General features: G+C 38.5%; 4 protein-coding genes across 9 annotated transcripts; 2 read left to right on the top strand and 2 right to left on the bottom strand.

Moving 5' to 3' along the window:
- Positions 1-13,131: 13,131 nt before the first annotated feature.
- Positions 13,132-53,366, top strand: LOC104090531 (uncharacterized). 6 transcript variants are annotated; one of them, XM_070191775.1, is made up of 15 exons: positions 13,132-13,238; positions 13,337-13,482; positions 14,714-14,762; positions 14,855-15,001; positions 15,734-15,813; positions 15,938-16,010; positions 16,225-16,315; positions 16,742-16,871; positions 16,943-17,038; positions 17,133-17,232; positions 17,315-17,419; positions 17,504-17,595; positions 17,703-18,078; positions 18,706-22,390; positions 52,215-53,366. In XM_070191775.1, the coding sequence occupies exons 1-13, from the start codon at positions 13,187-13,189 to the stop codon at positions 17,850-17,852; spliced, it is 1,311 nt and encodes a 436-aa protein (XP_070047876.1). In that variant the 5' UTR covers positions 13,132-13,186; the 3' UTR covers positions 17,853-18,078; positions 18,706-22,390; positions 52,215-53,366. The 6 variants fall into 6 exon arrangements, with proteins under 6 accessions (XP_070047876.1, XP_033510527.1, XP_033510528.1 ...); XM_033654636.2 differs by lacking the exon at positions 52,215-53,366 and having other exon boundaries at positions 17,703-17,864; positions 17,946-18,078; positions 18,706-19,758; XM_033654637.2 differs by lacking the exon at positions 52,215-53,366 and having other exon boundaries at positions 15,941-16,010; positions 18,706-19,758.
- On the top strand, positions 21,248-21,718 carry LOC138903424 (uncharacterized). The gene has a single exon (XM_070191395.1). It carries the CDS (start codon positions 21,248-21,250, stop codon positions 21,716-21,718), a length of 471 nt encoding a protein of 156 aa, XP_070047496.1.
- LOC138903423 (uncharacterized) lies at positions 32,098-34,168 on the bottom strand. Its single transcript, XM_070191394.1, has 2 exons — positions 33,796-34,168; positions 32,098-32,138 (listed from the first exon to the last, which is right to left on the bottom strand). Exons 1-2 carry the CDS (start codon positions 34,166-34,168, stop codon positions 32,098-32,100), a joined length of 414 nt encoding a protein of 137 aa, XP_070047495.1.
- LOC138903422 (uncharacterized) lies at positions 34,894-39,053 on the bottom strand. The gene is made up of 4 exons (XM_070191393.1): positions 38,490-39,053; positions 37,531-38,348; positions 36,876-37,126; positions 34,894-35,573 (listed from the first exon to the last, which is right to left on the bottom strand). The coding sequence occupies exons 1-4, from the start codon at positions 39,051-39,053 to the stop codon at positions 34,894-34,896; spliced, it is 2,313 nt and encodes a 770-aa protein (XP_070047494.1).
- Positions 53,367-55,786: the final 2,420 nt, after the last annotated feature.

The raw sequence follows: 55,786 nt of genomic DNA, 5'->3' as shown, positions 1-55,786 counted from the left end.
TTTCATGTTAAAAACTTATACTTATACTACATATATCACTAAATAGATATATTACATGTATACGATTTTTACATATTTGTTTAAACTGGTAAATTGTGTAGATTTAAAATTTAAGAATCTATCTTCTCTCCAATTGTCTTGTTAGTTGCTCCACTAAAAGGAAAAAAAAAGTAATACCGTCAACTAAAACTCAAGTAAAATTCATGTTTCGTCTCTAATATCAAAAGCGTTCCACACTAAGGGGTCCTTTGGTAGGGCGTACAAGAATAGTGCGGAATAAGGCGTATTAGTAATGTATGGATTAATAATAAATAGATTAGTAATGCAAGCATTAGTTATGCATATATTATTTTTTATCTACTATATGGTATGGTGTATTAAAATTATAATGCATTGCATAATTTTTAAGAAAAATAGTTGTTTACAAAAATGCCTTCTATATTCTCAAGCTTTAAGGAACTTTAAGAATAATTTTGTCTTTAACCAACCTAATGCATGCATTAGTAGCCTTGGTATTACTAATGCCATGATTTTCTATACATTTCTTATACATAGTATAATACCAAATATGATGTATAACTAATACTGTATTAATTATACACAGGTTGAAAAAATGTATCAAACAAGGTATAAAAATGCATAAAGCTAATACTTGCATTATTTTTTCTAATACCTTCGACCAAATCACCCCTAAGAAATTTTCTTTTTCTGATCAAGAGTCATCTTACTCGTTGGCTCGAGTTTTCTTGAGATTGGGACAGTTTATTGCATTAATCCTTATGTCACATAGCAAATTTTGTTAATAGTAATCTACAACATCAGTTTCTTTTAAATAGTAGACCACTTTATATTACATTTTAAATTTGGGTAAGTTACACATCTAGTAGATCGGCCAAAAATAATTACATGCTAGCCAGATGCAAAAAAATATGTATAAAATATGAATATTATACATTAATATATAAAAAATATACATTTTGCCGGCTAATATTTTCAGAATCGGTTGTACTGAATATTTTTCTCTTCAATTAATTTTCACTGGAAAAAAAATGATTGACATTGATGTTATTGCTTCTACTTGGAATTAAATGAAACAGTTGGGGGTGGAGGATTTGCATTGAAATTGGGTCACGAGTCGTTAGCAATAAGTATGAATTAAACTTTAGAACAAATAGGGAAGCCATTTTTTTCAAGAAGATCTAGAACTGGCAATATATATAAGTCTTTAATCAATTGCAAGGCTAGCCTATGGATAATAATGGTTAAAGCAAAATAGTTATCCATCTATATTATTCATTAAAAAATAGGTTGGATAATGAACTTTTAAAAAGCGGGTCAAATGAATAAGAACCATATTATCCACTTATAAAATGGATAACCAATGGATAATTTATGGGTGTAACTTTTATATTTATAAAGCCTCAAATTGGAGGTTCCTCAAGTTTGGGAGGCTAGAAATTCTCCCAAAACTGATCATATTCAAGAAGCCACGGATAATATTGATATTCATATTATCCGTCGGCTAATCATTTTTTATCCGTATTAAATATGTGTCGGATCGAATAATTTATCCGTTTTGCATTACCCATTTTATACACGCTCATACCCGACCCTGTCCGTTTGTCGCCCTACCTATGGGTATAGTCTCAGAGCTTAATTGCCTGCAAACTTTATGGCTAAAATTCTTCTAAAATTTGCTAAATTTTATCGACTACAACGAGTTCCCTTTTTTCTTGCATACCTTTGATAATTTAATTTATATACGCTGGTGGTTAATATGTAGTACAAGTTAATTTGTCACTCTAAAGTTATTTACAAATAACTGATCATAAAAATTGGGATTTATATTCTAAAAAATAAGGCATGATATTTATTATAGGAAATACGACTTGATAGTGTGAAAATTATTTATATTATTATTGATGTATAATACAAATGAAAAGTTCCATTTTAGAAAATGCTAAAAAGGCAAACATAGACCAATGCATTCCTGTCTATGCACTTTTTCCGGCTTATTTGACTATTCAAATATTAGCTTAGCTTCCTCCGAAAGCCAAATGTTATTAGGTCCGACCTTTTTATAACCATCCCTATATAATAATATTTTATTATAAAAGTCAAATTTTTTCGTAATTAATTTTTATGTTATGTTATAATATATATTCTCTATAACAGCACTTCGCTTTAACATCCAAAAATATTCGGAACAAACTAGACTGTTATAGAGAGATTTGACCATAACAATATCATTAAACGGCATGCCTACATATATTTTACATATTTAATTTTCGGAAAAGGGTCAAATTTACTTTTCTACTATCAAAAATAAGTTGTATTTGCCATTCATTCAGTTTTTTTAATATAACCATGTCGTACCCCAGTCGTTAAATTATTCATCCCAATTGAAAACATATAATTTAACTTATATGCACACAATATAATGAGATTTTACATTGTAGATATCTTTCCATATGTTGTATTAACATGTAATTTGTCTAATTTTTCAGAAACTAATTCTATTTCTTATGAATGATTATCTGAATAAGTGTTTAAAAATACTTTTGCATGTATATCAAAAATTATTTTTATGGATTTAATTAAGTTATAAACTTTAACATATGATAACATATTTATTATTATTGTAACAAAAAATAATTACTGTAATAATTATCATGAGATTTCTTCCGTAATTATTTAAGAAATGATGTGATTATATACATCGTCATCGCATAGAAGAACAAACTCTTCTTTTATAGAGAAATGTACCGTTGAAATCTATAAAAATGTAAAAACATGATTCTCTCCTTTTATCTCTGTGTACTTTCTCTTTCTCTAGGAAAACTCTCTATAACTTATTTCTAGGCCTTATTTCCTGAACTCAACTCCTTTTCTTGTGAAAAAACAAACTTCACTCTGAAAAACCTAATGTAGTAAATAGTACTAAGTACTACTTTTTAATATCATTTATTATGAGCTATCTTCAGAAATTCTTCTGCTTATGTTTCTTTTTGGTCATGATTATAATCTGCAATATTGGACTTCACTGGAGTGGATGTAAGTCTGATAATGTAAAACAGAACTCTCTCATCCCTTCTTTTTCAGGCAAATTCTTGCATTTTTCCTATCAAAATAGCAGCAGAACCACAAGTACTATAACAGAGAAGGCATAATTCAGCAACAGAAAACTTTTGTCTTATGGTAAAAGTTTCCATCTTTATGAATTATTTCTGCTTCCTTTTCATCTTTTATAACTCCTTTGGTATATATATATTTCAATTTTCACTTCAAATATTCTCTTTAATTCTGACCATGTGATTGTGTACGATAAGTTTCCATTATTTACTCTAGAAGAGGTGCTAAAGGAAAACAATTTTGATAATAGTTATACGCAAAAGGTCAAACCATCTCGTCAGAGGCGGAACTAGCTAGTAAGAGGTCAATCCCATAAAAATTTAACTGGTTTAATAGGGTAAAAATAAAAATAAAAATTGGTTATATATTTATAAATGCTTGAATCCCTATATTTTGTATAAGGAAAAGTAAAGGGAATATTCTCGTAGGAGTATAAAATTCTGATCGCACTTCTTCATTAGTGTAAAAAAGCAAGGGTTGGCTTAGTTAGTTGGGTGAGTGATTTTCCATATGAGATCGATTCCCCTCACCATCAGCCTCCTCAGCCAGAGCTCGCTGCATCGGGTTTGTCTAATGAAGTTTTACATCTTCTGTGTGGTTTGCGAGCTATTGCACAATGAGCAGATTACCCAGTGCGCACCCGAAGGGTAGCAACTGCGAGTTTCCCGAGGAATTTTCCAGAAAAAAAAAGACTATTTGAATTCGGGTTGCTTATGTTGCACAGACCTCCAAAAATATTGATGCATCTTTATCGAATCCTCCAAAAATACACTAGTTTTGAAGGATACGACACGCACACAGTAATATTTTTGTTATTCCCCGCCAATATTGCTGTATTTGTAAATAATAATTCTGCAAAATATAAGTTAACGTTATGAAACAGTAATAAATTCGAGCCCACTGAATTGACAGTGTTTCCTTAAGGAATTTAATCCCCTCCTAGTACCCAAGGTAATGGATTATTTCCTCCCAGGATAGAACGAATAACACACTGGTGTAGCGGTACTTCAAACCCCAGTGTTTCTGCGAACACAAAGTTCGGTAGCAAATCACACTTACAGTTGCTTTGTTTGAAGTTAAAAACAATGCAGGACGAAGGAGTAGAAACTCAGAAAATCATATGAAAATGCTGAGAGGAAGGAGTGCAACGTATAGCCAATTTGTTGAGCGAATTGTGTGTTGTGTGTTGAGTGTCTTTCTTCAACATCTGCTGCACATATATATAGAAGCCAGTGTTGAAGAAGACCAAACGTCCACCCTCCATGGTGGAGCAAGCATTAGCTTGTTTGTGGAGCAATCAATCGATCATTTGACCAAATCCAAATCCAAATCCAAATCCAAAGCCAAAGCCAAAGCCGTAGCCGTAGCCGTAGCCGTAGCCGTAGCCGTAGCCGTAGCCGTAGCCGTAGCCGTAGCCGTAGCCGAAGCCGAGCCGAGCGAGCGACGACGACGACGACGCGAGGCTTGCTTTCTTCTTAACTCTTTAAGAGCTACAAGAAGAGCAATTATATATATACCCACCAAAAATGTCTTCCTCTTCCAATATGGGACAATGTCTCATTGTCAAGAGGGGAAAACTTAAAATTTTACTCAAAATTTCATTTTTCCTCCATTTCCCATTCACCCTCATTTTAAGAATATTTCATCTTAAAAACAAAACCTCAACAATTTTTGCATAGACCGAGCAACAAAGCTGGATGTTAGCTTTCTCATGAATACCAATATTTGCTAACAAGAAAACTTTTTAGTGTGGTTGATACTAACTATTGTTATTTTGACAATCAGGGTCTTGCACAAACAAGGATATAAGCATTTCCCAAAGCCAATATTCAACCACCGGAATTCCACAATTTATGGTTGAGATTATCAACACTTGTTTTGCAAGTTGTGCACCCTCCAATATTCATCTAAGTTGTGGTTTGTTTGCCTCTACAAAAATAGTGAATCCAACAATTTTCAAAAGACTATCTTATGATGATTGTTTGGTTAATGAAGGAAAACCTTTAAAGGATAGCAATATTATTAGATTTACCTACTCAAATTCATTCATGTATCCTCTTTCTTTTAAATCTGCCAAGTTTTGCCAGTCAATCTATAGATTCTTAAATTTGTTTAAGTTTTATGCATTAGACGGTGTAAAAAAGTATACACAATCAGATCACATAATAGTAATTATATGTAAGTTTTTTAATAAGCATTAATTGATAATCTGGTAATTAATGATAACTAACCTACAGGGGTGGCTCAAGAAAAGTTGTGGCCTAAAGTCAAACTTTATTAAGAGGCCTTAAGTTTTTAGAAAAAAAATTCAAACATATTTTTATTTTAACTCTATTTTGTCTAGCTTTTTGAGATGTAAAATTATTATTGATATGTATATAATTTATTATAAACGTTCTTCTCTATTCGACAATATAAATAGCCTATTTAATTTTTTTTGACTACCCATGAAAGTTTTAAAGTTTCAATAATGATCTTTTTATAAGTTGAGTAACCTTATTCGTACTCTCACCGATTTATAATGAAACAAAAAAAAAATTACAGCGATAAAGTGAAAACAAACAAAAATTACAAAGCAAAGTTTCAATGCTTTAATTAGTTTGATAGTTATCGTGCGTGCTTGAAAACTTGAGAAATAGTAATGACAATACATGTACAATTTAATTTATTTAATGTCCTTGTTCTAGTCTTTGTTTTTGAAAGAATAAATAGCTTTGGAAGAGAATAATTTTTTTAAAAAAAATACAATTTTTTTTATGAAAAAAAGAGAAGACAATATTAATGTCATCCCGTAAATTAACCAACATTCATTTTCAATCCTTGAGTAAATAGTTATCTATTCATCTTCTATAAATATTTATACTTCTTACCTTATTTATTCAATATATTTGAAAGAAAATCTGTCTGACCCAAAATCTACTAAAAGTCGTGATGGCGCTTAACACTGCCATCAGGCAAGCCTACGGTAATTGATCGGTTAATTACTCATTTTAGTATTTTAAAATCATAATTTTCATTAATTAATAGTATGAAATAGAATTTACAAGGTAAATGGTAATATTTACATGAACTACAATAGTGAACAACCCGTAGGAACCCCCAAAACTCGGTGTCCCAAGTGTATGAGCATCAACAAGGAAATATAATAAAACACAACATCTGTCTTGAATACAAATTAGACAGGAGAATATAAATAACTCTGATGGAGACTCTGCGGATCGTAACATGAAATGCAGCTCACGGTAAAGTCCCCGTAATAGCCGCGCCTCGGTGCCCAAACGACCACCAGACATATATGTATCTGCACAAAAAGTGCAGCAAGTGTAGCATGAATACGTAAATCAACGTGTACCCTTTAAGTACCTAGCCTAACCCTAGAGAAGTAGTGACGAATGGTCGACATCAACACTTACTAGTGGTCCAATAAGACAGATACAATAGAAGTAAACATGTGTGAGTCAAAGTAAATAAGTGAAACAACAAGTATAATATGTGGCACAATCCTCCTCTCAGCAATAACTCAAACTCTCAGCTAGTAGTTACCTCCTGAATCAGAGTATATATATTTTGGACCTTACCAAATAGGTCGTCACAGTTCAATCAGGAAAAGCTCACAAATATGCTAGCTTCTTGCCAATTAATATGCACGATATCATAAGAGTATTTTATAGCAATGTCGAGGCGTACAACTCGATCCATCATAACATTGTCGAACCATAGATACATTTATTTTATTGCCGAGGCGAACGGCCCGCTCCCATGAGAGTGTGGTACATAATCCTGCCGAGGCGTACAACCCAATCCATCATAATATGCGCACTGTCGAGGGTCGAACGACATGAACCATAGATATATCTATCTTGCCGAAGCGAACTGCCCGATCCCGTTAGAATAAGAAGCTTTGGCGGGTTATTTACCCCCTCACAAATAGACGTGTGAGTTATAAATTTTAAGGGAACCTTTCGATGAGAACGCATAACGCGGGAGAAATTCATAAGAGGAGTACAATTATTTCACGGCTAATAATAAAGCCTGTCACATCTCTACAATAACAAGTGTATCACCCTACACAAGTATAGTCTTAAATCGCAACGTAAAATAAAGGAATTTAATAGGCAAGAGACAACTCAAATAGTATAGTTTTAGCATGGCGGGAACCTAAGTCTCCCCGGACATAACATGAATCTAGCTACGCACGGACTCTCGTCACCTTGTGCGTACGTAACCCCCGTAACAAGTAGCACATAATAAATACATCACATAGGGGTAGTTTCCCCTTCATAGAGTTAGACACGAGACTTACCTCGCTCCGAAGTTCTAAAACCGGCTCCAACGCCTCTCAAACACCTCAAATCGATGCCCGTCTCTTCAAAACTAGCCAAACAAATGTGAAAATCCATAAATATATACTCTATTACCCATAGTTAATCAATTAATAATAATCCCCAACTTTGCTCGAATAGTCGATAAAATCAACCCTCGGCCCCACGTGCTCGGATTCCGAAAATTTTCGAAGATAAACTTTACCCATAACACCACGAACTAAAATATAACTTATTCCAAATTCCATGTCCAATTTTATGGTCAAAATTCAAAAATACTATATTCTAGGTTTTCTACCAACATCCCAAATTTCTACTAATTCCATATTTAAATTCATATACAAACCATGTATTTAACTTGTAATATATGGGAATCACTTACCTTGTGTTGCTTGATGAAAATCTCCGCTTGAAACTCTCCAAAATCGCCCTAACCAAGTAAAAATGAAAGAGAATGGGCCAAATCCCGTTCTTAAAATAACATACTACCTAGCGACCTCTCCCACCTACGACCACTTGACCGCTTCTACGGTTCCGCACGTGCGGTCACCCTTCAACCCCTTGCCTTCGCATCTGCGGACAAGACTCCGCTTCTGCGTAGTCGCACTTGCGACCAAGAATCTGCTCCTACGGTCACGCAAGTGCGGCACAAACCTCGAATATGTGCCTCCAGCCTCCTTCACTCCCTACCGCTCCTGCAACGATTGGGCCGCTTCTGCGGTCACGCAGACGCGGGAAAATCTTCACACCTATGACCACTGCCAGTCCCTTCCCATTTCGCTTATGCGACCAAGACATCACAAAAGCGATCACACCAGCTGCTACCCAGCTTCAGCATTTTTTAAGTCTAAAAATCAATCTGTTAACCATCCGGAATCCATCTGAGGCCCTCAGAACATTAACCAAATAACCAACACGTCCCAAAATGCAATATGAACTAAGTCGAAGCCTTAAACCACGTCAAACAACATCAAAATCATGAACCGCGCCTCGAATCAAACTTTTAAATTTCCAAATTCTATATCATGTGCCGAACCGTACCAAATCAATCCGGAATGACTTTAAATTTCGCACACGAGTCATAAATGACATAAAAAACTATTCCAAGGTTCGGAACCCTGAACGGACATCGATTACATCAAAATCCACTTCAAATCAAACTCATGAAATTCTTAAACCTTTAAAATGCCAACCGTTTATAATAAGCGTCGGAATACTCCCGGGTGATCCTATACTCAACCCGAACATACACCCAAGTCCGAAATCATCATACGAACCTCTTGGAGCCTTCAAACCCCGATTTTTAAGTCGTTTACTCAAAAGTCAAATCTTAGTCAATTCTTCCAACTTAAAGCTTCCGAAATTATAATTTTCTTTCCGGATAAATCATGAACTTCCCGAAATTAAACTTCAACCACACGTAAAAGTCATAATACCTTAAGTGAAGCTATTCAAGGCCTCAAACCGCCGAACGACAGGCTAGAGTTCATAACGATTGGTCGAGTCGTTACAAAATCAATCATAGAAATATAATTTTAAAAAGGGAAAATGGCCAAATATACCCCTATACTTTGATATATTGTTCACATAGACCCTTCATTATACTATCGGGTCAAATCTACCCTCACTGTTAGCAAAGTTTTTAAATTTACCCTCTAATCTAACGGAAAGCCCCAAAATCCCAAATCCATTCTATTTACTAAAATAATTTCTCACAAATTACTTATCCCTATGTGTGCTATAACAGAGAAGAAATTATTCTCGACAAGTTGATTTCTTGTTCCACTTGATTATTTAGAGAAGAAAGACTTAACAAACTCGCCACCTACAAGCATGAGAACACTAGTAAATATTCCTTTGAAAGGATGTTCTGAAGCTGGATATAAATTTAAACAGTCATTTAATTTAGGATTTCTCAGACAATACTAAAGAAATCATATGTCACATATTTTCATGCAGAAGTGCTTGCGCAAGCAAAATTTGCATCAAATGACATGCTAAATCCAAATCCGAAAGGGAATGCATTTACATGGATACCTACGGCCTTGTTATGCTTGTGGTCCATAAAAAATAATAAATATTAGTAACAACTTCATAAGCGAATGCATTTCGACCACCGAAAGAATAAAAAAAATCTCTTCCAAATTATGTACGGTATTTCATTCATCTTTATTCTGTTGGAGACATACCCATAAACTGTGAATTCTACCTTTCATTTATGGTTTGAGCATAACCAGAGACAAGGAAAATAATTATGATGTAACTCTACACTCCCATTTCTATAATATGGACCTTTTTTCTTCTCTGGTGGATCACACGAAGAAGATGACTAATTTGTGAAGAAGAATTACAGTAAATAGAAGGGATTTGGAGCTTTTCGTTAGGTTAGAGGGTAAATTTGAAAATTTGCTAACGGTGATGGTAGATTTGACCCGATAGTTTAACAGATAATAAATATGAATAATATATCAAAGTAAAAGTGTATATTTGGCCCTTTCCCTTTTAAAAAATGGGGCCCCAAATCCATGGCCTTGCCCTTCTGCCGGTTACATACTTTTACAAGTTAATATAGTAAATATAGTCCAAATGCACATTTCGAATTCATGGACCGGTAGTAAACTCATGGATCTTCGCACATGTTTCAACGAGAACACCGAAAAAATTTAATTTAGTTACACGTAAGATAGCCAAAGTATGGTTGAACAATCGAAATAATATATTTGCTCATATTCCGGGCGAATGCTTCAAAACCTTACCATTGCTGTATTCACAAAAAGATTGATCACTTCTTTTGATTATTAAATTTCTTAATTCAAATTCTTTCTAGCTAGCTTCCGATGTATTCAATATACTAATTATCTTTAGTTGTGGAAAATATCTTCTGCAAATAAAAATATATTTTGTCACCAAAGGAGGAGGAGGACTCACGTCAATCAATTGTTAGGCATTATTTATTCTTCTTTAATACAAAATAAATGGAGGTAAAAAATGAACGTTTTGCTATAGTTAAATTAATGGTTTTTGACTATGAATTAAAATAGCAGTAACAAGTACTTTTTCTTATTCCAATATAACTGATTGACTAAAAATTAGCAGTAATTACGAAGTTTAATTTTGGTATTGCAAAATTAACGATTATCTTTCTAGCTATTTAAACTCTGAGTCCTCACTATTTTTGTAAGCATTTTTCCTTTGTATTGTCGTTCTCCTTGAGAACTAAAATACTTTAAAAGTATGAGCCATTTCTTGAATTTCTTCTTCTGTTTCTCTTTTGTCATGAATATTATTATAGGATGCAATTGTGAATTTTACTTGAGTGATAAGTCTGGTAACAGAAAAGATTTGTCGGATGCAGGTAAAATATTCTATCTTTATGGAGTAATTATTAATTCTGTTTCCTCTCGATTGTATATATTTTAAATCCTTTTACTATGTACAAGTTCCTTCTAAAAGTATCTGTGATTCTATCTAGTACACAGTACAAATTAAACAATCAAATCTTAAATTGATTGTTAACGGAGTAGTATTTTTATGTGACTTGATAAAATTTTCAATATTGTTAACGCACACACTAATTCTTATTGATATTAACTTCTACATATATTATAAAAATGTAAACGGATTTTTACTCAATCAAAACTACATGTAACCAAAAGAATAAGGCTTTACCTATTACAACATGTTAAAGTACATAAACAATGCTGTCAATATGCAATAGTACAAATTTTTGACGGTAGTATATATTTTAACATGTTATCAACTTTTTTTAAGCGTTCTTACATCATATTTGTTAAATATACCATTAGATTAGTAAATGCATGTAACGTGGTGCAACCAACTCGAGATTCTTTACGAGATACGTTAAACAGTCTTGACTGAATAAAATTTATTTGGAAGAATCTTATAATGAAAAGACGATTAAAATAATCTCAATGTTGTAAAACTATTATATATACGTACGTATTATATAGTCGATACAAATAACTTAAACTCTTTTTTATTTTTGGCAATTATGACAGTGATTTGCACAGGCAAAGATATAAGCATTTACCAGAGCAGAACTTCAAATGGCCATGGGATTCCAGAGTACATAGTTGAGATTGTGAACACTTGTTCTACAAATTGTGCAGCCTCTAATATTCATCTCAACTGTGGTTCATTTGCATCTGCAAGATTGGTCAATCCAACAATTTTTAAAAGACTGTATTTTGATGATTGTTTGGTTAATGGAGGAAAACCTTTGAAGTTTGGAAAAATTATCAGATTTACTTACTCAAATACATATATGTACCCTCTTTCCGTTAAGTCTGCCAAGTTTTGCTAATCAAATCTCTAAGTATTCTGTGTAGTTTGTTTTTACATTAGTTTAACATCATGTTATTAAAAAAGAGAAAACGAGAAGAGAGCTATGTGTTTCTTCCTTTTCTCGTTATCGCTAAGTCTGGTATTTGCTTTTATAATAACAAAGGTTATTCCATTTTTTTGGAACCAAAAGTGGCGTCATTATATAAAGTGAATCTTTATACAAATAATCGGATCGAATTTACTGTTTATTTTATTTTTCTCTCTCCCCCCTCTCTATATATATACTAATTATGCATGAGTGTACACGTTATATATGGATTGCACACATCCAACTATTTTTAATTTAAGTAGTAGAATAAACTGCTATTTGGATTAATTCTTCTAGCATTATGTTAAGTAGTTCTAATTTTTTTCCCTATTTCTTGATATATTCCGAAAAAATGACCTCTTTTTAAAAGTGGTTATTATTTAAACTTAAACTTTTCATTTTACTATTAATAAAAAAAATTTATAGTCAAATAAATATTATTGCAATATCACCTATTTGATAATTAGTTAATTATCACCTATTACTTAAACTTTCATTTGTCTTCTAATAATTAGTTAATTCTTGAAACGAATACCTTGTGTAATAGGATAACTCGTGCCTAGCATAAATGGGATTAATTCTAGTAACTTTTTACTTTGCTTTACTTTTCATTTTCAATTAGCAAACAAAAGGAAAAAAAAGGGTTTTAAGGTTGAAGAGGTACTTAGCAAAGAAACAAAAGTTATTTCTCTATTTGCATAAGATTAGTGAAAAAAGCATTTTAGCTCATTAAATGAAGTAAAGGATAATGTCTAAAATTATTTCAATATTGGAATTTCGAGATACATAAAATCAAACAAAAGATACACAGAACTAGAATTAATTTTTTAGCCTCTAACCCCAATCTATGTGACTAAGATAGGTGGTGTTGTTCAAGAAATGATTCACAAAGGAAAAAAATAAAAGAGATTCATAATAAAATTGTTACTATGTATATCCATTATAAAATACGAATGAGAAATATTTATAATTAATATCTATGTTTTAGTGACACTAGACATAATATAAATTATCGACCAAGATTATAATGGTGTGATTAGTACTTTTTCTTTCTTAATCAGACTTACATTTGGAGTTTAATTATGAGTGTGTAATTGCTTTCGACATAAAACGTTTTATCCTAAAATGAAACCAGTAAAATGGAGTTAACAAAAAGATGAAAACTATACTCCATAAAATAGAGGGTTACTAATATTGTTTTCGATAAAATAGAGGGGTTACTAATATTATTTTCAAACAGTTAAAGGGGGTAATCTTGTAATATAAAAAAATGTGAGATTTTTCAGATAACAAAGAGTAATCACAGATTCTTGCCAAACGGAGCTACTATTGTAACAAGATGATGGCTCTGAGCATTCCTTGCTATGCTTCACTTAGTACCAAATTGAGAGGTATTCTCTCTATTCTATCATCATATGGGATTTCAGTTAATATTTCCTTTTATTTATTTCAGTTTTCTTGAATTAATTATCTGGTATCTCTATTACAGCTCCGCTTAATTCCAGCAGCTACAATGATCTTGAGAAAGTGAAAAGCATCGTAAAGAAAACAGTGATTCCTTGTATCAGTAATTCTCCTGTTGAATCTCTCCAAAAAGGCAATTGGGTTAAGCTCATTTGTGGTGCTAGCTTTGAGGTTTTCACCTAACCCCTCATTTACTCTAAAGACTTCACCTTTACACTTTTCTGCACCTGATCTTTCTTTTGAGCTTATTTTTACTCCCTCTGTCCCATTTTAGATGACACAATTTCCCTTTTCGTTTTGTTAAAAAAAAAGGATAACACCTTTCTATATTTAGAAATATTTTAACATTAAGCTTTTACTAAATTTATAGCCATACAAATGTCTATATCTTGCCCTCAAGGTTTGTTGAGTTGGTTGGGTGAGTGATTTCCCACACCTGGAATTGATTCCCTTCGCCAGCAGCCTCCTTAGTTAGAGGCGGATCCAGGATTTAGATTTTATGGTTTCAGCTTTTAAGATTTTTAGCATTGAATCCATTATATTTTTAAAATTGTGGGTTCAGACCTATTATTTAGTGCAATTTTAATGAATTTTTACACATAAATATATGCTCCGTGTTGAAAGTACTGGGTTCAGATGAACCCGATGGCCAAACTCTACATCCGCCCCTGCCCTTAGTCAGAGCTCGTCGCAACGGGCTTGCCTAGTGCGGTTTACGTCTCCTATGTGGTTTGCGAGCTATTGCACAGTGAGCAGGTTACCCCGTGCGCACCCAAAGGGCAAGGACTGAGGGTTTCCCTGGGAATTTTTCAAAAAGAAAATGTCTAAGTCTTGTTTTAGACTACAAGTTTCAAAAAAGTTGTCTTCCTTTCTTAAACACTATGCTCAGTCAAACAATGCCACATAAATTGGGACAGAGGGACTATGTATTAAATTCAACTACTTCAATCCCAGTTTATATGACATTCTATCGTTTAAGGATTGCCTCAAAATGTTTGATACTATTTCAATTTTGTATAAATTTCACCACTTGGCAGAGTTCAAATTCATTATTATATTCAAATCTTGAACTTTGATGATATGTTTATCTATCAAACTGATTTGAATCATTATTTTAATAAATGGTCATTAGTTTGGGTTTGAGGGTTTTGTTGTTGTTGTAGTTGTAGTAGCATTTTCATATTTTTTTCTACTATCACTGATCTTTTTTCTGTTATAGTAATCACTAATATTATCTGTATACATATATATAGAGTTAAAGTTCGCATCTTAATCTCCATCTGCAGTCGAATACTGTCATATAAAGTGTAACGAAGCTAGTACAAACTAAGTTTGAAGATTATACAAAATGCATAAACATGTTAAGTTATTTAAGCAATTGTATCTTTATTGGTTTTTGTAGGATTTGGTCGACATCAGGAACCTTTCTCTGGTTTATACTCTTGCTGGAGGTGAAAAATGAATTGTTAACTATCTCTTTATAGTTTTGGTACTAGTACTTCTTGCATAGGATTGGATTGGTGAGTTTGTGTGTTGATTGTAGTTGATTGCATCGACTGTGCTGCTGAGGCATCAGTGGTGAATGCTGTAAGCGAAGGAATAGAAGCAGCCAGAGCGATTGTGCCCATTCGCAGGCCTTGGGTAATGATCAGTGTTAATGACGATGAAGATCTTCATTTTCGTAAAGCTGGTAATTCTCCCCACCCTGATTCCGATCAGCATATTTGTCCTCTCTGATACTCAACAATCTTGGTTACCTGATGTAGGGGTAAAAGTTTTTTGGTTTTGTTTAGTATAAGTAGGCTTCGGATTGGGACCCTGCCATAGACAAAAACCTGCTGTCAACAAAAATATGGTATTTAAGTGGAGAAGGATAGAGAGGCAGGCCGTTGTCCACCGAGTTTTGAACCATGCGCTACTGAGCCTCAAGACTTCTCGGTTTATTAAAAAATAATTGGCTTCTGATTGGAGTGTATAATCTTCTGAAGCATTAGAAATTGTGAAATGCTAACTTCATTGAGTATATTTTTACTTTGGATATTCTTGTTTTGAAGAACTTGTCATCCGTATTCAGCCTTCCTAATATCAAGTCTTTTAGTGAGCTTTAAAGTATCATCAAATCTTACTTTTTCCAAAAATTGAACGGAGAATCACCTGAAGAGAATTTAGCTCAAACTAATCTAGTTTATCAAACACAGTAGCTTATAATGCATGGTCATTTTCGATAGAGTCTATTATTTGTCAATCTCATGAAATATGAAGACAGCAACCCTTTTTGTAAAAAAATGAATGGTACTGAGAAAATTAGCTCAAAGACCTGAGGTTGTATTTTTACCATGAAGGATTACTCATGGATCACTGGAAATATCGCGAAATAAGACGATTGAATTTGATACTCCTGTTTTGTGTGATATTGTGGCAGAATTTGATCCGGATGATTGCCCTCAGGATTGCACAAGACCTTGTGAGAAAGTCTGTCCTGCTAATGCAATATTGCAAAAGGTTCTTTCTGTTTCCAATTCCCTTGATTTTATCTATCATACACTTAACCTTGTGGCTGCCCCCTGTTATATTCATTTTAAAGTTTATTCATGTTCATTTCTAATGGTTGCATCTGTAACTATAGCAGGGCGGAGTTTTGGCTGAGCGCTGTTACGGCTGTGGTCGTTGCCTTCCGGTTTGTCCTTATGACAAAATAAGTGAGCTCCATTAATCTGATCATTCTCTCCATTCCCCCCCCCCCCCCCCAAAAAAAAAAAGAAAAAGAAAAAGAAATCTATTTCTTTCTCTGTCACCACGGTTTTTGCGTGCCGCTGCTCATCTTTTTATACCATTAGCTCTGTTCCCTTTAATGTTAGCATTGTTGTTTTTGTGTGCACATTTAATTCATGAAAAAATCTTTTGTTGATTTAGGAGCTATTACATACGTGAGAGATGTTACTGCTACAGCTGAACTTCTTGAAAGGGATGATGTTGATGCCATAGAAATTCATACCAGTGCAAGGTTAGCATACAAAATGTTTTGGTTAATATATTCCCCGAAATCATTTAAGTGTGAATTTCACTACTTATTCTATTGAAACACAAACTTAACCCGTAGAACAGGTACCTACTCAAGATATATTGTTGTAAATTGTAATACACTCTGATTTTACAACAACAACAACAACAACAACATACCCAGTATTATCCCACACCGTGGGGTCTGGGGAGGGTAGTGTGTAGGCAGACTAATACACTCTGACTTTGGTTTTTCTAAATTCTTTAACAACAAAAATCACAAATAAAATGTAGACATGGTTCTATTTCGTAAGTTTTTAAGGATAAAAGTTCTACTTCCATGGTTTTCAAGAGTCGGGGTCACATTATCAAAGTGACATCATTTGTAGCTAGCAAATGTATTTTATCTGCATCCTCATTTTTGGAATAGGGTGCCTGCAGTATTTAGAGAACTCTGGACTGGGTTGGGGAACTCAACTGCAAATCTGAAGCTCGTCGCAGTATGTGAAGCTGTTATTCATTTTCTGATCTCTGATGGCTACATTAAATACTATCATCTAGTAAGTTAAAAAAATTATTCCATTTCAAAAGAGTAAGTTACATAATTTGTTTTTATCTTGGTTTCCTGTAGGTTAGCTTTCCAGACTTGAGAGATTCAACCATATCGGCAATGGAAGCTATGTACTCCATAATGGAAACCAACATACAATGCTTCAACTTATGGCAGGTGCAAATCATGCGTCCTATTGCAATACTTATTTAGAAGCTAGGACTCTCCAAAGATATTTCTCACAATTTCCATTTATTATCATGAATTGAAGTTGGATGGTCGACCTATGAGTGGAGATATTGGGCGAGGTGCCACGAGAGATGTAATTGCTTTTGCACGAAAATTGGCCTCTGCTGGAAACAAGCCTAAAGGTATCCACATAAAACTAATTCGTTTGCTACTGCTTGCAACAACTCATTGTTTCTATAAAATACTCGCTGGTGCAACTTGAAGATTCTTCGTACGCCATAGGTTTTCTTCAACTGGCGGGTGGTACAAATGCTCACACCATAGAGGGTTTGAAAAAGGAGAGATTATTCCAAAAAACAACCATACATGGTATTAACTCCACAGTCCTCACTTTATTAAGTTCATGTTCCTCATAAAACTGAACTTTTAATATCAATTTGCACATTTCTTCAGAGGCTTCAGATTATGAGAAAATTCCCTCGAGTTCCTTACATTCACCGAATGCTTTGATAGCTGGTGTGGCCTTTGGTGGCTATGCACGAAAGGTTGGTCCTTTTTGCCAATCATGGAAATTATTGTAGTCTATCGAATCAACTGCATGGGGTAAATACTTGGCAGTATCATAATTTCGTCTTCTTATTCTCCTCTTCAGATAGTTGGCAGGGTTTTGAATTCAGTGCAAAACCATCATGGACTTGCTCATGTCGAAGATTTCCCCGAGCAACTTCTGCAGGCCATTTTTGAATCACTTGCTCTGGTTGGAACTGTTAAATGTTACAACATCCAGAAGCAGATCACTTAGATTGTATTTGAGGTTGATACACCAGAAGAAATTTAAACTATGAGGTTTTGGGAAGACCTGGCTCAAGATTAAAATTTATGGTCTTTGGTACAGAAAAAGTCAAAGGTCAAAATCAAAAGATGACGGTGGTATAGCTCAGACAGAATATAGAAACAAATACCAGAGTGGAGAAGGATCAGTTCCTATACATGATCATAGGGGAGGACTTCAAAACTTTGATTTAACGGTGTGCTCTCTAACCTTAAGTTCTTCACTTTACTCATTAGCTACTTTGGTAGATCTATAGCTGAGCGAATCTAGGTTCCAGCAATACTTTTAAATGTTATGAAGTGCTTTATTAATTAGCTTGCTTAGCTAAAAGTTCCATTTGACCTCCCTTACAAACAACCATTGTAGATATATCATTAAAAGTCATTTTACTTTTCAGTAATGAAATGGTATACCGTATTAGCCAAATATGTCTATTTTCTAGTGTCGAAATGCTATCCCATGCAAAAATTGGCCGCTGTTTTCAGCTGGCTGGTAGTGCTACAACTAAAAACGGTCATCATAAGGACCTAGTCATGCCATGAGATCTTTAAAACTTCTGATGTTTATTTTATCATGCCAATATTGATCTTTTCGATATACGATCTTATATGGATATAAAATGACATCAAAACATGCACTCGCTTGAACTGTATAGTGTTCTTTTGGAATCTTATTAGCATTTTAAATATCTGCTCTATTAAATTCTTGTTAACCTAACATTTCTATAACTTAATTTTCTATATCCATTATCTTTTTGTACATTGTTTTCCTCTTTATTTGTACTTTCTCTAAGTTTTGGCTCTTGTGGTCATGTCGTTATCAGGAAATTCTTGACACCAGGCGAAGGCGGCAAAGGCATCTGTATAGCACACAGATTCCTTGGACTCTCGCCTACAATGTTTAGTTAACAGAGTGCAGACCCATAGGGATTATTTGGTGACTGACTAGTGACTCATGACCAGCACTTGATTGGAAGAATCCACCACCAGCTCTAACATGTGTATCAGCAATTGCCATATTTCTTAGTAGATCAGTTAAAGTCATCTATCTGCTGAGATGTGAGAATAGGAGAAGTTATTCCAAGAAAAGTTTAGCCTTTAGAGATTAGAGAGTTGGAAGAGGCTGCTATTGGAATCAATCGTCCCGGGTAAGCAGGCTGCAACTAAGGTCAAGTTCAATCATGTGGCCCGACATCTCATCACAGTTCACTCCTTCCCATAGGCAGCAATCTCCGCTCTTATTCCATGGTATTGTTTTTGGATAAGATTTCTTACTATAGTAACCACAAATACTAGATGGCCATGCTCTTTTTTGATAAGATTTCTTCGTCCGTACTTCAACTGTGCCCCAAAGATCAAAGCATTACCTACTAAAATTCAACAAAACGCTTACTGAAGGTCCCTCATCTAGTATTTGTCATTACGATAGTTAGAATCTTATCTAAAATAATTTCATGGAATATGAGCGCAGTTAGAATCTTATCTAAAATAATTTCATGGAATATGAGCGCAGCTTACTGCCTATAGGATCGAGTGAAATGTGATAAGATGTCAGGCCAAGTGATTGAACTAGACCTCAATTGCAGCCTGCTTGTAGGGACGATTGATTCCAGTAGCACCCTCTTCCAACCCCCTCATCTCGAAAGGCTAAACATTTTTTGGAATAACTACTCCAATTCTGACACAACCTTCAATGTGTACCAGCAAATAGAGCTTGTAAAGGAGTATGTTATTTAGCCGGTGGTTATATTCATTTATGGTTTACTATTGTATCAAAGCAAGAGATGTCCTCAATCTTTCCCTGCTACAAAGTTTGTTCTTTGTAATCTAAGCACAAAACTTTTCCTCAAAATATTTTGCCAAAAGGTTTTCTAGAACTTGGTAGTCCAAAATCAAACCAAACTCAAATCCAAATGTCATAGGCTAGCTGTAACATTTTTGCTGTTATTATATAATCCAAAACTCAATTTTAATAATCATGTTGATTTATTGTAGGATAATAATTAAGTGAAGACAGCACACCTGCTTAGTAAAATTCATGTCTTTTTTATATCTAGCTTACATTAATAATTGTTTTTGTCATTTCTTGACAAACTCTTCATTTGCAATATATGCAGTCTGCTTCTTCTCAATAAGAAAAGCTCACACTAAAAATAAGACTTCAAAATTTGATGACACAGACATTAATCTCTTATTCTACTCAGATGAACTGAAAAACTATATATACAATTCTTTAGAAATTTTCAGCTAGTTTAAAGTTTAACTTTGTTCCTCTAGCCTAGTCATAATTAACAATATTCAGTTTTTTTTTTTTTACATAATTTATATGATATTCATTGGCTCGATTAATCTGAATATTTCAAAAAGTGTTCTCTGCCAAGAGATTCTCCATTCCACACTCGATTTTACCCAAAATAATGCGGAGAGAGCAGTTTACCTTTTTTTTTATAATTCATTTTAACGTATTGAGACCAACTAAATAAGATAAAGAGAGTATTTTCAAGCAATTAGATGCACAAGTTCGAGACCTCCAGCTAGTCAATACTGCTTGCAAAAAATGTTAGTCCAATGGCAGAAACGAAAAAAAAAGGCACGAAATGTTGGACTTACATAGTCTATGCAGAAGCTTGATATGTATTTATTTGTATTGGGCTTAGCATCCCACATTACTTAGCAGCCCACACTCTGTCGAGTCGGCCCACATAATTAGCATTAGTTCTTTACGTTTTTACCCTTGTATATAAATACAAATTCTAGAACCTTCAGCAGTAAAGGGATTCATTTTTTACAAAAAGGATGAATAAAATTACAGCACTGTTCTTCTTTGCTCTTCCTTCTCTTAAGCCCTAATGTACTATTTCTTCTTTGATTTCTGGTACAAATCGAAACTTTACATGGTATCAGAGCCGGGAATATTGTAGATCTTCATCTCTCGAGTCGATCGATGGTACCCTCGTCCAATTCCGTTCAGGTTTGATTTTCGTCTGGATTCACTCACTTCGTCAATTTCTCAGTTTCCGGCGAAGACTTGTTGGTTTCATAGTGATTTTCTCCTACTTTGTTGAGCTTTCACTCCGATTGTTGGTGTATTTTGTCGAATTTCTCCGGTTTCGAGATAAAGTTCGAAACTAGAGTTTGTGACTCTACACTCTACCTGGTCCGAAACATCGTTATCTTCAGTGACGTCATGCATTTGTTTTTCAAGGTTGTTCTTCTCCGGTTGCGAAGAAGGCTGGTAAACACGTTTTATTTTCTATATTGTTTCTGCTGGTTATTGAGCACTGTTGGTTGAAGTTAAATCCTGTGGTATATTTCTGTTGATTTTGTGGTATAGTTTTGCTGGTGTTTCTCCGTCTAATTTTAGTCATGGCTAACGGGTCTAGTAGTACTACTGCTGATTTTGAATTTACACCACGTGCTTCTAGTCCATTATTCCTTCATTCGTCTGATATACCTGGGATGTCCTTAGTTGCTGTTCTTTTTTCTGGTTGTGATTTTGGTGGGTGGAGAAGGAGCATTATTGTGTCCTTGCCGGCTAGGAATAAAATTGCATTCATTGATGGTAGTTTTCCTAAGCCGGCTGCTGGTTCCCCTGAGTCTAAACAGTGGGACAGGTGTAACAACATGGTTATATCCTGGTTAACCAGCTCACTCATACCTGAGATTGCTGAGAGTGTCCATTATTCTGACACTGTTGAAAACATCTGGAAACAATTGAACAATGGGTATGGAACTATTAATGGAACAAAAAAATTTGAAATTAAAAAAGAATTGGCTTCCACATGTGAGGGACCTCTTGATATAGCTTTTTATTTCAACAAGTTAAAGAAATTATGAGATGAATTAGGGGTTATGGATTCAAATCATGCAAATACATGCACTTGTGCTGCGAATGAGGGTTTGTTGAGGGAAGATGAAGAAAATAAAGTTCACCAATTCTTAATGGGCCTGAATGAAACTTATATAACTGTCAGAAGCAACATCCTCATGATGAATCCACTTCCTTCACTTGATAATGTGTATAACATTCTTCTGCAAGATGAAAAGCAGAGACAAGTGACTCCCAATACTCATTTCACACCTGACCTAGCATCTTTCAATGCAAATGCAACTACACCTACTAGGTTTCCTCCTCATTTTCAGCCCCAAAGGCAGTACACTCAAAAGGTCAATTTTGACTCACCTAATCAGAGGCTGGTTCCTAATCAGAACAAAGACTTATCCTGCAAGTACTGCAAAAAAGTGGTCATACAATTGATAAGTGTTATAAATTGATTGGATTTCCACAAGGTTTCAAGTTTACCAAGGGCAAAAGGACTGGGACTGCCGCAAATGTTGAGTCTTCTAAAAATTCTAATTATTCTACAACATCTGGTTCCAATGGTCCAGTTTCTGGTATACCTGGTCTTACCATGGAGCAGTATTCCTAACTCTTGAGTTTACTGCAACAATCCAGTCTTGTTGATTCCAATCCTCAACCCAACTTTGAGGGGTCTGCTAACTTTGCTGGTAGTAATCTTTCTTTGCCTGAGCTTAATGGTGTTGCTGCTTATTCTGCTTGCATGTTAACTGTCATGGGCGACTTTCCAACCATGCCCCATGACCCCTTGGACGCGCCCCGTGGCGTCCTGGCCAGCCTTCCAATGCCCGTCGCCACGGTCGGCCCCGTGGTCTCTGCAGCTCCAAGTGACAAGCGCGCATGTGCCTCTGTCGCCCCACCGATAGCCATTGCCAATGCCCAGCCACAGGCAGATGCCAACAGCGCCGCGCGCGTAGACAATGCCGCGCGCGCAAACCCTGATGCTAAAGACAAAGTTGCTGCCAATGGACTTGTTGCTGCTTTGTAGAAGACTAAGTCCTTTTCATTGTAAATATAGAGTAGTTTTGCTGCATTTTCTTTAAGTGTTATTTTCCAGCTTTCATAGATCTAGTCATGTAACTTTGGTTTATTTTTTTAAGCATTATTAAGGGGGACCAAGCAATCAAAACTTTCAAGCAAGCAAACAATTCTCTGTACTGGTGTCTCCCCCGACACCGTCTTGTTTTCTGTAATAGCTTTCATTCAATGCAATCAAGCTTTCTTTCATTCTCAATTCTCTTTTCTGCTCTCTTTCAATTGCTCATGACATTGGTTTTCCCGTACGACACTGACAATCTAGTCTAGCGTACGGAGGGGACCTCAGTTGGCGGACAACAACCGTACTGACATCGGTTGCTTAGCCTTACGTCGCCCTTCCAAGGAACTTCAGGAAGGCGCCGCGTAACAGTTGGTATCAGAGCCTAGGCTCGACATCGGATGAGGGATTACATTGCAATTACCACCATTTCTGACCATGGTGAATTATAGGGATCGCATCGCGACCCTTGAGGGAACGGTTGACTCATTACGGCCCATCATGGAAATGTTGCCCGATCTAAAGACCAGCCTAGTGCAAAGGTTGGACGACCTGGACCGCAGACTCATCCAGGCCGAAGTTGACATAAAAAACATCAGTTGCGACTCTGAAGGAGACCGACAAACAGCAGCCGCAGAGGCAGCTGAAATTTTTGGTAAATTTGAGGTCCTCCAGCAGGAGCGTGCCGAGGATTTAGCCAACAGGGAACAAGAGGCAGACATGGTGACTGCCATGCAACAAACTATAGACAACTTGACAGGCCAGCTCAATGTTGTCAATGCTGCTTTACAAGGCCTACTTTGAGGAGGCGGAAACCAATTTAGGGGTGGTGTGAACCTCGCCCCTATGGCACAAAAGCTGAAAATTCCTGAGCCAAAGCCATACAGTGGAGCTCGGAATGCCAAAGAAGTGGAAAATTTCATTTTCGACATCGAGCAATACTTCGATGCCGTGGGAGGCCTAGAAGAAGCTAAGAAGGTAGCAACTGCTGCCATGTATCTTCAGGGTGATGCCAAACTCTGGTGGCGGGTGAAGTACGAAGCCATCAAGGCTGGTGAAGATGCCCTCGAGACATGGGCGGAACTGAAGGCAGCCATACGCCTACAGTTCTTCCCCGAAAATGTTGAGTACAATGCCAGGAGAAAGTTGCGGGAGCTCCGCCAGACCAAATCAGTGCGAGATTACGTGCGGGAATTCTCCGCGCTCATGCTTAACATCCGTGACATGGGGGACAAAGACAAACTCTTCACCTTCTTGGAAGGGTTGAAACCTTATGCCCAGATGGAGTTGTAGAGACAAAGGGTAGACACGTTACCTAAGGCAATCCAAGCAGCAGAGTGCCTTGGGGATTACCAAGTGGAAGCCCGGAAGGATAGGCCTTAACAGCCTGTCCGAGGAGGATACAAAGGGGGCCAACCAAACACTGGTGGCCCTAGCAGAAGTGGAGGAGACCGGAGTGCACCCAAATCCAAGGCTCCCTCTTCCGGCAGTACTAGTGCTGCATCTAACAACAATGATCGGGGAAGGAAGCCCCCCTCAGGATGTCGTCATTGCGGCGGACCACATTGGAATAATGAATGCCCACATGCACAAATGAACGCCCATCAAGCTTTTGAGGATGGGACGGATGACGACGCCGATGATGCGGACCAGACCGAGCCAGTAGGTGCATTCAATGCAATTGTTGGCTCCATTTCTGAGCCCTTAGCGGGAACCAGTGCCGGTATCCGCAAGAAGAAGGACCCCTGTCCAATTGCCAGGAAAGGAAATAAGAAGGCGAATTTGAGGACTCCTCCTCATCAAGAGAGGACCTTAATGTTCGTTGACATGAAGGTAAATGGCAAGCCCATTCGGGCAATGATAGACACGGGTGCCACCCATAACTATTTAGCCTCGACTCAGGTGGAGCGTCTTGGACTAGTTGTAGGAAAGGGCAAAGGTCGTGTGAAGGCTATCAACTCACCACCTCAACCAGTGGGTGGAATAGCCAAAGAAGTACCAGTGAAGCTTGGCCCTTATGAAGGAAAGTTCAACCTGCGCGTAGTGATCATAGATGACTTTGAGTTAATAGTGGGGTTGGAATTCCCGAGACAGACCAATACCATGCCCGCACCGTATGCAGACATGCTACTGATGATAGGAGTAAATGGGGCCAAGCCCTGCATTATTTCGTGCATTGCCATGAAGATGACAGCCGAGAACATCTCGGCCTTGCAGTTGAAGAAGGGGGTAAAAAGACATGAACCCACGTTCTTGGCAACCCTCTGCATGGAAGATATAGAACGCTCCTCGGGTCCCATTCCTGCACCCGTGAAGGAGTTGCTTCTGGAATTTGAAGACATCATGCCACAAGACATGCCAAAGCGCCTTCCGCCTAGGCGAACTGTGGACCATGAGATTGAGTTGGTGCCGGGTGCGAAGCCACCTGCCCGGGCACCGTACAGAATGTCACAACCCGAACTCTCCGAGCTTCGGAGACAATTGACGAAAATGCTAGACATAGGGATCAACGTGCCCTCCAAGTCCCCATACGGGTCCCCTGTGCTATTCCAAAAGAAACATGATGGTAGTTTACGACTCTGTGTGGATTACCGGGCTCTAAACAAAATCATCGTGAAAAACAAGTATCCTATTCCGCTAATGGCAGACTTGTTTGATAGACTGGGTGGTGCGACGGTATTCACCAAAATAGACCTGAGGACAGGTTATTGGCAAGTTCGGATTGCAGATGGTGATGAGCACAAGACGACCTGTGTGACAAGATATGGGTCGTACGACTTCCTGGTTATGCCCTTTGGCTTGACTAACGCGCCAGCCACATTTTGCACCTTGATGAACCAAGTCTTCCGAGAATACATTGATGAATTCGTCGTGGTTTATTTGGATGACATTGTGGTATATAGCCAGACACTAGAAGAACACCTGGAGCATTTGCGGAAGGTCCTAGCCCGATTGCGGGAGCACGAATTATATGCGAAGCTATCCAAGTGCTCCTTTGCTCAAAAACAAATTGACTTCCTCGGACATGTCATCGAGGAAGGGAGGATCAAGATGGACCAACAGAAGATTCAGGCCATTATAGAATGGCCGCCTCCTAAGGATATACATGCCTTGAGGTCGTTCCTTGGTCTATGCAACTTCTATCGGCGTTTTGTGAAAAGTTACTCCCTCATTGCAGTGCCGCTGACAGAACTTCTCAAGAAGGCCACCCCGTGGGATTGGGGGCCCAAGCGGGCAGAGGCCTTCGACACGTTGAAGATGGCTATGTCTAGTAGCCCAGTCTTGGCCCTCCCTGACTTGGCCAAGCCCTTCGAAGTGCAAACGGATGCCTCCGACTATGCACTTGGTGGGGTATTGCTACAAGAAGGGCATCCCGTAGCGTACGAGAGCCGGAAACTGAAGGATGCAGAGCGGCGCTATGCCGCCCATGAGAAAGAATTATTGGCTGTCGTTCATTGCTTACGCCTTTGGAGGCATTATCTACTGGGAGCCCCATTCGTGATCAAGACAGACAACACAGCCGTTAGCCATTTCATGACCCAGCCAAAGCTGAACGGTCGACAGACTAGGTGGCAGGAACTCCTAGCGGGATTTCACTTCAACCTGGAGTACCAAAGTGGAAAGACCAATCATGTTGCTGATGCACTCAGTCGGAGAGCTGATCTAGCTTCGATGTGTGTACTCGCCGCCCTAAAGGGAAGCGAAGTAACCACCACCATAAAAGACCAGATACAGGATCTACTCATCAAGGATCCTGCTGCACAGTATTTGGTTGATTTGGTAGGAAAGGCAAGACTCGCCAGTTCTACACCGAAGATGGTTTCCTGAAGGTGAAAGTGAACCGACTTTATGTTCCTAAAGGAGGAGATCTGCGACGGGCTCTTCTTGCAGAATGCCACGATACTTTGTGGGCCGGTCATCCCGGCGAGGAACGCACCATGGCATTACTTCGCCGTGCATATTATTGGCCTCAAATGGTCGATGACGTCGCTCAGTATGTGAAGACTTGTCTAGTATGCCAGAAAGATAAGTCAGACCGCTTGACGCAGGCAGGGCTCTTGGAACCACTAGCTGTCCCAAAAAGACCTTGGGAAAGCGTTTCCCTGGACTTCATCACCGGATTGCCCAAGGTCGGAGATCTCACAACTATCTTGGTTGTGGTGAATCGGTTTTCCAAGTATGCTACCTTTATAGCAGCCCCACAATATATATCAGCAGAAGATACAGCTCGACTATTCTTCTCTCATGTCGTCAAATATTGGGGCTTACCTAAAGACATTGTTAGTGATCGCGACTCACGCTTCACTAGCAATTTTTGGACCCAACTCTTTAAGTGCCTCAGGTCAAAATTGAGTCATAGCTCAAGTTTTCATCCGCAATCTGATGGCCAGACGGAGCGATTCAATGGCATGCTAGAGGAATATCTCCGGCTGTCATACCTCCTTTTTCCCGATGGGGCGATAGGGATAAGTGAGTTTTTTTAATTTAAGTGACATTAATCGAAATGAAATTATTTATTTATTTCAGAGTCGCCACTTGGAATAATTTATGGTGTCCCAAGTCACCGATGTATTTTAAATCCCAAATCGAGGAAATTGATTCTATTTTATGGTCCGCGAACACAGAAGACCGGGTAAGGAATTCTGTTAATCCGGGAGAAGGTGTGAAGCACTCTCGAGTTCCGTGGTTTTAGCACGGTCGCTTAACAATCACTACTTGGCCTAATTGTCTGATTTATTACATATTTAAAGCTTATTATGCATTCTTACTTTCTAAAACACTTTTAATCATTTATGGAATTATTTCTGGAACAAGTCACGATGTCGTACACTTGTCGTTTTGGCACACGTCGCAAACCGCGCCACATGAAATGCACCCGCAATTTACGACAGGCTTATTTTTATTATTATTTGAAGTTATGGCCGAGTCACGTGAAACGCACACTCGAATTGGGGTTACGTATCATAACTATGCCACGGGAACCGTACCCATAGTCACGATAATTTATTAATCGCGCCTAAAGTAAGCTACGATATTCATGGGTGATTATTGTTCTAAACTAATTCGAGATTCAAATGTATGGGTCATGACTTATGTATAAACATTTTGAGTTTGAGCAAATGGTTTTAATCGTCCAGTTCTTTAATGGGTGATCAAATGCAATCCTCTACCTTGTATTCCACGGATTAGTGGCTGACTATATTGTTCTTGATGGAAGCCATGTGAAATAGCTAAGGGTAGGGGTCATTAATAACTAATTATGTGTTACAGGGATGTTTGTGATTATTCCAACTTAACTTTGTTTTTGTCATTACATGTTTGCTCAAACAAAAGGAAACCAACATGAAAAAAAAAACATTGCCCAAAAGGTTCCGTCTTTCAAAATCAGACATAAAGTTATCCATGACAGATCAACGTTTCAACAAATCTGCTATTGAATTACCAGTGACTAAGGCGACAGTAAACTTATAGCTCGATCAAACTGGGCCGAGTATGTCAGTACAATATTCATGCCTAAACAAGGAATTTTAACATCGTAAAAGCAGTCACATAGATAATCCTTCATTTTCTAACAGTGATAAAACACTTCAATTCTTCCAAATCAGGAACGGATCGTGCGTGGGACGGATTCATGGACAAATAAACTTCAACTATTTCATATGATTACTAAAATTAACTAAAATGGCAGAGAACACAGAATCATCAGAGACATACTACTTAAATCAATATCGGTTACCAACTTGATACTAACAGAAGTATATTTAGAGCCAACTAAGTAACATGCTGAAGAGCATTGAGATATAGTAATCAATTTCACAAAGAAAATAACAAAAATAATATAACAGAACGGTGAATCGACAGCTTGCCAGGAATTTAACATTTTTTCATATTCAGTAGCAAATACAAGCAAATACAGATTTAGGCTTTAGACATATTGAATATAGAATCAGAATCAACCAAAAACATAATAGCTTCAAAACTTAACAGAGAAAGTAAATCGAAACAAATCAATAATTACACATAACGAATCTATGAAACGGGACAGAATCGGCACATAAACAAATTAATGTTTTCATTTAAGATTCAAACAAACTGAAAATCGCAAGAAATATTGCAAGAGATTAACCTAAACAAATCCAGCTTCATTTATAATTTAGCTAAAGCTAAACAAGGTGGCTAAACGCACCTCTAGATAGCAGAACAGCAACAAAGAGAAATCTGCACTTCAAAAGGCAGCTTCTCGAGCAGCGGCGAACTCAACAACTTCTCAATCGAAGTCCAATTTTCAACTCAAAAATCCAGATTGAAAAGAAGGGACGGAATATATTTTTTCCAAATTTTTGGACAGTAATTAAAATAGAATGGAACAGACGAACACTGAACATGTTTCTTTTTTTTTTTTTTGTTCTGAAACTAAACCAGAAACTCAACAAGAAGATCAACCATTGAGAAGAAAAAAGAACGTTTTTAGAACCCTAGCTTTTCTTTCCGATTTTTCCTCTCTGAAATTTTTGTTTTCCAAAAAAAAAGGACCCCTAAGAAATCCCTTAACCTCCCTATATATATACCCAAACCAGAAATTGTCATACCTATTTTCTTCAAGTTGTGCCCTAAAATTCCTCTTTCTGTCCAAAAAATCCGCGAGAATCCGTTTCTCTTTCTTGTGAACCAAATCGGACAAATGGAGGTCTAGGATCTTGAATCTCTCAGATCCTACGACCACCATTCATCTGAGATTGTTCTCAATACAAAAAGCGCGTGAAGCCTAAGGGAGAGAAGAATATTTTCTGTCAGAGGTCGTTACGGGATGGGTGACGTGGAGGAGGGAGGGTGAAGGAACCACGTGCGTGAGTTGGAGGGAGGGTGAACTCGCTTGAGTTCAAGCGAGTTCGGTCGACGGAGGGAGAGAAAAGGGGGTGGGCGCCGCTTGGTTAGGAATTAGGTTTAGGGTTCTGGGGGAGGGGAAACGCGTAACAGGCCTTTTATGTGGGGGGTGAGAGTGGACTGTGTCCGTTGGATGGAGATGGATTGAATGGTCGAGATCGATCCGTCCAAAACGACGTCGTTCGCACTTAGTTGTAAGATTGGACCGGGTGAGGGATTGGGCTTGGCGGAATTCAGGTGAGCGTTTGGGCCAAAATTGTTTTGGCCCCAGTTTAAAACCCAAACGATTTTTCTTTCTTCTTTTTTTTCTTCTTTTTTTTTCTTAAATCCTAATAAAAATTAATTAATTAAACCTAAATTAAGTGCTAAATCAATCTAATTTATAGGAATAAATCTAGTTATCTATTTTACCATGATTGATTAATTTAGACTAATGAAGGAAGAATTACTTAATTTGCATTTAAAAGCTAAAAATTCAAAAAATGACCCATATTTTGTGATTTTCTATTTAATAATGCAATTAACTTATGTAATTAAATCCTAAGTACAATTAAGACCAAAAATGTTATGCATGAAATACTTTAGACATTTTGGTATTTTCTCATGATTTAAAAATGTTAAATATGCAAATAAATGCAAACAACAATTAACCGAAAATCCCTACAAATTCTGTAAAACCTAAAACAATTTAGAAAAACTCTATTTGTGAATTTTTTGTAGGAGTATTTTAGTCGGGCAAAAATCATGTGCTCACAGCTGCCCCTCTTTGCTTGGAAATACGAAGAGTTTTCGGGCAAAGATACATTGAGCAAACACGAGCGATTTTTGACCGCTTGCATACTCCATGGAAGCATTTTGAAAGCGTTTGACCGAACCTTGCTTCCGAGGTTGCCTACATATCCTCGGCTATGGAGGAATCAGGTCAGTGTAGTTCTGGAAATTTGGTAGCTGGAATTATCGAGAAGCTGTGTTTCACTGTTGCTGCTGCTGCTGCTCTTTCTTGCTGAGCTCCTTATTACACCAAAGTCAAAATGAAAAAGAAACTAACTAAGCCTATCAGCTACAAGTTACAAGATTCCTATCTATGAGTCTTCTGAAGCTTGATCCTGAGTCTTGAATGGTTCTTCATGCGGACTTTTGACTTAAACCTTAATGTTTGCTAGCTGCAGGTGCTAGTTCTCTCTTCTTCAACTTTTCGGATCAAGACGGGACATGCAAAGCTTGTGACTTCAGCCATGTCTTGAGCAGTTCACATCTTTCATCGGCTTCTGCATTTTGGATTCACCCTTTTTCTTTTATTTTGGATTGAGACTTCTTCCTTTGGTTATCTCGGACTGTCAGCTCGCATTCTCGAGGCGAACTTTTGCTACTTCTAACTTGGATTGAATTCTTAAGTAACTTCCCTCGTTCTCCAGGTGGGCGCCTGATGACTTTAAACTGAAATGAATTCCCTCGTTCTCCAGGTGGGCGCCTGATGACCTAAAAACTTGAAATATATTCCCTCATTCTCCAGGTGGGCGCCTGATGACTTAAAAACTTGAAATAAATTCCCTCATTCTCCAGGTGGGCGCCTGATGACCTAAAAACTTGAAATATATTCTCTCATTCTCCAGGTGGGCGCCTGATGACTTAAAAACTTGAAATAAATTTCCTCGTTCTCCAGGTGGGCGCCTGATGACCTAAAAACTTGAAATATATTCCCTCATTCTCCAGGTGGGCGCCTGATGACTTAAAAAACTTTGAAATAAATTCCCTCATTCTCCAGGTGGGCGCCTGATGACCTAAAAACGTGAAATATATTCCCTCATTCTCCAGGTGGGCGCCTGATGACTTAAAAAACTTTGAAATAAATTCCCTCATTCTCCAGGTGGGCGCCTGATGACCTAAAAACTTGAAATATATTCCCTCATTATCCAGGTGGGCGCCTGATGACTTAAAAACTTGAAATAAATTCCTTCATTCTCCAGGTGGGCGCCTGATGACTTAGAAACTTGAAATAAATTCCCTCATTCTCCAGGTGGGCACCTGATGTTGACTTAAAGCTAAAATGAATTCCCTCATTCTCCAGGTGGGCGCCTGATGCTGACTTAAAACTTGAAATAAATTCCCTCATTTTCCAGGTGGGTGCCTGCTGACTTAGAAACTGAAATGAATTCCCTCGTTCTCCAGGTGGGTGCCTGCAATCATGACAACACAGACAAAACAGAGAAAAGTTTTTGCCCCAGTTTGTACCAGGAACATTCATTGATTGTTAGTTGCATCCCATTATCCAGGAGGGTCCTGAAAACTTAAAACTAGATCCCATTATCCAGGAGGGTCCTGAAAATTTGAAATTAAATCCCATTATCCAGGAGGGTCCTGAAAAGTTAAAATTAACTCCCATTGTCCAGGAGGGTCCCGGAAACTTAAAACTGAACTTATCTGGAACATGCTTTCTCATGGAGGATTCTTGGCAAAGCAAACAAGATTTCTTGCCCCTGCTTGAAACAAAGAAAATTTTGTCAGTTTGAAACTGTGGCGGTTAGTTTGTGGCATCCTTGCTGAAGGTGTCTGCTTCTGTCACTATCCCGCTTCACAAAGAATTGTTTGACCTTTCAATCGGACCTCGAACACAAAACCTCTGAATGACTTGAATCCTTTACACTCAACTCGCCGTATGGTACTTTCATTCTGACAACTGTCGAACCTTTGCATTTCCTACAAATTCACGAATCACTTGACCACCTGAACTTCAGTTACCACCGCACTGCTAATTCTACATCATGTCACTTGGGATGTGCCTGGCCGAATTTCGCTTAGTGCAAATAAAAAACTGGTAGTGGGCTTTGAAGTCCTTTCTTGCTTGCTTAACAACAGACTAATTTGACTGAGACTTAGAAGAATAGACCCAAAAGAAACGAAGCGAAGTGACTTCGAGAATTAGGAATAAAATAAAAGAAAAAACAACGATGACTATTTGAAGAAAAATGGAAAAGAGACTTATCTGAATGAAGCAACTGGCTCCAATGATCATGACATGCATTTCGGACTGATCAGCCTAATCCATCCAACTAATCACATTTCAGTTCATGCCATGTCTTCATACTTCAAAACCGGGTTTTCCATAATTCAATTTCTTTGTAAAGTCATGAACCTGATTCAGCTTGTAATGCCCCGAAGGGTTTTCACCAGCAAACCTCTCTCATTTGCTCCTCTCTCAACTCATTGTCGCCTTACAGTGCCCGTAAGGGTTTTCACTAATAAGACTCTCTCATTTGGATTTTCTCTCGACTCACCATCGCCTTATGTTGCCCATGAGGGTTTTCACCAATAAGACTCTCTCATTTATTCATTTTTCCTTGTGCCCATGAACCAAGGTGCTACCCGTGATGTAAATCGCACCTCTATCTCATTTGGCTTGGCATCCTCAAAGTTGATCAGAAGGTCTTTCTTTGGACTATAGTGTAGGTTTTGGACAGGGTTAGAAAGAAAGGGTGGCATGCAGGCTCAAAATAATTTAAGATGAAGGGGTTTAAAATTACAACTTTTGGAATCAAATCTTTTTACAAAACTAAAACTTCTGCCCCAGTTTCTTCGAATCTGGGGAATTTTAGACTTTTATTTTGAGGGGACCGAACCGTGTAAGGCTGCCTACGTATCCTTAAAAGGAATCAGGTCGAACGTAGTTCAAACATAAGAGTTTTGCTTTTGTTACTTTGCTTTTCTTTTTCTCCTCTCTTTTCTTTTTTCTTTCTTTGCTTTTCTCTTTTCTTTCTTTTTTTCTTTTTCTTTTTTTTTTCTTGCTTTTTTTTTCTCTTCTTCTTCTTTTCTCTCTTTTTTCTTTTATATTTCTAACACTGCTTTTGATTCCAAAAGAGGGGTATGAAAGAAAATAAATAAGGCTCAAAAAGGGTAACAAATGATAAAAGTGTTTGGGATAGCAGAATAAAATGCCTTCGTCATTCCAACTTTGAACGTGTCTAGTACAAAATGCGATTGAAGATAAGCAAAGAAATCATACATAATATCTCTTGACTGCATCAGAATTAATAGCCATATCCACACATTTACCTTCTATGTCTGTTAAATATAAAGCACCATTGGGCAACACCTTTGTCACAATGAAAGGCCCCTTCCAGTTTGGGGCGAACTTGCCTTTAGCTTCAGCATGATGTGGAAGGATGCGTTTCAATACCAGCTGACCCACTTCAAATTTTCGGTGCCGAACCTTCTTGTTGTATGCTCTTGCCATTCTTTTCTGATACAATTGACCATGACATACTGCTGCCAATCTTTTTTCATCAATCAAACTCAATTGCTCTAGCCGGGTTTTGACCCACTCATCATTATCAATTTCAGTTTCAACAACGACCCGCAGGGATGGAATCTCAACTTCCGCAGGTATCACTGCCTCGGTTCCATATACCAGCAAATAGGGGGTTGCACCTATTGAAGTGCGGACAGTAGTGCGATAACCTAGCAAAGCAAATGGTAACTTTTCATGCCATTGCCCCGAACCTTGCACCATTTTACGAAGTATCTTCTTTATGTTCTTGTTAGCAGCCTCAACAGCTCCGTTTGCCTTAGGACGATATGGAGTGGAGTTTCGATGCGTAACCTTGAATTGTTAGCATACCTCTTTCATCAAATGACTGTTGAGGTTAGCAGCATTATCTGTGATGATTACCTTGGGAATTCCGAACCGGCAAATGATGTTTGAATGAACAAAATCTACCACTGCCTTCTTGGTCACGGACTTGAAAGTTACAGCTTCGACCCACTTGGTAAAGTAATCAATGGCCACCAGAATAAACCTATGCCCGTTTGACGCTGCCGGCTCAATCGGTCCAATGACATCCATGCCCCAAGCAACAAAGGGCCAAGGTGCCGACATTGTGTGCAGCTCAGATGGCGGGGAATGAATCAAATCACCGTGCACCTGGCATTGATGATATTTGCGAACAAAGCTGATGCAATCATGGTGAGCCAATAATAACCTGCTCGAAGAATCTTCTTCGCCAAGACGTACCCACTCATATGTGGCCCGCAAACCCCGGAATGCACTTCGGCCATGATAGTCGAGGCTTGTTTAGCATCTATACACCTTAGTAATCCTAGATCTGGAGTTCTCTTGTACAATATTCCCCCACTTAAGAAAAATCCACTAGCCAGACGTCGAATGGTTCTCTTTTGATCGCATGTGGCATGTGCCGGATATACCCCTGATTTGATGTATTCCTTGACATCATGGAACTAAGGCTCACCATCAAGTTCCTCCTCAACCACATTGCAATAGGCATGCTGATCACGGATTTGGATTTGCAGAGGGTCGACATAAATCTTATCCGGATGGTGTAACATTGATGCCAGAGTAGCCAAGGCGTCGGCAATCTCATTATGAATCCTTGGAATATGCCTGAATTCTACCGACCTGAATCGTTGACAAATATCATGCAGACATTGTCGATACGGTATGAGCTTCAAATCACGGGTCTCCCATTCTCCCTGAATCTGGTGAACCAGCAAATCTGAGTCTCCCAAAACCAATATTTCTTGAACTCCCATATCTATAGCTAGCCTCAAACCCAGAATGCATGCCTCATATTCAGCCATGTTGTTAGTGCAATAAAATCGAAGTCGAGCTGTTACAGGGTAGTGATGCCTTGTTTCAGAAATGAGTACAGCCCCTATTCCGACACCTTTCAGGTTAGCAGCTCCATCAAAGAAGAGTTTCCAACCTGGCTTTTCATCATGATCAGCCCCATCAACATACATCACTTCTTCATCAGGAAAATAAGTCTTCAGTGGCTCATATACTTCATCCACCGGATTCTCGGCCAAGTGATCGGCTAGGGCTTGGGCTTTTATCGTGGTCCGAGTCACATAGATGATGTCAAATTCTGTGAGTAAAATCTGCCACTTTGCCAACCTCCCTGTGGGCATAGGCTTCTGAAAGATATACCTTAGAGGATCCATGCGAGAAATGAGGTAAGTAGTGTAGGAGGACAGATAATGCTTCAACTTTTGCGCCACCCAAGTCAGGGCGCAACATGTCCTTTCAAGAAGAGTATACTTAACCTCATAAGGAGTGAACTTCTTGCTGAGGTAATAAATGGCTTGCTCTTTCTTGCCCGTGATATCGTGTTGACCCAACACACAACCAAAAGAATTATCCTTGACTGTCAAATAGAGGATTAAAGGTCTCCCAGGTTCTGGCGGGACCAACACAGGGGGGTTCAGCAGGTAATTCTTGATATTATCAAATGCTTCCTGACACTCATCGGTCCACTTAACCGCATCATTCTTCTTTAGTAACTTAAGGATGGGCTCACAAGTCGTCGTGAGTTGAGCAATAAACTTGCTGATATAGTTTAACCTCCCGAGCAGGCTCATCACCTCAATTTTATTCTTTGGTGGTGGTAGTTCTTGGATGGCCTTAATCTTTGACGGATCCAACTCGATGCCGCGTCGACTGACTATGAATCCCAACAGTTTCCCCGACGGGACACCAAATGCACATTTCGCCGGATTGAGCTTGAGGTTGTACCTGCAGAGCCTTTGGAAAAACTTTCTCAAATCCCCAACATGGTCGGACTGCTTCTTTGACTTTATGATCACATCATCTACATAAACCTCAATTTCCTTGTGTATCATGTCATGAAATATAGTAGTCATTGCCCTCATGTAAGTTGCCCCAGCATTCTTTAAACCGAATGGCATTACCCGGTAGCAATACGTCCCCCATGGCGTGATGAATGCTGTCTTTTCTGCGTCTTCCTCGTCCATCAGGATCTGATGATATCCCGCATAACAATCCACGAAAGACCCGATCTCGTGCTTGGCACAATTATCAATCAGAATGTGGATATTCGGCAATGGAAAGTTATCCTTTGGACTTGCCTTGTTGAGATCACGATAATCAACACACACCCTCGTCTTACCATCCTTCTTTGGTACTGGTACCACATTAGCTAACCAAGTGGGATACTGAGTGACCCGAATGACCTTTGCCTCCAGTTGCTTTGTGATTTCTTCTTTAATCTTCACACTCATATCAGTCTTGAACTTTCTTAACTTTTGCTTGACAGGAGGGAATGTAGGGTCGGTTGGCAATTTATGAGCTACCAAATCAGTACTCAAGCCCGGCATGTCGTCATACGACCATGCAAAGACATCTTTGTATGCAAATAGTGTTTTGATTATTTCTTCCTTGATTTGCGGTTCCAGATGCACACTTATCTTGGTTTCTCTGACATTATTTTGATCCCCTAAATTGATTGCTTCGGTTTCATTCAAATTAGGCTTGGGTTTTTCTTCGAAGTTTTTTAGTTCTCTACTGACTTCCTCAAATGCCGCCTCTTCATCGTATTCTGTTTCATCATCACCCTCTACTTCTTGGATCGTTATTTCAGAATTAGATTGGCTTTTAAGATTTGGCTGAAAATTCCTCATGCATGTTATGTCATTGAAACCAGCATAAAAGGAACTGTACAGAAAGCAAAAACAAAAATGAAACGCTATCAGGATTAATGGAAAACGGGAAATTGTATTTCATTGAAAATAAAAGGATAGGAGGGTTTGTACATCAAAACAAGCAAAAAATAAAAATCTGGATTACAACCCTGGAATAACCCAGATAGCAGAAAGGAAAACAAAGCAAACTACCAAAACTCCTTCCGGGCGGGGAGAGGAGTAGCTTTCCAATTGCTAAGCTTCACATTTGGCCCAACGAGCTGCACATCGGCATTACTGGAACCTTCCCCGATTTCTACCATATTAACCTCATCAAACAAACTCTGGAACCTCTTGATCAACTCTTCATCAAAGTCGACCACAGGTTTTGGGACCGCTGATATTGGGCGTTTTGCGACCCCTGGCTTGACAAAAGACTTGGAGATATGTGGAACAGGCTTAGGAAGTGACCATGCCTTTCCTTTCAAACTTTTAGCCTTTTTCACGTCCTTCCCTGTGAGTGTGAATCCCAAACCAAATGTACCAAAACTTTCACGTGGGCACACCGGATGCACAATACCCTGCAGAGATGAACCCAGACCTTTGCCTGGCAGAAACCCATTCTTCAACATTTCATTTGCTACCATGACAGACGCGGATGGTATCTTTGGACCTAGGATGCATTCTCCCTCGGGAATTTTCCCGACAGACACTGTTTCGAACATTTGGTAAACCCAAGGCCCTTTATCATCTTCAACTTCAATAAATGGAACGATTGTGTCATTGTAAGCAGATAAGTTCTCATCACCGTGCACAACTATTTCCTGTCTGTCCCATTCGAACTTTACCATTTGATGCAGAGAAGACGGGATTGCCTTGGCAGCGTGGATCCAGGGCCTGCCCAACAACAAGTTATAAGAGGCAGTCACATCTAGCACTTGGAACTCCATAGTGAACTCAACCGGCCCTATTGACAAATTTAGCATTATATCACCGACAGAATCTTTCCCTCTTCCATCGAAGCCTCGAACGCATACATTATTAATGTGGATCCTTTCGGTGCCAATCTTCAACTTTTGCAAAGTGGACAGAGGGCAAATATTCGCACTAGAACCGTTATCCACCAGTACCCTTGAGACAGCAAAATCCTCGCACTTCACTGTGAGATAAAGAGCTCGATTGTGTTCTGTGCCCTCTATAGGGAGTTCATCATCTGAGAAAGTGATCCTGTTCGCTTCGAAAATCTTGTTAGCAATCTTTTCCAAGTGGTTCACCATGATCTTATCAGGAACATGGGCCTCGTTCAAAATCTTCATCAGGGCTTTGCGGTGTTCATCTGAATGTATCAGCAAAGACAGAAGAGAGATCTGAGCTGGTGTTTTCCTCAACTGTTCTACAATGGAATAGTCTTGCATTTTCATCTTTTTCAGGAATTCCTCAGCCTCTTCTTCGGTGACCGGCTTTTTTACTGGGATGTGGCCGTCCTTGGATGGCTTGGTTTTCCTCAGTTCTTCTGGGGCAAAACATCTCCCAGAACGAGTTAGTCCTCCGGTTTCATTGATTTCTTCTTCTACTTCTTTCCCTTTGTATGTAATTACCACCTGTTTGTAATTCCATGGGACGGCCTTTGTGTCAACCATCGGTAACTGGGTTACTGGCTTAATGATAACGGGGGTAACACGAGCCCCTTCCACGATTATGACAGGCTTGCCCGGGGCCCCTGGCACGACCACCTTTTGCCTCTCCTGGTTCGCTTCAACATCAATCGGAGGCCCTTTCACAACCAATACAGAAGGCTTCACGTTGAGCGCGCTTGGCTTCTCCGACACCCCTTTAATTGCCAAGGACATTGCTTTTGCAGAATCTAGAGCTTTGACTGGATTACTTTCGCTAGCCCGGATCATCATGACAGACTTGGAAGAGTTTTTGGGCTCCCCATCCTTATGAACTATCTCGATCATATGTGTCTCTGCATGGGCCGGCAAAGGATTTTGGTTGATGTTTGGCGCCTCCAGGCTCTGGACCACAATTTGATTTGTATCAATAAGCTCTTGGATCGCCCTCTTCAAATGCCAGCACTTCTCCATGTCGTGCCCCGGAGCATCAGAACAATATGCACATTTAAGGGAGTAATCAAGGTTCCTTGGAGGCGGATTTGGTATCTTGGGCTCAATCGGCCTCAAAACGTCCAACTGCCTCAACCTCTGAAACAAACTGGTATAGGACTCTCCAAGAGGGGTGAAGGTTTCTTTCCGTTGTTGCCTCTCTTTTCTGTAATCTGGCTTCGGTCGAAAACTTGGACCAGTAGGGTTTTGGTATGGTTGTGGGGGTGTATAAAGATTTTATGGAGTTGGAGCACGCCATTGCGGGTAAGGAAGGGGTTGAGCATATGACTGTGCATGGCGAACATGGTATTGGGGTAGCTCGACAGAATATCGAGGGTCTTGTGGCGGGAGATAGTGCTGAGATGGATTATATGGAGCTTGGGTGTAGGCTTGAGGTTGGGGTCGAGTTTGGGTGTACTGGTGAGGCGGACCCCTTGGGCCACGCCATGATCCAGAGACAAACATAGCGACATCTTCTTTCTTCTTTTTGCCTAACAGGCTTCCGGTGCCACTTTGAATTGCCTGTGTGGTCGCTTTTATGGCAGAGTAGCTCATGATCTTGCTTGACTTGAGTCCCTCTTCCACCATTCCTCCCATCTTTACCACATCGTTGAAGGACTTACCTATGGCTGAGATCAAATGGCCAAAGTAAGTGGGCTCTAGGGCTTGAAGAAAGTACTCGACCATCTCATCTTCCTCCATTGGAGGGTAGACTCGTGCAGCTTGTTCTCTCCATCTGAAACCATATTCCCTAAAGCTTTCATTGGGCCTCTTCTCTACCTTGGTCAAAGATAGGCGATCCGGGACAATGTCTATATTGTACTGAAAGTGCCGAGCAAAGGCCTAAGCCAAGTCATCCCATGTGTACCACCTGCTAGTGTCTTGGCGGGTGTACCATTCTAAAGCTGCCCCACTCAGACTCTGACTGAAATATGCCATTAATAATTCATCTTTCCCACCGGCGCCTCTCATATTGCTGCAGAAGCCTCTCAAATGGGCCACGGGATCTCCATGTCCATCGTACGGGTCAAACTTGGGCATCTTGAACCCAGCGGGCAGTTGAACATCCGGAAATAAGCATAAATCCTTGTAAGCCACACTTACTTGGCTTCATATCCCTTGCATGTTCTTCAAAGATTGCTCTAGGCTCTTCACTTTCCTGAACATCTCGTCCTGCTCCATATTCCGGGATGGTTTCTCAGTTTCGACAAGAGGTTCAAAGCGAGGGGCATGGGAATAAGGATCCGCGACTTTGAAAGTTGGTTCTGGAACATAATATTGGGTATCTGGAGCTTGGAACACGGGTTCACTAGAAGATCTGTGAAGGGTAGCTCGCGGAGGGGCTACAAAAACAGGAGCGGATGTCGGAGCAGGGTATGCAGTTGTTTTGGCTGGTGGAGCATGAAAGGTTTGGGACGAGGTTCCAGGGTAGTGGCGATAAGGGGTAAAGCCTGGTGCGTGCTGAGGGGAAAGATCAATGGTAATGGGATCTTGGGCTTGTGACAGTGGTGGGATGAAAGCGGGATTTTCTGGGTAGTTAGTGGGGAATGAAGGTGGAGGATGCCCCCTGACCCAGGCTTGATACATTTCTGCCATTTGATGCTTCAACCTGTAGACCTCCTCTTTCAATTCAGACTCCGATTCTACAATCTCCCTTGGCGGGTCGACAACACCCGTGTCCAATTCTTTGCTAGTCATGACTGCCTTGCACTTTGATCTGGTGTTATAAGGGTGACTTGCCAGAATGCCAACAAACTAACCACCTAAAACAAAACCTGCCTATGCGCGCACAAAAACTTGGTCAGTTTTAAAAGCAATTTACAGATAGTTAATCGCACATTGGGTATGCAATGCACCTGAGCAGTTAACGTTCCTAGATGTTTTGCGACGGCTCGTATGTTTCATCCCGGCTTTTCCAAATTCTCCAAATCCTGACTTTTCCCTCTCACCTCCTGTTGTGTTTTGCTCCTTTAATTCTTATTCTTTCCCTTTTTTTTTAGTTTGACCCCTCTTTTCTTTCTTCCTCTCTCTTCTTTTCCCTCTCTTCTTTTAAGAATATGATCGAATCCTATGGGGATTGCCTACGTATCATGACGCCGCATGAATCAGATCATTACATAGTTCAGAGAAATAGATACGAAATAATTTATTTCATCAATAAAAGACATCTTTTTGGATTTTCTATTACAAGGACTAAAAGTGGCGATGACTGCAAAAGGAAAATCTACAGACTCGAAATAAAGTAACAGACAACCTTGACAAAGACGAACAAGACTCGGAGAAAGTAAAATACAGACTACTAAAGGAAATCAAAAATACATAAGAGCCTCCACTGGTACTCCGGAGGCTTGCGGGACATCAGCCGGTCTCCGCACGGGCCTGCGGGCAATATCTTCTTGAAGGCGATCTAGGTCAACCATCACCTGTCGGACGAATGTCATTACAGAAGCAAAAAACATAGACTTGGTCATGTCTTCACATTCATGGCATTTCATTACAACATAATCAGCTATCTCTTTAATCCTCATTCTGATGACACCCTTTTCTTGAAGCAAACGTCCAATCTGGTGGGCCCGAGCCTCTAACACTTGTGTATCTGTGTTGCTTTGGTCTTGTAACTGCTTCAGGCTTTCTTGTAGTTGGTAAATCAGTGCATAGCAATGCTCTCTTTCTGTCTTGAAATCCTTTGTTTGCTTGATCATTTCATTTTCCAGGGCAACCAGCTTTTTCTGTAAAATTGCTACTTCTTTGTCATATTTCTGCTTCAACTGGTGGGCTAATCTAGCGTGTTCTTCCGCACCTTTTGCCCGCCTTGCTTGAGCATTGAACAAGTCCCTTTCGGCCTTTGTCAAGTCAAAACTGTAATCATGCACTTTCCGCCTCAGGTTGGTTATAATTTTCTCATCTCTCTCACTTCTTGCTGGTGTCTCGGCGGCTATTTTCATTCTCTGGATCTGGGCTCGAAGGGCTTCATTTTCCTTGATCAACCTCTTCTTTTCCCCTTCATCTTCAGCTGTCTGCAAACTACTATCAAATTTGATTTTTTCGATTTGTTCTTCTAGCTTGCTTATGGTGGTCCGGTACTCCCTTTCTTTGGCTAACCAAGCCCACTGCTCCTGCGATGCGTCAATAAATTCTTGGATATGAGGTCTTTTAGTTGGTCGTTCGGGTTCACCACTCGTCGCGACTCTCTTTCCATACCAGGCAACATAACTAGGTAAGACTTCACCCCTAGACAAATCACGTACTCGGGTGTTTGCCCCCCAAATACTGGCATTCGCTCCAAATTTGGCGAACCGCTTCTTCGGGAAATTGGGCATCAGAGCGGATTTCGACCACATAAGTGCTAAGATCTTCATCTCTAGGAACTGTCTGGCATCTTCCCAGCTGTCTCAAAACCCGGTACGGAGCATAGGGTTGGATGCTTCTGAGACCCATTAGCAAGAAGTAGGGACCAGTGGCGGGCATATAAACAATCTCATCAACGGGAAGCCAACCCAATGTCCACTCTATCTGATCTGCGGTCGTAGATCGAAGGCAGGTAATCCAATCTTTGACCCCTTTCGGCATTTCGAATCCTGTTACTCGTGTACCAAACTCTTCAATGCAGTTTTTCCCCGTAGACCCATAGTTCATGTATCGAGGACGATGACAGAGGTGTCCGATCATCCACATTTGCAACAACAGGTTGCATCCCTCGAAAAAACTGGCTCCGGCCTTACAGAATGTGAGGGCTCGGAATATATCTGATACGATCATGGGTGCGAGAGTACTCTTGGCCTGAGTAGTCAGAACGTGGACAACCCCGGCTATCCGCAAATCAATGTGTCCGTCCTCCCTTGGAAACACCAAAAGTCCTAAAAATGCCACCATGAAGGCAAAACATCTATGGGTCTCCCATTTTGATCGGTTTCCTTTACTGCAGAGTCCATTTTCAGGGTCTTCGAATCCCCCTAGATGCCCGTATCGCTGATATAGAAAATGAAAAGTGGAAATTCCCCGTGCTAGACTTCCCGTCTTGATTTGTCTGCTTATCTTTAGTAAGTCCAGAAACTTGTGGGGAGTAACAGTCCTTGGAGATACCAGGTACTTGTGTCTCAGTCCTTCCGTGCTCCCAGTATAACCCGCCATTTCTTCCAAAGTGGGCGTAAGCTCAAAATCTGAGAAGTGTAAAACATTATGAGCGGGGTCCCAGAATGCCACTAATGCCTCTATCAGGTCCCTTCTAGGTTGAATTTTCAATAGTCCAGTGAGCGCCCCTAGGTATTGGTTGACCATATCTCGTCCTTGTTTTCCCAAATCCTCCCACCACATGTGGAGTGCCAGTGGAATCTGATCCATAACCTTCACAGGTAAGTTCTGAACGGTGCTCATTCTGCACATTTTAAATTAGGGTGACTAGATTAAAATTTTGTACAAAACTGACCATGAAAAGATTACTATCATTATAATTTTTGAAAAATATAACCGAAAACAAATCACGGCCACTTTTGCAAATACGGCCTTTCAACACTTCGGAGGAGAAGATTTTAGGGCTGTGTTTGCGAAGTGATCAAAATTTATTTATTTTTATTTTTTTTATTTTTTTTAAAATAAGGACTTGTAAAAAGAAAGAAAATATTTTTGGAATTTGATTATTCTATTTTTTTTAAATTTTGAAAAAGCAAGACTTCTAAAGAAAAAAATAAAATATTTTTTTTGAATTTTGATTTTATATTTTTTTTTTCCGGAATTTCGAAAGAAAAACATCTAAAAAAAAGGAAAAGGGAAATATTTTTGGATTTATGGACTTTTATTTTGAATTTATGAAAGAAACACTTCTAAAGAATCTTGAATTTTCTTTTCAATTTTCGAAAGAAGAATGAAAATATTTTTGGATTATAATTTCATTTGTTTTCTTTTTCTAATAAAAGACTCCTACAAATAAAATATATATTTGTTTTTGTTTAAAATTATTTTTTTAATCTTTTATTTGTTTGGGATTTTCTATAAAAAAACAAAACTCCTAAAAGAAGGAATTAAAGGAAATACTTTTGAATTTTTAAAAAAATGGGGTCTCAAAAAAAGACTTTCTAAAGAAGGAAATAAGGGAAAATATTTTTAGATTTTTGAAAATTAGGGTCTAAAAGAAAGACTTTCTAAAGAGGAGATAAAGGAAAATATTTTTGAATTTTTTTTGAAAATTGTGGGCCGGAACCGATGAGGTTTGCCTATGTATCTCACATCCGGTGAGAATCAGACCCGCGTAGTTCTGCCATTTTTATGCACAGAAAAAATATGATTTGTTTTGGAATGATTCTCTCTTTGTTTTTGAAATTTCGACAGAGTAACGGGATTTTTGAATACCGGAATTATCAAAACCAGGTGTTTTTCTATCTTACCTTACTCTTGGTTTTTCTCTTCTTCTTTTTTTTTTGGATTTTTTTTTTTTTAGTCACGAAGCCGGTCAACATACAAGCCAAGCAAATTAATGCGCAAGTAGCACGTAAAGAATGCATCAGGATGGTCCTTTAATTTTGAGTACACCTGTCCTAGACGAACCCAACCCCTGTGTTGAGTCCCCTAAGTCAAATGCACGTGATGCAAGCAAACGTACCTACTAGGGATCCGGCACGAGGCTATATTATTCTAAGTTTAAATCCTGGGTGCATTGTTCTAGACCTGGCTTACCCGAGCGGACAACTCGAGCCGGGGAGGGGTCGAGCCGAGGGGGGCAACGTACCGGTAACCAAAAGGCCATCCGGCTTTGTAACTGATCTGATCCTCGTTCTAAATTAGGGTATGACACTAACAGAAAAGAAGTCACGCCAGCGTGCACTTCCCAGAAGATTTAGAAGACTCAGAGAGGAGAATGGTTTCGTGACAGTTTATATACAGTCCAAACAATATCAAAGCAGTAAAAATAAGCAGTTAGCACATTAGGTTCAAATACGTAAAAAAACCAGATAATAAGTAAAAGCCAAGTATAACAGTCATCTAAGCTCGAATTCTAAAACCTGAATCAGAGATTCTGGGAGGAAGTCCCCAGCAGAGTCGCCAGAGCTGTCACACCTCCTTTTTCCCGATGGGGCGATAGGGATAAGTGAGTTTTTCCAATTTAAGTGACATTAATCGAAATGGGATTATTTATTTATTTCAGATTCGCCACTTGGAATAATTTATGGTGTCCCAAGTCACCGATGTATTTTAAATCCCAAATCGAGGAAATTGACTCTATTTTATGGTCCGCGAACACAGAAGATCGGGTAAGAAATTCTGTTAACCCGGGAGAAGGTGTGAAGCACTCTCGAGTTTCGTGGTTTTAGCACGGTCACTTAACAATCAATACTTGGCCTAATTGTCTGATTTATTACATATTTAAAGCCTATTGTGCATTCTTACTTTCTAAAACACTTTTAATCATTTATGGAATTATTTCTGGAACAAGTCACGATGTCGTACACTTGTCGTTTTGGCACACGTCGCAAACCGCGCCACATGAAATGCACCCGCAATTTACGACAGGCTTATTTTTATTATTATTTGAAGTTATGGCCGAGTCACGTGAAACGCACACTCGAATTGGGGTTACGTATCATAACTATGCCACGGGAACCGTACCCATAGTCACGATAATTTATTAATCGCGCCTAAAGTAAGCTACGATATTCATGGGTGATTATTGTTCTAAACTAATTCGAGATTCAAATGTATGGGTCATGACTTATGTATAAACATTTTGAGTTTGAGCAAATGGTTTTAATCGTCCAGTTCTTTAATGGGTGATCAAATGCAATCCTCTACCTTGTATTCCACGGATTAGTGGCTGACTATATTGTTCTTGATGGAAGCCATGTGAAATAGCTAAGGGTAGGGGTCATTAATAACTAATTATGTGTTACAGGGATGTTTGTGATTATTCCAACTTAACTTTATTTTTGTCATTACATGTTTGCTCAAACAAAAGGAAACCAACATGAAAAAAAAAAAACATTGCCCAAAAGGTTCCGTCTTTCAAAATCAGACATAAAGTTATCCATGACAGATCAACGTTTCAACAAATCTGCTATTGAATTACCAGTGACTAAGGCGACAGTAAACTTATAGCTCGATCAAACTGGGCCGAGTATGTCAGTACAATATTCATGCCTAAACAAGGAATTTTAACATCGTAAAAGCAGTCACATAGATAATCCTTCATTTTCTAACAGTGATAAAACACTTCAATTCTTCCAAATCAGGAACGGATCGTGCGTGGGACGGATTCATGGACAAATAAACTTCAACTATTTCATATGATTACTAAAATTAACTAAAATGGCAGAGAACACAGAATCATCAGAGACATACTACTTAAATCAATATCGGTTACCAACTTGATACTAACAGAAGTATATTTAGAGAAAACTAAGTAACATGCTGAAGAGCATTGAGATATAGTAATCAATTTCACAAAGAAAATAACAAAAATAACATAACAGAACGGTGAATCGACAGCTTGCCAGGAATTTAACATTTTTTCATATTCAGTAGCAAATACAAGCAAATACAGATTTAGGCTTTAGACATATTGAATATAGAATCAGAATCAACCAAAAACATAATAGCTTCAAAACTTAACAGAGAAAGTAAATCGAAATAAATCAATAATTACACATAACGAATCTATGAAACGGGACAGAATCGGCACATAAACAAATTAATGTTTTCATTTAAGATTCAAACAAACTGAAAATCGCAAGAAATATTGCAAGAGTTTAACCTAAACAAATCCAGCTTCATTTATAATTTAGCTAAAGCTAAACAAGGTGGCTAAACGCACCTCTAGATAGCAGAACAGCAACAAAGAGAAATCTGCACTTCAAAAGGCAGCTTCTCGAGCAGCGGCGAACTCAACAACTTCTCAATCGAAGTCCAATTTTCAACTCAAAAATCCAGATTGAAAAGAAGGGACGGAATATATTTTTTCCAAATTTTTAGACAGTAATTAAAATAGAATGGAACAGACGAACACTGAACAATTTTTTTTTTTTTTTTTGTTTTGTTCTGAAACTAAACCAGAAACTCAACAAGAAGATCAACCATTGAGAAGAAAAAAGAACGTTTTTAGAACCCTAGCTTTTCTTTCCGATTTTTCCTCTCTGAAATTTTTGTTTTCCAAAAAAAAAAGACCCCTAAGAAATCCCTTAACCTCCCTATATATACCCAAACCAGAAATTGTCATACCTATTTTCTTCAAGTTGTGCCCTAAAATTCCTCTTTCTGTCCAAAAAATCCGCGAGAATCCGATTCTCTTTCTTGTGAACCAAATCGGACAAATGGAGGTCTAGGATCTTGAATCTCTCAGATCCTACGACCACCATTCATCCGAGATTGTTCTCAATACAAAAAGCGCGTGAAGCCTAAGGGAGAGAAGAATCTTTTCTGTCAGAGGTCGTTACGGGACGGGTGATGTGGAGGAGGGAGGGTGAAGGAACCACGTGCGTGAGTTGGAGGGAGGGTGAACTCGCTTGAGTTCAAGCGAGTTTGGTCGACGGAGGGAGAGAAAAGGGGGTGGGCGCCGCTTGGTTAGGAATTAGGTTTAGGGTTCTGGGGGAGGGGAAACGCGTAACAGGCCTTTTATGTGGGGGGTGAGAGTGGACTGTGTCCGTTGGATGGAGATGGATTGAATGGTCGAGATCGATCCGTCCAAAACAACGTCGTTCGCACTTAGTTGTAAGACTGGACCGGGTGAGGGATTGGGCTTGGCGGAATTCAGGTGAGCGTTTGGGCCAAAATTGTTTTGGCCCCAGTTTAAAACCCAAACGATTTTTCTTTCTTCTTTTTTTCTTCTTTTTTTCCTTAAATCCTAATAAAAATTAATTAATTAAACCTAAATTAAGTGCTAAATCAATCTAATTTATAGGAATAAACCTAGTTATCTATTTTACCATGATTGATTAATTTAGACTAATGAAGGAAGAATTACTTAATTTGCATTTAAAAGCTAAAAATACAAAAAATGACCCATATTTTGTGATTTTCTGTTTAATAATGCAATTAACTTATGTAATTAAATCCTAAGTACAATTAAGACCTAAAATGTTATGCATGAAATACTTTAGACATTTTGGTATTTTCTCATGATTTAAAAATGTTAAATATGCAAATAAATGCAAACAACAATTAACCGAAAATCCCTACAAATTCTGTAAAACCTAAAACAATTTAGAAAAACTCTATTTGTGAATTTTTTGTAGGAGTATTTTAGTCGGGCAAAAATCATGTGCTCACACCGGCACTTTGTGACCGGATCGCAGAAGAATTGGGTGAAGCTTCTGGATGCTGCTCAACTGTGTTTCAATTCACAAAAGAGCTCAAGTACCATTAAAAGCGCTATTGAAATTATTACCGGACAGCAACTGCTACTCCCACACACAGTGAACGCACCAAACATGTCAAAATCTCCTCGGGCCGCTAGTTTCTCAAAAGAATGGAAGCAAAATTTGGAGATAGTGCGGAGCTATCTTGTCAAAGCCCAAAAGCGGATGAAGAGGCATGCTGATCAGAATCGCCGCTTTGTTGAATACCAGGTGGGATACAAAGTGATGGTCAAAATCCCAAAGCGGTACTTGTTTGCAGGGGTCCATGACCTTCGCCTATTACAAAAATATATTGGACCCTTGTCCATTGAAAGACGCATTGGGAAAGTTGCATACCAGGTGGATACCCCAGCTTGGTGAAAAATCCATCCTGTTTTCCATGTCAGTCTCCTGAAACCTTTTTGGGAAGATATGGAGGATCCTTCACGAAGCCAACTCACAATACCAAGTATTTGAGGCCCCAATTCAACCGGGAAAAGGCGTGCTAAAGCTATTCTTGATGATCGAGTGATTCACGCCTCAAGAAAAGATCACCAGGAGTTCTTGGTAAAATGGCAGGGATGTGATGCAGAGGATAATACTTGGGAGAGGGGAACAAACCTCAAAGCCTACAAGAGCCTGATTGATGATTACCTTACAAGGAAGGCGCCGAGGACGTCGCCAACTCAGGTGGGAGAGAATGTCATGGGCGGCTTTCCAACCATGCCCCATGACCCCTTGGACGCGCCCCGTGGCGTCCTGGCCAGCCTCCCAACGCCCGTCGCCACGGTCGACCCCGTGGTCTCGGCAGCTCCAAGTGACAAGCGCGCATGTGCCTCTGTCGCCCCACTGATAGCCATTGCCAATGCCCAGCCACAGGCAGATGCCAACAGCACCGCGCGCGTAGACAATGCCGCGCGCGCAGACCCTGATGCTAAAGACAAAGTTGCTGCCAATGGACTTATTGCTGCTTTGTAGAAGACTAAGTCCTTTTCATTGTAAATATAGAGTAGTTTTGCTGCATTTTCTTTAAGTGTGATTTTCTAGCTTTCATAGATCTAGTCATGTAACTTTGGTTTATTTTTTTTAAGCATTATTAAGGGGGACCAAGCAATCAAAACTTTCAAGCAAGCAAATAATTCTCTGTACTGGTGTCTCCCCCTCCCTCCCCCCCCCCGACACCGTCTTGTTTTCTGTAATAGCTTTCATTCAATGCAATTAAGCTTTCTTTCATTCTCAATTCTCTTTTCTGCTCTCTTTCAATTGCTCATGACATTGGTTTTTCCGTACGGCACTGACAATCTAGTCTAGCGTACGGAGGGGACCTCAGTTGGCGGACATCAACCGTACTGACATCGGTTGCTTAGCCTTACGTCGCCCTTCCAAGGAACTTCAGGAAGGTGCCGCGTAACATAACTAGTGTAGCTAGAAGTGTTTGGATAGTAGATTCTGGAGTAACTAATCACATGACCTCTGCAAAAGAACTTCTTTTTGGCATTACTCCACTTCCTGTTCCCTACTTAGTCAGTCTACCAAATGGATACAAAGTAAAAGTCACATGCACAGGGTCACTCACTCTGAATTCTTCATTTGTCTTGCACAAAACGCTTTACATACCTACTTTCAAGTACAATCTCATCTATGTGCATAGGCTGATTCAACAGTTTTATAGCATAGTCATTTTTACTTCTTGTTCCTACTTGATACAAGACCTTTCTAGGAAGAAGCTTCTGGTTCTTGGTAGACTGGACCAAGGGCTATACAAACTTCATCACCTTCCTAGTTCATCCCCTTCTGGTTCTGTTTTAAATAATGTTGTGCAGAATGTATCTAACTCATCTTTGAATACTTCTGTCTGTAGCCTAAATAAATATGTAGTTCCCTCTGTTTCATCTGTTCATTCTGTACAACATATGAATGCTCTTGATATGATTTGGCATAATAGAATGGGACATCTTCGTTTTACAAAATTGAAGTGTATACCTTCTGTTTCTTCTGATTTGTCTACTAAACAGTCTTTTATTTGTTCTATCTGTCCTTTGGCTAGACAAGCTAGATTGTCTTTTCCCGGTAGTACATCCAACTCTACTTCTCTGTTTCAACTCATTCACATTGATACATGGGAGCCTTATCATACCCAAACTTATTCTGGTACTAAATATTTTTTGACAATTGTAGATGACTTTAGTAGGGAAACTTGGACACATTTAATGAGTTCCAAGATCATTGCCTTTAATTTACTTAAAGTTTTTATTGCCATGGTGAAAATATAATTTAATCTTTTTGTTCAAACAATCATAAGTGATAATGCCTTGGAGCTTGGTTCTTCAAACTTAGCCTGCCAATTATTTTCTGATAATGGGATCCTGCACCAAACTACATGCCCTCATACACCACAACAGAATGAGGTTGTTGAAAGAAAACATAGACATTTGCTGGAAACATCAAGAGCTCTATTGTTCCAATCCAAACTTCCAACAAAATTTTGGGGGGATTATGTTTTAATAGCCACTTATCTTATAAATAGATTTCCTTCCTCTGTTTTATCTAACAAATCCCCATTTGAAATTCTGTATGGCAAAGCACCATCTTATAGTCATTTAAAAACTTTTGGTTGCCTTTGTTATGCAAGTGTGCCCAAGTGTCATAGGGATAAATTTCAACCTAGGGCTGTCCTTTGTGTCTTTATTGGTTATCCTTTTGGCAAAAAAGGCTACAAGCTTTATAATCTTAGAATAAGTCTATTTTTGTCTCCAGAGATGTCCTCTTTCATGAGTCTATTTTTCCCCTCCATCTCAATTATTCTTCCTCTTCTTCTAATTCCTCTCCTTTTCCTCCTGGTTTCCCTCTTTATCTTGATGAATCTACCTCTAGTTTTTCCTCTGATCCTCCTCTTTCTCCTTCTTCTTCCATTCCACTTCCATCTGTCACTTCTTCTCCTACTTCCAATTCACCAGCTCCTGTTTCACCTCTCCCTGCAGTTAGAAAGTCTTCTAGAAGTCATCATCTTCCTTCTCATCTTCAAAATTATGTAGTTCAGCTTCCTCCTTCTATTTCTTGCTCCTCTACTGCCTCCACTTCTGTTGCTCAACATGCAGCAATTGAGCCTCACTCTTATGCTCAGGCTGCTGCCAATCCAGCTTGACAGGAAGCCATGAGGAAAGAGTTTGAGGCATTGGAAGTTAATGGGACTTGGGATATTGTGGAACTGCCCAAAGGTAAAAAGCCAATTAGTTGTAAATGGGTGTACAAAATCAAATATAAAACTGATGGTAGTGTGAAAAGATACAAAGCTAGGCTAGTCGTACGTGGAGATACACAAATAGAGGGTATTGATTTTCATGAAACCTTTTCTCATGTAGTCAAAATGTATACTATTAGATATCTTATAGCTTATGCTTTTAAACATAAATGGTCTTTATTCCAATTGGATGTCAATAATGCCTTTTTACATGGTGATTTGGATGAAGAGGTGTACATGAAACTCCCCCAAGGGCTTAGTGTTGCTTCTGACTTTTATGTTCATACTTTGGTGTGTAAATTGAATAGGCTTCTCTCCAATGGTATGCTAAATTGTCCCATGCCCTTTGCTCTAGAGGTTATAGCCATTCTTTAAATGATTACTCCCTGTTTATGAAGAAATCACCTCAGTCTACTGTGTTTCTCGCTGTATATATAAACGATATCATTCTAACAGGGGATGATATGCTTGAAATTGCTGCCTTGAAAAGTTTTCTGGATAACCAATTTCGAATAAAGGATCTTGGGCTTCTTCATTATTTATTGGGTATTCAGATTCATTATCACTCTTCTAGTGTTCTTTTGCATCAACAAAAGTTAATTTCTGATTTGCTTGTTGATTTTGAGTGTTTTGATGTCTCTTCTGTTGTATGCCCATTAGATTTGAATGTTAAGTTGTATTCTGATGTTGGTGACCCTCAGCCTAGACCTGACACATATCGCAGCCTCATAGGGAAACTTAACTTTCTTACCCATACTCGCCCTGACATTTGCTTTGATGTCCAACACCTTAGTCAGTTTCTCCAAACACCTAGAGTTCCTCACATGGCTGCTACTTTACATGTCTTATGCTACTTAAAGGGGACTTCTGATGTTGGTCTATTTCTTAATGATTCTGCTGATTGTTCTTTGGTTGGCTACTGTGATAGTGATTGAGTTGCATGCCGTGATTCTCGCCGTTCTGTTAGTGGTTTTTGTGTGTTCCTGGGTGGTAGTCTTATTAGTTGGAAGTCCAAGAAACAACAGGTAGTCTCTTTATCCTCCGTTGAGGCTGAATATAGAGCAATGAGCAAAGTTGTTGATGAGTTGTCTTGGCTGGTCCGTTTGTTGTCTGACTTGGGCTTACAAGCCCCCACTCCTCTCCCTGTTTTCTGTGACAATCAAGCTGCCATTCACATAGCCAAGAACCCTGTTTTTCACGAGCACACCAAGCATATAGAGGATGACTGTCACTTCATCCTGACCAAGTTGGATGATGGTTTGATCTCTTTACATCATGTTTCTACTAATTTTAGTTGGCTGACATTTTTACCAAGTGCTTAACAGGTGACGTTCATCATTCTTTGGCTGCCAAGTTGGGTGTGTGCCCACCCTCCAACTTGAGGGGGGAGGGGGATGTTGGAGTTACATAGTCTATGCAGAAGCTTGATATGTATTTATTTGTATTGGGCTTAACAGCCCACACTCTGCCGGGTCGGCCCACATAATTAGCATTAGTTCTTCACGTTTTTACCCTTGTATATAAATACAAACTCTAGAACCTTCAGCAGTAAATAGATTCATTTTTACAAAAAGGATGAATAAAATTACAGCATTGTTCTTCTTTGTTCTTCCTTCTCTTAAGCCCTAATGTACTATTTCTTCTTTGATTTCTGGTACAAATCGAAACTTTACACGAAAAGAAGAATTCTTTAAAAATATAAGAAGAAAATGAATGACGGCTGCTGAGAATCGATTGCTTATTCTTTCTCTATTCACTTTTTCTTTTTCTTCTTTTTTTTTAAAAAAAAAACTTTTACAAAATTCATATTTACTGGCTCGATTAATCTGAATATTTCAAAAAAAATATTCTCTACCAAGAAATTCCCCATTCCGCACTCGATTTTACCCATAATAATGCGGAGAGAGCAATTTAGCTTTATTTCTTACATTTAATTTTAAGGGCTATTTTTACTTTTAGCCCACGCTAGAAACTATTTATATTCTGTAGCCGAAACCGGAAACTCTAGATACAGTGACAGGAGCAAAAAAATATAGAAGCTACAACTCTTCAATCTAAGCTATCTAAGCTTGTCTTGCTGCTCTTGCTTCTTTGGCTACTGCTCCGGCTAAGGCTTTCTTTCCGCTTTGACTCGCCCCTCGACATACTAAAGAATACGGCCGATCCCATCCTTTATATATATATATATATATATATATATAAACTATGTATTTTTTTACTATTATTTTGAGAGCGGCTATACAATGTCATTTTCCCTAATTTTAACGTAATGAGACCAACTAAATAAGTTTAAGAGAGTGTATTTTCAAGCAATTAGATGCACAAGTCCGAGGCCTCCAGCCAAGTCAATGATGAACTGCTGCTTGGAAAAACTGTAGTCCAATGGTAGAAAAGAAAAATAATCACGAAACTAATGAAGAATTCTTGATAATATAAGAAGAAAATGATTGACGGCTCCTTGGAATTATTTACTTATTTTTTCTCTACACTTAAATGTGGATATTATAAATAATTATATGGTCATATGTGGCTGCTTGCTTATGTTTGCGTTATTTCTGATGTGCCGCAGCCTGCAACTTCAAGATTGCTCGTATTTCCAATTAATGTCTCATACTTAAGCCCGGATTATTTTGCGCACACTTTAAATATTTAATCGAATACTTATTATCTCATATCAGCATATGCATATGATAGAAGAAAAGAAGAAATAAGTAATCTTTTTATCTCCGTTTAACCTCTTATTTGTAGCACCGACTAATTAAGTGTTTTCTGTTTTTGGAATTTGATTTGATATTTTAATTGATGGAATTCGATGATTAAGATACCATAATTCAAACAAACAAATAATGAGTAAACTATTAATTCAGTATCCAACCAATCTTGAATAATTCAGTACCATAATTTTAGTCATGTATCCAACCAATCTTGAAATATAACTATAAGTTTAAGTCAGTACATTGAATTAGTTAGATTATTTAACCCACTATTAAAATACTAGTAATTAATATAATGCACCAATCATACCCACTGTTTTCGACTCAAATCATATATTTATAAATGTGACAGGGAATTTTCTATAATTTTCTAATTTACAATAAATCACATTCACTTTGTTCCAAGTGCTTTAAATTCTAGATCCTTATATACACTCTTCTTTTGGCATTTTATGTACTATTTATATAATTAATTGCAAGAATTTATTAAGGTTGTAAGAGTTTGTCGTAAGAATTTGACTAATGACTAGTAAAGTAAGACGTTCGTAAGTGATGGCTAAAGGTCTTGACATTATCTGTGGAGGCATTCAACAAGGTTTAATGTATCTATATTTTACTTTTCATAGTATTTTACAATAAATAAATTATTGAAGCATTTGATAGATGTCCTTTTGCTATTTGACGGCTAACCCCAATGGTTGTAGTGAAATGGATAAGATTCTTTCGTCCTTAATTAAAGAATTTAGGTTTATGTTCTGAAAATAAATAAATAAATCCTAATAGAAAATGTTTATGCAAAGCGAATCTGGATGAGTCGAAATCCAAAATGCAATATTGAACACCGAATAAAAAATAAAATAAAATATAGCCATTATTCCAGCATTTGAATTATGACTAGAAAGTGACACTACATTTGAACTTCAGTTAAAAAAGACCATTCCACTAATTACATTTTCTTTTTTGTTCTTTTCAGAAATTAAAAAATAGCCTGATTTACAAGTGACCATTCAAAAATAACTACATTTTCAAAAGTAATCGAAATTTAGCCACTTTTCATGTAAAGATAAATTTGAATGAAAACATTGTTCAAAATATAGAAAATACTCCAGTATAATATACCGGTCCAACATAATATGCTGGAAGTTCATACACAGGTGCACCGATCTCCAGTATATTATGCCGGAACTTTCCGTGTTGTAGCAAAATAGTTGCTATTTTTCAATGACCTTGCAAACGCTGGCTATTTTTCAATGACCAGTCCGAAAACTGACTAGCTCGTGCTATTTTTACTTTCATTTATAGTGTTCGTATTTT

The sequence above is a fragment of the Nicotiana tomentosiformis genome, chromosome 12 (genome assembly GCF_000390325.3).
Source record: "Nicotiana tomentosiformis chromosome 12, ASM39032v3, whole genome shotgun sequence".
In the NCBI taxonomy this organism is placed as follows: Eukaryota; Viridiplantae; Streptophyta; class Magnoliopsida; order Solanales; family Solanaceae; genus Nicotiana; species Nicotiana tomentosiformis.
This window is presented reverse-complemented; position numbering and strand designations above follow the sequence as displayed.

Coding starts and splice junctions, on each gene's coding strand:
- LOC104090531 (XM_070191775.1), top strand. CDS start 13,187: ATGATGGCTCTGAGCATTCCTTGCTATGCTTCACTTAGTACCAAATTG. Junction 16,011..16,224: donor TTGTCCTTATGACAAAATAA/GTGAGCTCCATT, acceptor TTGTTGATTTAG/GAGCTATTACATACGTGAGA. Junction 16,872..16,942: donor ACATTAAATACTATCATCTA/GTAAGTTAAAAA, acceptor GGTTTCCTGTAG/GTTAGCTTTCCAGACTTGAG.
- LOC138903424 (XM_070191395.1), top strand. CDS start 21,248: ATGGCTAACGGGTCTAGTAGTACTACTGCTGATTTTGAATTTACACCA.
- LOC138903423 (XM_070191394.1), bottom strand. CDS start 34,168: ATGGTGCAAGGTTCGGGGCAATGGCATGAAAAGTTACCATTTGCTTTG. Junction 32,139..33,795: donor ACATCATGCTGAAGCTAAAG/GCAAGTTCGCCC, acceptor TGTTTCAAGCAG/GGGCAAGAAATCTTGTTTGC.
- LOC138903422 (XM_070191393.1), bottom strand. CDS start 39,053: ATGATCGAGATAGTTCATAAGGATGGGGAGCCCAAAAACTCTTCCAAG. Junction 37,127..37,530: donor CCTGTTCCACATATCTCCAA/GTCTTTTGTCAA, acceptor CTTTCTGTACAG/TTCCTTTTATGCTGGTTTCA. Junction 35,574..36,875: donor TGTCAGAGAAACCAAGATAA/GTGTGCATCTGG, acceptor CTATGCCCACAG/GGAGGTTGGCAAAGTGGCAG.